The sequence below is a fragment of the Andrographis paniculata genome, unplaced genomic scaffold, assembly GCF_009805555.1.
Source record: "Andrographis paniculata isolate CXL003 unplaced genomic scaffold, ASM980555v1 Contig65END, whole genome shotgun sequence".
In the NCBI taxonomy this organism is placed as follows: domain Eukaryota; kingdom Viridiplantae; phylum Streptophyta; class Magnoliopsida; order Lamiales; family Acanthaceae; genus Andrographis; species Andrographis paniculata.
The window spans coordinates 37,567-91,734 of record NW_026137601.1 but is presented as its reverse complement, the minus strand read 5'-3'; the positions used below and the strand labels follow the sequence as shown (position 1 = coordinate 91,734).

The 54,168-nt window shown below is 33.1% G+C and overlaps 9 protein-coding genes and 1 pseudogene across 16 annotated transcripts; 4 read left to right on the top strand and 6 right to left on the bottom strand.

Annotated features, from left to right (window-relative positions):
- The first annotated feature begins 3,514 nt into the window (after positions 1-3,514).
- LOC127262080 (probable serine/threonine-protein kinase At1g54610) lies at positions 3,515-9,688 on the top strand. 2 transcript variants are annotated; one of them, XM_051290591.1, is made up of 8 exons: positions 3,515-4,568; positions 5,816-6,100; positions 6,585-6,902; positions 7,247-7,474; positions 7,720-7,820; positions 7,925-8,039; positions 8,471-8,935; positions 9,029-9,688. In XM_051290591.1, exons 1-8 carry the CDS (start codon positions 4,167-4,169, stop codon positions 9,233-9,235), a joined length of 2,121 nt encoding a protein of 706 aa, XP_051146548.1. In that variant the 5' UTR covers positions 3,515-4,166; the 3' UTR covers positions 9,236-9,688. The 2 variants fall into 2 exon arrangements, with proteins under 2 accessions (XP_051146548.1, XP_051146547.1); XM_051290590.1 differs by having other exon boundaries at positions 3,517-4,568; positions 9,026-9,688.
- A 423-nt stretch (positions 9,689-10,111) lies between these two features.
- LOC127262078 (uncharacterized) lies at positions 10,112-11,238 on the top strand. 2 transcript variants are annotated; one of them, XM_051290587.1, is made up of 2 exons: positions 10,112-10,212; positions 10,652-11,238. In XM_051290587.1, exon 2 carries the CDS (start codon positions 10,663-10,665, stop codon positions 10,888-10,890), a length of 228 nt encoding a protein of 75 aa, XP_051146544.1. In that variant the 5' UTR covers positions 10,112-10,212; positions 10,652-10,662; the 3' UTR covers positions 10,891-11,238. The 2 variants fall into 2 exon arrangements, with proteins under 2 accessions (XP_051146544.1, XP_051146545.1); XM_051290588.1 differs by having other exon boundaries at positions 10,135-10,217.
- A 1,735-nt stretch (positions 11,239-12,973) lies between these two features.
- On the bottom strand, positions 12,974-13,833 carry LOC127262079 (metallothionein-like protein type 3). The gene is made up of 3 exons (XM_051290589.1): positions 13,670-13,833; positions 13,542-13,583; positions 12,974-13,277 (listed from the first exon to the last, which is right to left on the bottom strand). Exons 1-3 carry the CDS (start codon positions 13,717-13,719, stop codon positions 13,166-13,168), a joined length of 204 nt encoding a protein of 67 aa, XP_051146546.1. The 5' UTR covers positions 13,720-13,833; the 3' UTR covers positions 12,974-13,165.
- A 983-nt stretch (positions 13,834-14,816) lies between these two features.
- LOC127262077 (uncharacterized) lies at positions 14,817-19,428 on the bottom strand. Its single transcript, XM_051290586.1, has 10 exons — positions 19,027-19,428; positions 18,512-18,621; positions 18,190-18,321; positions 18,034-18,107; positions 16,869-16,977; positions 16,300-16,368; positions 15,845-15,909; positions 15,559-15,757; positions 15,369-15,433; positions 14,817-15,049 (listed from the first exon to the last, which is right to left on the bottom strand). The coding sequence occupies exons 1-9, from the start codon at positions 19,169-19,171 to the stop codon at positions 15,371-15,373; spliced, it is 966 nt and encodes a 321-aa protein (XP_051146543.1). The 5' UTR covers positions 19,172-19,428; the 3' UTR covers positions 14,817-15,049; positions 15,369-15,370.
- A 132-nt stretch (positions 19,429-19,560) lies between these two features.
- On the bottom strand, positions 19,561-21,246 carry LOC127262325 (salviol synthase-like; annotated as a pseudogene).
- Positions 21,247-26,618: 5,372 nt separating this feature from the next.
- On the top strand, positions 26,619-29,980 carry LOC127262076 (beta-glucuronosyltransferase GlcAT14A-like). Of its 2 annotated transcripts, none has more exons than XM_051290585.1 (5): positions 26,619-26,853; positions 27,728-28,346; positions 28,471-28,546; positions 28,636-28,751; positions 29,149-29,980. In XM_051290585.1, exons 2-5 carry the CDS (start codon positions 27,782-27,784, stop codon positions 29,646-29,648), a joined length of 1,257 nt encoding a protein of 418 aa, XP_051146542.1. In that variant the 5' UTR covers positions 26,619-26,853; positions 27,728-27,781; the 3' UTR covers positions 29,649-29,980. The 2 variants fall into 2 exon arrangements, with proteins under 2 accessions (XP_051146542.1, XP_051146541.1); XM_051290584.1 differs by having other exon boundaries at positions 27,627-28,346.
- A 255-nt stretch (positions 29,981-30,235) lies between these two features.
- On the bottom strand, positions 30,236-34,768 carry LOC127262225 (protein SPA1-RELATED 4). The gene is made up of 7 exons (XM_051290813.1): positions 33,528-34,768; positions 33,258-33,415; positions 31,994-32,810; positions 31,782-31,928; positions 31,348-31,659; positions 30,800-30,859; positions 30,236-30,673 (listed from the first exon to the last, which is right to left on the bottom strand). The coding sequence occupies exons 1-7, from the start codon at positions 34,092-34,094 to the stop codon at positions 30,485-30,487; spliced, it is 2,250 nt and encodes a 749-aa protein (XP_051146770.1). The 5' UTR covers positions 34,095-34,768; the 3' UTR covers positions 30,236-30,484.
- Positions 34,769-34,879: 111 nt separating this feature from the next.
- LOC127262226 (NAC domain-containing protein 72-like) lies at positions 34,880-36,412 on the bottom strand. Of its 2 annotated transcripts, XM_051290816.1 has the most exons (3): positions 36,062-36,410; positions 35,691-35,959; positions 34,880-35,595 (listed from the first exon to the last, which is right to left on the bottom strand). In XM_051290816.1, the coding sequence occupies exons 1-3, from the start codon at positions 36,234-36,236 to the stop codon at positions 35,101-35,103; spliced, it is 939 nt and encodes a 312-aa protein (XP_051146773.1). In that variant the 5' UTR covers positions 36,237-36,410; the 3' UTR covers positions 34,880-35,100. The 2 variants fall into 2 exon arrangements, with proteins under 2 accessions (XP_051146773.1, XP_051146772.1); XM_051290815.1 differs by having other exon boundaries at positions 35,691-36,412.
- Positions 36,413-44,897: 8,485 nt separating this feature from the next.
- Positions 44,898-46,661, top strand: LOC127262390 (uncharacterized). Of its 2 annotated transcripts, XM_051291046.1 has the most exons (3): positions 44,898-45,165; positions 45,471-45,788; positions 46,361-46,661. In XM_051291046.1, the coding sequence occupies exons 1-2, from the start codon at positions 44,958-44,960 to the stop codon at positions 45,782-45,784; spliced, it is 522 nt and encodes a 173-aa protein (XP_051147003.1). In that variant the 5' UTR covers positions 44,898-44,957; the 3' UTR covers positions 45,785-45,788; positions 46,361-46,661. The 2 variants fall into 2 exon arrangements, with proteins under 2 accessions (XP_051147003.1, XP_051147002.1); XM_051291045.1 differs by lacking the exon at positions 46,361-46,661 and having other exon boundaries at positions 44,899-45,165; positions 45,471-45,944.
- Positions 46,128-50,877, bottom strand: LOC127262389 (ADP-ribosylation factor GTPase-activating protein AGD5-like). Of its 3 annotated transcripts, none has more exons than XM_051291041.1 (12): positions 50,704-50,877; positions 50,022-50,080; positions 49,739-49,829; positions 49,273-49,327; positions 49,097-49,187; positions 48,768-48,999; positions 48,197-48,386; positions 47,946-48,074; positions 47,662-47,846; positions 47,142-47,390; positions 47,023-47,066; positions 46,128-46,501 (listed from the first exon to the last, which is right to left on the bottom strand). In XM_051291041.1, exons 1-12 carry the CDS (start codon positions 50,752-50,754, stop codon positions 46,357-46,359), a joined length of 1,521 nt encoding a protein of 506 aa, XP_051146998.1. In that variant the 5' UTR covers positions 50,755-50,877; the 3' UTR covers positions 46,128-46,356. The 3 variants fall into 3 exon arrangements, with proteins under 3 accessions (XP_051146998.1, XP_051147000.1, XP_051147001.1); XM_051291043.1 differs by having other exon boundaries at positions 47,958-48,074; XM_051291044.1 differs by lacking the exon at positions 47,023-47,066.
- Between the last annotated feature and the right edge of the window lie 3,291 nt (positions 50,878-54,168).

Below are 54,168 nucleotides of genomic sequence, written 5' to 3'. Positions count from 1 at the left end.
CGAACACACCCTAAGTAAGCACACCCATATTTTTTTTTAATTAAAATATTTAATTTTTAAAAGATTAAAAAATTCAAAACTCGAAAAAAAAAATAATAAAAAAAAAAATGAAGCCATTGATTTCCAGTACCATGTAAAATGCAAATGAAATTCGATCGGGCTTGGGGACCCTCCCCCTCCCTTCACAAAGGTAGTTATGCCATAATAACTACCCTTGTGCCAATCCTATTTTTTATATATATATATAATATAAATAAAATTTTAAATAATAAAAATTTTAGATTATCATTTAAAAATTATTTTTAATTTTGTTATGTAACTCTATCTGTGATATTCAATTGAAAAGATTATCTATTTTGAAAATTATAAATGATAGTAACAATATTTTCAAAATATTGACAATTTTCTTTTAATTATACCCAATATTTTATTTTTTTACTTTATAAATATAGTTTATAAAATTATTTTAAACAAAAATAGATAAAACAATAATAAAGAAATACTAACAAGCATATACAAATAAAAAAGTGTACTTAAATTAAAACTAACAATTTTAATAAAAAAGTATATATGATATCGCTCTCAATATCAAAGCCTTAACATCTTGAACAAAATTCGCAAACGGCTATATAAGTCTTTCGTCGGCTTCCAACTCATTTTGGGCTCGGGTAATTCACACCACCTGACAAAGTATATTTTCACTTGTGTCGAACTACTCTGTTAACCAAATTTTCCTCTGCCACCTCATCGTACGTTGTCCGCATGGCAGGGGCACCTTTGTCGACTAATTTCAACTCGAATTCTAAATGTCACTACGGCTTCAATATTATAAACTGATATGAAATACAAGGTGAAACTGGACACAGCTTTAGACAATTCAATTTTGTAAATCACCTCGGCAATCTTATTCCGCACCGGAATGAGCCTTGATACTTTATGTACTCTAAGAATGATGTAAATATACATTTTATTTATTTGAAACTTTGAAATAATTCAAAATTTATATTTATATATTTAAGATTTACAATATATATATGTAATATAATAGATAAATATATTTTACAAAGTATTTATATATATATTATGTGAATACATGTTTATATTATATATATATACTGGTAGTATTAATTCAAAAATGCATAAAAAAAAATTATTGGATGAATATTTCCAAAATTTTAAATAAAAACATTCATATAATATTTTTAAAAGTAAAAAAAGTTAGGGTGTTTTTTGTTTGTATTTGAAACTAATTTCATCAATGTGTTCATATAGTTGTTAATAAAAAAGAATATTTATTTTTTTACAAATTATAACATTAATATACTATTTAAACAAATTTAAAATTCAAATCAAACAAACCTAATTATGCAAACTTAATAGGTTTGTTTAGGTTAACTTGTTTACTTGAATTTAGTTTTAAATTTTTTCCTATTCAATTCTAATACTTCACCCATTTGAGTAATATGCAATTATTTTGTTATTTTTATCTATCTAATTCAAATATATCCGTTTATTTTCTTAGGAAAAATATTTTTTACTTTAATAAAAATTACTCATATATTTTATATAATACTACAAACAATATTACCAAAAAAATTAATGAATTCAAGGGTAAAATTATGAGTTTGTTTGTTTTGTAAAATAGTTTGAAAATATATTTTTTCAAATGAGATACATCGAATTGTGTAGATAATATAAAAATAATAAGTTTATTTTTAAAAATGTGTTGAACTTTTTTCACAAAACAAACACATCTTTTTTATTTTTCTATTTTACTATTACATATAAAATACTAATATATTACTCCATCCCTCTAGATTCAAAGTATTTTTTTACTATTTTTGTCTGTCCACGTAAATGTATAATTTTTTTAAAATAAAAGTAATCATATAATAATATCAAAATATTCTTAACTTTTATTTAAATTATAAACATACTATTACTATTGCACGTACAATTACTTTATACAAAAACATCAAAGGACAAAAATATCAAAAATTTTATACACACTTTTATTAATTAATAAAATATTATTATTTTTTAATTTATTCCAAAATTACAAAGACCCCTCTCAAAATGATGAAGGGAGAATAATTTATGTGCAAACAACAAATTGATATATATGATTAGAATAGAGGAAGTATATAATTCGTCCCATGTACCATGTTCACGTTGCCGTTTCTGTTCATTCCACGTACCATGTCATTTTCTTTTTTGAAAAATGATTATACACTCTAATCTCATTTTAAATTTTTAAATTTTATTTTTTTAAAATTTTAATTAAACTAATTGATTATCTTAATATTAATTTATAATTATTTATATTATAGGATAATTATTTTCACTAATACATTATTAATTATCTATTAATTACACCCCTCCTAAAATACCGTGTCTACAGTGAAGCACACTGTATATGGGACGGAGATAGTACTATTTTCATCGTTCAAATATGTGTATTTAAATATTGAGCATGAATTTTAATAAAAGTACAAAATAATACTCCCTTCGTCCCACATACCATGTCCGTGTTGCCGTTTCTGTCCGTCCCACATACCATGTCACTTTTCTTTTTTGGAAAATGATTACACACTTTAATCTCATTTTAAACTTTTTAATTTATTTTTTTAATTTTAATTAAACTAATTAGTTTTTTTAATCTTAATTTATAATTATTTTCACTAATACATTCTTAATTATCTACTAATTATACAAATTCTAAAATATCGTGTTTACTGTGTAGCAGACACAGTACGTGGGACGAAGATAGTAATAATTTTTTTTAGTAAAAAACTTAAAAAATAATTTACTTTTTAATAAAAAAATAAAAAAAAAATTTAATGACAATCCAAAAAAAATAAATATAGATTAAATGACACATGGCATATTATTTTATTTAATAAGATATTACATTATGTTTAAAGCATTCAAAACTAATACGTATGTGCTTGAATCGGAGAAAATTTTCGTCATGAACTCATAAATAACAATAAATAAATAAATAATAATAATGAATATAGATGAGACTATGGTGCTGATAAAGATCCTACCTAACAACATTTATGAATCTCCCTCTTAACTCAAATCAACAAACCATGGTTAAATTCCCTCACCTTAACCCAAAACCCTAACCCGAACCCACCTCAGCTTTTCTAAATTCAATTCGAATAAATAACTAAAAATAAATAAACACATGACGTATCCACGTCAGCAGCAGCAGCATCACGTGGACTCCAGCTGGGTTTTTACTTTGAAAAAGTTTCTCAGGAGACTCGACGCTGAACTAAACTCTACTGTAATAATTTATGTTAAAATAATAAAACAAAATCAAATAAATAACTATAGTAATTATTACTAATTTCCTTTTTATTTTTTTTTGTATTAATTACAATAACACTGAATTAAAGGCGATCAAGTGCGTGTGGGACGCACGCGCGTTGGACGGCGCGTGTGGGCGGAGCATCCGTTGAGAAGAATGTCTCAACGGATTCTGAACGGAACACCGCCTTGGGAGTCACACTTTTAACTCTCTCCTACCTCTCGCTGCTGTAGAGAGAGAGAGAAGAGAGAGAAAGGGAAGAGAGAGGAAGAGATCATTGCAAAAAGCTGCTATCGCCGTTCAGAAATATATAAATACGCCCAAAACTAAAAACGCACGAAAAAAGATTAAACTCTTTTTCTCAATTTGTTTTTTTTGGCAACTTTCTGGTTCTCTCTCTCTGGGCACAGTTCTCGCCATCTGCCTGCCCTAGATCCGCCCATGGCGAGCCATAATTTGCTAGCACTGTGAGCTTTCTACTCACGGGCTAGTCAATTCTTGTTTTCCAGTACAAATTAGCCGACACTTTTCCGAGTTCTTGTCCAGATTCTTCGGGGGAGGTGCCTTTATTGGAGTGATTTTTTTGTTGCTCTTTAGTTGATAAAGTTCTATTATGGTGGGCTTTGAAATGCTTCGTTGAGGGATGCTGTAGCTAATTTATCGTGTGTGGGTTGGAATTTAGCTTTGTTGTCCTCGATTGCCTTGAATTTGGGGGTCAATTAGGCTTCCTGTGTGGGTTGTTAATTGCGGGAAATTAATGGCGGAAGAGGTCCTGATAGGTGAACTGGAAAAGGACTATCTTCTTTTGGATGTGGATTGTTGAGTGTCTTTGTTATTTCCGTGTATAATGGGTTGTGTTTGCGGTAAGCCATACGCCATTGATGACAGTAAGGGGAGTCCTGGGGAGAGATTGTCAAACAAAGAAGTGTCTGGTCTCCGGGCCCCGAGGAGAGAGGATAATCATGGCGTCAAGGATCGGTTAGATAATAGTAGCAATGTCAATGAGGGAAGAGTAATTGTAGATAATAAGCAAGTCAATGGATTAGCCAGAGTACAGGGGGACAATTTTGAGAGGAAGAGGGAGAAGGCGGAGTATGCGGTGCACCATCCTAGGGGAGCCATGGTTCCGAGATCGAGTGAAGGAGAACAGGTTGCTGCTGGTTGGCCGCCATGGCTGGCTGCTGTAGCTGGTGAAGCCATTAAAGGATGGGTGCCTCGGAAGGCAGATTCTTTCGAAAAGCTTGACAAGGTTCTTTTCTTCTTCCGTTGTCCTTATCATTAGCATTGTATCATCTGATGCTGTTATTGTTATTATGTGCTATTCTGTGAGTTTGCTGTGGCTGATTTATTCCCTTTTGAGTATCTATGACACGTTGGCATCGAGATGCTACTATACTTCGTGTATTGATTGAATTCAGCCAACCACATGGAAAGGTAATGGTGGATAATATGCCATTGTAGTTTGTAAGGTCAATATACTTAAATGTAATTGGCTTTATGGCTTCATTGAATAGGTCTGTCTTAGTATCAATTCCTTGTTTCACATTTTTAGATAGCTTGGATGTTTCATGCCCTATGTCGAATCAACTGATCCAGGTGAAAGTTGTAGGGATCTCATGGATGGATATGGTGGTCAAGCTTGTTTCTGGTTTAGGGTTTGCCCATCATGCCTCAAGCTTGTTTCTGGTTTAGGGTTTGTAAGGCATGCTAAATCTACTGTACTTCCCCCAAATCCCCCTTGAAGCGTGATTGGCTCTTGTCGTCACTGAATCTTCCATAACAGTGTTCTTCTACTGTCTCTAGTTATAAAACTGAACCTCTTTTCTTGGGAAAGCAAACGCCGTCTAAATATTGGAAAGGTTTCGTAAAAGTCAAAAATTTTTGATTCATGAGAGTCTCAAAATTTGAATTGTGGTGGTAGATAGGTCCAAATATAGCTCTGCCAGCAACATTCTGTTGTTCAGATAATTTTGTAGTGCACGTGAGAGTACTGCATCGTTGCAAGGGGATTGGCCTTCAGGTTGGAAAGTATTGGAACTTAAATGGAAGGTTTACGTGACCATTATGTCGCAATCTGAATCCGAGAATATGGGCGTTGATTGAGGGATAACATGGTCCCACTCGTGTTCCATTCCGAAATTGGACTGTTGCAGGATTTTTCTACCAAATTTCCAGCCTTAAATTCTAATTGCTATATTTAAAAGGTGGTCTAACGAATTCTAGACCGAAAGCATATTTCAATTGTCGATTAAGTCTAGTCATACAAAACGACAGTTATGTCATCGAACACGTGGATATTGGTCGGAATAGAATATTCCTACCAATTACGCCACTGAGTTCGGTGAGCACGAGGTGTATGCATGTCTTTGCTGTAGATTCTCTAACTGCTGTTATTCTTGTCGTGTTCTCTGAAATTAATGAGGAAAGGATCTAGTCATGTTTCTTGCAGGGTGTTCAATACTAATACTTTTTCTTTTGATGTTTCCTTTCCTGTAGATTGGTCAGGGTACTTACAGTAATGTTTATCGTGCCCGTGATCTTGACCAAGGCAAGATTGTAGCTCTAAAGAAAGTAAGGTTTGACAATCTGGAGCCGGAGAGTGTACGATTTATGGCAAGGGAAATACATATTTTGCGCCGGCTCAACCATCCAAATGTAATCAAGTTGGAAGGTCTGGTTACGTCAAGGATGTCTTGCAGCTTATACCTTGTATTTGAGTACATGGAGCATGATTTGGCAGGACTCGCATCCCACCCTGGGCTCAAGTTTACTGAACCTCAGGTAGCTACAATTGTTATTTAATCACCGTACACCTCAGTTAATTCTTGTCCAAAATGAATTTTTGCATTGTTTGCGACTCTAGAAAACGCAGTTCTCTATTTCTACTTCAAAAGCAGTTGGAGAGTGTTTTCAAATCTCATTTCTGCTTAAAAAAGCTTAAATAGAAGCTGGCTTGAGCTCAGCAACGGTGTCTTTAATTTTTTAATAAATACAACAATGTCTATTTACACATTACACGATTTGCTCGGTACTATAATATATTTCCTTTAACATTCATAACAAATATAATAATCAAAAGAACAAACTACAGAGATTCTGCGAAAAATTGAGTTCCCAATCACACAAATTTTCTTTATCTCAGTGACCAATTTGAGCTAAGAGTTTCGTCAAGAGAAGTTGCATAATGTGAATTATTTTGGAATGCCTTTTATTACTCAACCTTTTTTAGATTCTTGAGGATGTAATATTTTGTTCCTTCTTTCAGGTTAAGTGTTACATGAAACAACTTTTACGGGGACTTGATCATTGTCATGGTTGTGGTGTCCTGCATCGTGACATAAAGGGCTCCAATCTTCTTATCGACAACAATGGCATACTGAAGATTGCAGATTTTGGTCTTGCTAGCTTCTATGATCCCCATCAGAGTCAACCATTAACCAGCCGTGTTGTGACCTTGTGGTACCGGCCACCTGAGCTCTTACTTGGTGCAACTTATTATAGCACTGCTGTGGACTTGTGGAGCACTGGTTGCATACTGGCTGAACTATATGCTGGCAAGCCAATTATGCCTGGACGAACAGAGGTATCCTCTCATTGGTAGCATAACAGTTTTTTACTATCTAATTTTCAATTTCCTCATACAGATTTCTTCATTATTTGCTTTTTTTAAAAGATTTATTCACCCCAGTTCGTTTATTGAGTCGTTTACAAATTCTTTGTTGTCTCAAAGATGGTTTCCTTATTGGAAAATTTCAGATGGTGCAGGTTAAACTATGGACATGTGTCATAACCATGTGAATTCTCAGTTGTTAAATTGGCATTTCTTTCGAATTTCAAACATAACACAAAATCTGATATTAATTCTTATATAAGCTAACAAGGAGCATCTGACTGTTAAATATAACCTTGAATTTGATTTCATTACAGGTTGAGCAGTTGCATAAAATTTTTAAACTTTGTGGATCACCATCAGAAGAGTATTGGAGAAAATCAAAGCTGCCCCATGCTACAATCTTCAAGCCCCAACAGCCGTACAAGCGATGTGTTGCCGAAACTTTCAGTGATTTTCCTCCACCAGCTTTGGGTCTCATAGAGACATTACTTTCTATAGATCCTGCAGATCGTGGATCCGCAGCCTCTGCATTGAAGAGTGAGGTATGTGTTCAGATTGATTTAATTCTTTTTCTTTAAACGAGTCTACACTTTCTCACCCAAGTTTTTAGGCCCCTTTCATGCCACTCGGAGGCGATTCATTTTGGATTAAATTATGTTGATATATTATTACTTTGCTGATCTTTCTGGGAGTTATTAGTAGGCAATGTTTTGCGTATCACTGCTCGCATTGGTCACATAATCAAGCAAGATCTGTCAATTTCTTTCTGTACCTGGTATTCTCGCAGTTCTTTACAACAAAGCCTTATCCTTGCGACCCCTTGAGTTTGCCTAAGTATCCTCCAAGCAAAGAGTTTGATGCTAAAGTACGAGATGAAGAAGCAAGGAGGTGATTGTTAGAATATTAGCATGTTATCGTATCAATTCGGTGGTGGGGGACTATATATGATTACAAATCAGTTGTTGAATGTATTGGCTTTGTAAATCTTGCAGGCAAATGGCAGCAGGAAGCAAAGGGCAACGATATGATCCTGAAAAGAGAGGATCAAGAGAATCTCGTGCTGTGCCAGCACCGGATGCCAATGCTGAATTGATCTCATCGATGCAGGTAAGCGACGTAGGAGCATGTTAGATGCGGCACTCTCATCTTTCCTTGAAATTTCTAACTAGGAGAAAGTCGTGTTGGCTGCTAGCAAATATTGCCAATGTGAAGTATTCTCTTCTACCGTGTTATTCAAAATGGGAAACTAATTTTGATGTTTTCTGATGTTTTACTTATGAGTAAGGAAAGTAGCTTGATGAATCTTCTGAGTCGAACCTTTCCATAGATGTTTGGAGATGGTTTCTTGACATGCAATTGATGTTTTCAATTATATCTTTTTATGGTTTAAATCTCCTGGATTGGTTTGAAATAGAGAAAGAAAAATATCCCTTGAAAATACATTAGTCGAACATCTCTCAATTATCATCAAGACACTTTTTATGCTACTTTGTCTCAAATCATTCTTGCAGCCATAATGGGTTCCGTTTCTAATGCAGAAAAGACAAAGTCATTCTAACTCGAAGAGCAGGAGTGAGATGTTCAGCACTCATCCGGAAGAAGTGGCTTCTGGTTTCCCGATCGATCCACCTAGACCATCCCAATCAGTTGAGGAATCAAATAACGATCCCCAAGCAAATGTGGTGAAAAGGGCATCCCATTCTGGTCCATTAGTTAATCGAGCAGCCTGGGTCAGGGCCGGAAATGGAAAGAACACAGAAGATGGCCCGAAGAATCTGGGTATGGCTGTTGCCGACCTACCAACTGTGTCTGGCTTAGTAGCTGCTCGGAGGAGCATGTTGTCCGAAGAGCGTAGGGAGAAATCGTATTCTCATCAGGACGGTCCTAAGCTTATGGCCAGATTTCCGGGATCCTTTAAAGAGTCGTCGAATTTGATGATGAGGCAAGACCAGAAGAGCAGCGGACCTCACGAAGATGAAAAAGCAAACAACAATCCTGTTCTTGTGAGTAAATTATTTAATTGTTCTATGAGAATGATAAAATTCAATCACGGCTGCTTGAAACCTGTGTCTTGTTCTGTCGAGAATCTCCAGCAGGGTAGAGGTTCAAAGGGCAACAAAATTCACTACTCAGGGCCTCTGATGGTTCCATCGGGAAAAGTGGACCAGATGTTGAAGGATCATGATCGCCAAATCCAAGAGGCTGTTCGACGAGCGCGTTTGGACAAGGAGAGAGTGCGGAAACACCATCAGGTCGAGGGAAACAAGTTATCGACAAATTCATTGTTTGTTTCTGGGCGATGATGGCTGCGGATTCAAGCTAGAAAAACAACTGTGGATTCGTGAGGGCCGGCACCCCCCCCAAGTATGTAATCATCTTTCCTCCTTACAGAATTGCTATGTACATGAGCTGCTGCTGCTGCATAAGAAGACTAGCTAGCCATTTGAGGCTGGATGGTAAACGGCGACACTAATTGAATGCGATCGATCGAGTTGCTGCTGCAGTGCTGTGTATAGGGCAGTCTGTCTGTCTTATTGCATCCGATGGATCGATCGAACTATCCTCTTTCCTCCTCTGTATGATGCTGCTGCTATTACTCTGTTTCAGCTGATATTGCGATTCTGAAAAATGTGAGGTATCGCAATTGTAGTCGACGAGATGTTTGTTATAATTTAAATTTGAAGACAGTTGGTTGTAGTGTTGTTGAGTTATCTCAATCTGTTGAAATGAAGGAGGAGGATCCATCTTTACCCTTATTGCATTTCATTTAGTCCCAAGCTATTTCAAAGTGGATGATTAGGCTGATTTTGATCGAGTTAGTATATATATTATATATTACCATATTCATAGTTTATTTATAATATAACATATTTAATGTTATAATAAATATATGATATTTTATAATATTATATGCCCTTCCGTTTCTAAAAATTATATTTGTATAATTTTATTTATTTATTTTTACTATTTTTGACTTTTATATTAAAAAATATTTATGTTATATTTTAATAAAAATAATTATTATATATTAATATTAAATTAGGTATTATTGTATAAAATTTCGTACGACTTTGAACAATAAAATAATATAAGACGGAAAGAGTAATAAAAATAACTAATATCTGGGTCGGGTCGGTAAAAGATTCGCGTTGAACCGGGTATTAAGTATTTAAGCCGAAGAAAAGTCTAGAACCCTACAGACCATCTCCATCTGTATTTTCCTTCCCCTCAAGAACATTCTTCGGACTCTTGTGCCTTCTTGCTCAGAAAGAAAACTAAGGTGCGGTATGTCTCTCCGTAATTTCCGTAACTGAAAATTCGGTTCTTGTAATTTTACCTTTGTGTTGCTTCGTTTGTTCGATCTCAACTCCTAATGAATCTGTTCAACATACAAGTCTGTTTGATAAAACACAACGTTCCGCACTAATTTTCTGCTTTGATGATTATATGATGTTATATGCAATGTTGATCTGATCATCGATATTCTCTGTAGAGTATTGGTTTGCTTATATGATTATGTGATGTTATGTTGGATCTTCCATACGATATTCAATTGAAAAGCGAACTGCAGATATCCGTGAATTTTATGTCTTGTTTGAGTTGCTTATCTCCATTAAAAAGAAGTACTGTTTATTTTTTTGTCAGTTCTGAATCTATTTCACAATTGTTAATATCTTGAGATTGCCTTTGATATGATTTTAAAGTCTGTCTTATCTCAGGATTGCTAAAAATGGGCGGGCTTCCAATTGACAATCCTTCCTCTGTTATCTCTTTGCAATCACAGAAAGACAAGGCATCGCCTGATACTGCTTCAAAACCAAAGAAGAAGATATGTTGTGCTTGCCCGGAGACCAAGAAGCTGAGGGATGAATGCATTGTGCAAAATGGTGAAGAATCTTGTGGAAAATGGATTGAGGCTCATCGGAGATGCCTTCGCGCAGAGGGATTCAATGTCTGAACTATAGTTTGAGTGGACTATTAGCTAATGGACCATCACGGTACTATGCAATAACCTCCCTACTCTGCCTTTGAAGCTGAATTAATTCTTCTCATGCTCATATAATTCAAAACCAAAATTGAAGAATAAAGGTATATTTTTGCTTGCTGCTACCTATTATGAACAAATTAATTGTATTGTTTAGATGCTATGATTCAGAATCTTGTTGCAGTGTTAGGGATTTTTCTGATTTCGAGTAGCAGCTTTTAGTGAAATCATTCATTGTGAATTATTTGCTGTTTACATTTATATTTCCCTAGTTGCTTCTCCAGGGATAACAGAATATTGAAATTCTAGATTTCATTGTCACCCCTTCAATTGCTTTGGTTTTCTTTTTCCCTGTCATTGTTGTCGAGAGGAGGTTTTGGGAGCCATGGATTGATGGTATATATATCCTTGTGCTAATGTTAGAAACCATATAATTGTTTTGGATAAATATATAAGGACATCATGATGCAGCGAAAGATTTGAGAAGAAATGTCAAAGCCGATAACTCACTCTGTACCGTTGCTTAGTAATACCAGATGAGAGTAATAAAATTAGGTTATCTGCTTAATTTGAGTATGAAGTTGTTAATGAGCTTAGTTGATAGAGCATTTCATGTTGAGCTCGCCTTGTTTGTATTTCAATTTGTGTTCGTTCAAGAGGTGATGATGGATTGAGTAAGAGTGAGTTTCAATGGAGTGTAATTTGCAAACTAATATGGGGGCTTAGTTGGCGATTTTTTTTTTTTAATTTTATTTGAATAGTAATTTGAATGTGATGTTTTGTGAGAGATTATAATAATATATTTTTACATATAATTGTGAAAATTGAATAGTAAAAATAGAATTATTACCAAATGAAGCCACCATGTGTTTTTTGAAATTTTATTTGTCCACATTTCTTTATTTCTATGTGCTAGAACAGAAATAAACAGGGAATGGAATTATTTTTTTTTTACATTTGATTTCTCTAATTCTCTTAAACAATTAAAAGAAATTGAGATATTTTCATTTCTCTATTTTCCATTTTCTTGTACAAAATCCACCCTAAAATCCAATTTTATTTTATCAATTGCTTGAGCAACAATGCATAGTTCCCATCCATTAGAGGACTCTTTAGGTCAGATAAATTAAATTAGATATCAAATGATTTTATTTTACTTTTGATATTCTATTAGAATAAAGATTTTATCCATACTTTATTTCCAACTAGCATAGGAACTTTGATACCATTGATAAATAGTATTTTCCTTATTTTTTTGTCATAATTATTTTGATTTCTTTTGGCTGGAGAAATTATGTAATATTTGCTTATAATTTGAAACGAAAATTGGGTGATTGCCCTATTAGAATTGAATCTTTTTATTGCTTTAACTTTAAATTTTTTTATTGATCTAGTAATTTGCGTTGCATATGCTTATTCTCATGTGTTCTTTCTAGTAAATGCTTGAATTTAAAATTTGAGGCTTGTGTTTTATTTTACAATTAGTCAAGGCATTGATCAATTCATTGTTTGTTTGTTTGCGTTTTGTGTTTAAATAGCATTTAAATACGCCATTTTGTGAGATGAACAGTATATTTTTATAAAAATTAATGGAAAACGCATAGTAAAAAGTTTGACAAAAAAGAAAAAAAGAGCATATAGTCCGTTTGTTGCATAAGTTTTGTTTATGTATGTTATGTTGTGATTATATTACTCCCTCTGTCCCATTGGAAGGGTGGCATTTGCTTTTTGCACGTAGGTTTTTGAATATTAGTATTATATTAGATTGTAGTAAAAAAAGACAAAAATACCCTTCTTAGTATGGAGTAATATAAAAGTAATGACATTTGTGTAATAAATTGTAAGTTGAAAGGGTGTTTATTATGTTAGGTGGGTAGTACAATTACTAAATTAGGAAATGATAACTTTGTTTTGGGACTGACGAAAATAGAAAATAGTAACCTTTCAATGGGACGGTGGGAGTATATTAGTACAAATATTGTGATGTTCAATTATATTAATATACTCTATATCTTCTACCAAAATCAATATAGCTGCAAATAAAAAGGCTCACAAATAACATAAAAGAGACACTCAAAGTTCTTTCACACCATTAATTAAATACTTTAGGACATCACAATATAATAATAATAATAATAATAATAATATTTATATTAAGGATCCCATATTTATTCACTATTATTACAATACATCATCACATTAGTTATGATGGGAGTGTCCCCTTCTCTTCTTCATTACTAAAACCTTCTCAGTGTCCGCACGTGCAGGTGGTGCAACTGCAGTTTGCCCCGCACGTGCACTTGCCGTTGTGTTCCGGTGCCGCCGGAGCATCCATGGCCATCCCTTCATTCTCCATCGACCTGAAAAAACATTTAATTTATAACATCCAAATTGAATAAATTCGATTATCCAATTCAATTTTTCTATAATTTAACAGTACTGTCGAACAAAAAATTTTACTATATTCTTTTTAACAAATTAATACATAACACGTCAAGAAAAGAATTGACGTAAATAAAATAGTTATTGAGTGTGATAGGATGCCATCTACTCGAACTAACGGCAAATCGACATGTAAACTATATATTTTTTTAAAAATATATAAACTAAGTTAGGATAAGTACCTTTCGTCGGTCTTGATGAGTTCAGGGGCGTAGCCCTTCTTCCTGTATTCAATCACGCGATAGATAAATAGTTATATACTTAAGGGTTAAAATCGAAAATCTCATAGTTATTACAAGAAGAGACATACGGGCATTGGGTGGCGTCGGCGCAGTCGCAGTTGGTGCACTTGCTCGACATGTTTGTAGATGTTTGTGTGTACGAGGAGAGATATGTGTGTTTGTGTATGTGTGAATGGTATGCTCGAACGAGAAACCCCGGTATTTATAGGCGCGGGGAACTCGAATAATTTGTATTAATCGGATTGGATCAAAATGAAAATGGAGTGTATAGTGATAGGAAGGAATTGAATCTGATGCATGAAATGGCTGCCTTTCGTTTAAAAGATTGGATGCTCTTCTTGACTACCCTCGAATATTGTCGCGTCTTTCTTTCTTTTTTTACTTTATTCCCTGTTTGGAGAATTTTGGAATTTTCTTTTATTTTATTTTTTATATGTATGTCTTCCTGGATTCAATTATCCTACTCTTAATTAACCCATCTCTTCCTATTTTTTCAAGCCACAAGTTTGTTCGTCTTGTATTTATTGCATTTTTGTTAAAAATTACTGTTGTAAAATCTATAGTACAAATATGAGATATATGGTTGCGTTCATTTTTATTTTATTTTTTCTCCAAAAATATCAAATTTAAATTTCAAACTGTAACAGTAACATGCAAAATTAAAGCAACATGACTTACGTCATTCGGGAAATTTATTATGATAAATAATAAAGTTTATCTTTTATTTCAATTTAGCAAATTAAAATATTTAAAATTGATAAATTTAAACTATAAATTGGAAACACATTTTATTTTTATTAAAACATATACAAAAATTATGCTATCCTTATAAATTAAACCTATTAAATAATTTAAATGTAGTTATTGGATTTGTTCGTCCAACAATTTTTTAACATATAATTCCCTGCAAATATTATAAAAAAATATAATATATACTCACATTAACTCAATGTATATAATACACTAATAAAAATTTAATAATTTAATACAAAATATGGAATAATTTTTTTATATTATCAATACTATTTCTTATAAACTCGCAGCACTAATATTAATAAGTAAATACAAATAAAACCTACACAACAATTGAGATTTTAGTTCCAATACCTAAAATAAAAAACATTAATCGATTATTTTTCTTTTTCTTTTTCTAAATAAATAAAGCCCCCAAATACATAATAATCAGTTAGATCTAAATATTGTTACTACAGTGGGTAGAGAATAATACCGAATTGAATTTTTTCAGTACAATAACAGTATGTATTTTTACATTTTTTATATATACTACACTTATTTCAGTCATACAAGACACAATATATAGGACATATTCTATAAATGTCTTTAAAATATGATTGAATACAATAGCTTAAGTAATAATAATATTAATGAGTCTTTCATGACACATATCGTTGAGATAAACAATACTCCCTCCGCCCCGCATTGAAAGTCTGAGTCACGAGAATTTAAGATAAGTATAAGGAGCAGATAATTAAAAATGTATTAGTGAAAATAATTATCTATAATATAAATAATTATAAATTAAGATTAAGATAACTAATTATTTTAATTAAATTAAAAAAAAATCAAATTAAAAAGTTTAAAATCAGACTAAAGTGTATAATTATTTTTAAAAAAGAAAAGTGACATGAGATGTTCTGACGGAAGGAAACGGCAATGTAGACATGGTATGTGGGGCTCCTTCCGTCAATGTAGACATGGTATGTGGGGCGGAGGGAGTAATAATAATAATAATGAGTGACAGCTTACCCTCACAAAAACCGTATGAGCTCGACTGTGTACTTCCCTTTCCTAGTTGAGTTTATTTCTCCAACCTGAGCATTATGTACAAATCATCAAGATTACAGAAGAATTAATAATAATGATAATAATAATAATAATAATTGGATTGCAGGCAAGGCAACTAAACAGCATCAAGATTACATACTTACTAACTGACCTTTAATCTCCCTATGCCACTTACAGAGACCATGTCTCCTGTCTTAACAATTGTATTGCTTTTCACCACTGTAGCCCAGTTGAGCCGTACATCTCCATTGCTGATCAAATTAGCCATTTTCGATCTCGAAATCTTGAAACCGGCACTAGCTATGGCATCAAGCCTTAGTGATGCTTCTACAGTCTTCAAAGATTTGGTCCTATTAAGAATCATAGGATGTTATTAGCCTGTGAACTATGCCGGAATACATTGTGAAAATTAAACTAAATTATACTGTTGTAGTAACCTTGGTGACTGGTATTTGAGCTCATCCAAGGGTATCCTTCTGCAGGTGACCGAAACATTCCTAACCTGAGAATAAAGTTATGGAACTACATGGTTCATTATTGAATTCTTAAGCTTTATGAACTGATTTTGCAGGGCTAAGTTAACCATTCCAAACAAGAATATCATAATAATCCTTTTAAGGATTTGGTTATCACACCTAACGAAACCCTTTAGATGAAAATTATCTGCAGATGAAAATTCGAAAAAAGGGACAACATTTTTGGCTTTCTGAATATGGAATTTGGCAGAAATACTAATTCTTGATTTAAACAAATGGTTTAAACTATGAAGCAGTACAGGCTTTAAAAAATTTTTTAAAAAAAAAGAAAGAAAAAAAAAAGGCCAAATCAAGCTCTAAAATTTGTTGTTTGCTTGCCAACATTGTTCACCAATTATATAGAACAAGATATTTACCTTATCCAGTGATGACTCAAGGAAATCTACAAGTTCTGGGACAACAAGAAACTGAGCCCCCTTTTCTCCCTGCGCATCGTCAAATTACAGTTTCAAGCGAAAATATCAAGAGAATATATGCCAAGATATGTAGTAGCTTTGAGGCATGTCCCAAGAATGAGCAAATAAACTAATTAAGTTTTAAAATAAATAATTTCGACGAAGTAATTACTGTTATCCATCTCTGGTCTAAGCAACCCACAGAAGGGATTTCACTTTCACCAATCATCTTGGATAATTCTAGTGGTAGTACACTATCATTGGGTAATGTTAAAATCAAAGTATCAAACTACAGTATGTATTCTGTGACATTATTGAATTTGTTCAAAATATGAAATAGCAATGAGTTATATAAGGGCATATTTGTATATAACTATATATACAAATCCAAATTTATATGAAGAGCATCAGTAGCTGTCATACAATTTCCTGAAACCAAGTATTCTCAAGATAATAAAACACGGGCTCTGTTAAGATAATAAAACTAGAATCATATCATCTCATATTGGAACACAATTGGAAAATTATACCTGCAACATGATGATGTCTCCTAGCTTCTCTCTCACAATCCCAGTTCCAAGAATTGAGCCAAGGAAGTCGCCATGAGAATGAGATTCAAATCCAAAGTTCCCAGAGATACTAGCAAATGTAACAACTTAACAACTCAAACAGAAGGCAAAGTCAGGTGGCACCGTGGCAGTGATTCTAATGCTTTTTACACTGTTGAAGATGCTGATGAACATGTGGCCATAAATACATTCACTAGAAAGAACTTGAGAAAATACAGTGTAGTTCAAATTTGAAAGAGTGTGAAGAGAAAACCATAATTATTATTTAGGCAAGAAAATAGACAATTGAAGTGCATGAAATCCCATCTGTAGCTGGACACTAGGAATATATGCACCTACTTTTTTATGTTGTTCATAATCTTATCCACTTTATGCTCAGCATTCCCTTTAGGGTGTGTTTACTTCTTAGGATGAGGTACAATCATGCGATTAATTAATGTTATGTTTACATTGCTTGATTAAATATAGGATTATACAGGCTTTAGTACAAATATTACTGAGGATTAATTAATCTCACCCGTCTAAGTAGGATTATTTATCCTTAATTAGTGTATTATAATAGCCAGCTTTAATCAATCCCAGGTTTTAATCAACTAAAGTAAACAAGTGATTAGATTAGATAAAATAATATTATTCAACCTAATTACCCTTAGTAAACACACCCTTGATGTATAGAAAGATCATATAGATTTTCAGTATTTCAATAAAGAAAAATAGAGGAGTGTCGGCAATTTCTTGAACACAAAACCATTAGTGGCTTCAAAAATTAAATTTCCAGAAGAACAAGAAAGTACCGAACAGCTAAGAGTTTATTTGCAAGAAAATGGAAGCAAAAAGAAAAAAATAAATAAATAAAATGAAAAAGATGAAGAAGAAAGAATTTTATCCACCCAATTCCTTCTAAAGGACTAGTCACCAAAAAGACACATACTATTTAGGTCCCTATTATGTGGATTTGAAATACATGCTTTAAGAAGAGTGTGCCAATTGATAGATCAATCTCTCAGTAATTTGTTTAATGCATGGATTAATTTGTAGCAATTTTTCGACTGCATCTCATTTTTACTGGTCTCTAACATCCATAGGATCAATAGCCAGAACGAATCTGGAGACTTATATAACTCACCTCATTGCTGCAATAGTATCTGGATTGGATGTCATAATATCCGGATGCCCAACTGAAAGCCGAAAACGCTCAGCCTTGAAATTTACAATGTTAAGAGACTTTATTTAAGGGGAATTTACCACATAACAGAATGTCAAATAATTTATGACTCCTCACCTCTGGATATCCTCCTTGGGCAACCATCTTTATATCTGAGAACTTCTCTAATGCTAACATGGATTCTTTTAGCACAGGAGGAGTGAGAAAATCTGTATGTAAGATTTCTCGTCTTAAAACAGCCCGATTGGCCTAAGACAGGACAAAACAGAAGGAAAACTATGAACACCTAATGCTCAATAGTTAAGGGTTCTTCAAAGAAAATTTAAATGCTTCCTTCTAGTGGGCAACCAAAAAGAGAAAAAAAGAAAAACAAGTATGATCTGCACAAGGCACACAGACAAGTATAGAATGCCGATATAGCTGAACAACATGTATATACCATTTCAAGAATTCTCTTGACATCTTCACTTGCATTCTTGTTTCCCAATCCTTTGAGGGAAATATTTACATCACCCGTAGCTGCCTGTGCCGAGGTGCAAATAGCTAAAGCTGTGTTGCAAGAGCAGCAACAACTGTTCAAGTCATCAATCATAACTTCAACAAATTTCATTCCAAAGGAAGAAGAACAAAATCATCAGCAACCGCTTGTAATATGGACCAGTTACAAAATCGTTAGCAAAATAACTCCTACTTTCAAAATATAGATACAGATATCACTCCAAAAATAATTCCCCGTTTGAATGATTAGTGAAAATGCCTACCGAAAAATTTCAGGGTGAAACCATAAAAAGAGGAATATCGTATCGTTGCCCTAAATTGGAAATCAATCTCCCCCTAAAATCGTAATTGTTTAAAATAATAGACGATTTGAAAAACAAATACATAAACTACTACTTGGACAAGGCAAATGACAAGAATGCAGATACAATACATAGATAGATAGGGATAAGGGACCTGAGGGGTTGAAAGGAGCGGCAAGAGAGAAGACTCCGAAGCTGATTCTGAAAGGAATAGAATAAGTAGAGTTGTGCGAAAGAAACATGGCCCTCACCCTCAGCTTCGTAGTTAAAGCTCGTGAGGCGAAGACAGCGGCAGCCATGGCAGATGCCGAGCCCCAAAATACTCCCGGCTACACTGACCGACCGATTGGTGATTATCAATATCAAAGTTGCACCCTCCGCTGCACTCCAGGCTCCAGCTCCAGCTCCAGCTTATTTTGGATGTGTCTGTTTTTTTTTCGTTTTTTAAATACTACTTCACCTAATATATATATATTAAGATGAGAATAACTGCCGATTAAGTATGGATCAGTAGCTAGTGTATGATAGATGGAATTTATTAACCAGAGTTTCGAAAAAGTAAAACAGGGTTTAATCTATTATCAGCAGTAGCTAGTGCTTATACATCGATCAAGCCTTATTTTTCAATGATTACAAATGGCTCGATCGAACATGGAAATTGAGGAAGATATAATAGTGTCCCTCCATTTTACTTTGAAGCCAAAGGGTTTTTCAATTTGGGAATCACATTAAGAGGAGTTCTTCTTACTGCTGCAAGGCTAATGGATTCAGCCATGTCCACATCTTCAGGTTTGATTCCCTGTGGCAAAACCCAATCAAAGTGGTAGAGTAACATTGCCAATGTGAGTTCGACATCGGCGAGGCCGAATATCATTCCAGGGCAAATCCTTCTCCCAGCTCCAAAAGGGATGTAGTCGAAATTATTCCCGGTGTAATCAACTGAAATATCGTTATCGAGAAATCTTTCTGGTATAAAACTGTCTGCATCTTTCCAAATTTTTGGGATCTCTTCCAATGGCCCATGCATTCACCACAACTCTTGTTTTTGCAGGTATTGTGTATCCATTGATCTCACAGGTCTCTCTGTTTTCTCTGGGGAGCAATAAAGGCCCTGGGGAATGAATCCTTAAAGTCTCTTTGATCACTAAGTTTAGGTACTTTAGCTCATGGAAGTCGGACTCATCGACAAACCCCTTGTCGCCGAAAACTCGCCTCACCTCATCTTGTGCCTTCTTAAGGACACTCGGATGTCTCATCAATTCCGCCATAGCCCAATCTGTAGTAGCGGATGCTGTTTCGATTCCAGCAAGGAACATATCCTATAGAAGATTCATACTGATCAGTGAAGCTCTCCACAACATCGAAATTACTCAACATGGTAAAATTGTAATGACAAACCAGTAGCACAGCTTTTATGTTGTCGTCGCTTAAGCCGAGCTCATGCCCGGTATCCTTATGGAATTTGAGGAGAATATCAACCAAGTTTTCCTGCTGATCGCCTTGAGATTTGGCTACTTTTCGAGTGTCGATAATCTTCTGCAGAATCCTATCCGACAGCTTGTGCACCTTCTCCATGCGGCCTCTAAATCCACCGATTGATCGCAACAAAGTGATGGAGGGAAACAGATCGCGGGCATAAAATCCTCCAAGTAACTCTAAAACTTCCTTCGTTACATATATCATCGCTGTGTGTTCGTCAATATTCGTATCGCCAAGAGCTGCCCGCAAAACCATGTCACAAGTCGCCAAGGAAACTCTCTCAGTCAAGTTTATCGACGAGCCTTCTTTCAAAGCTATCAAATTGCACATATTCGAAAACACTTCTTCCCTTAAGGGACGGAAAGATTGGACGCGCTTTGCGCTCAGCAGCTCTACTGTGCATACTTTTCGCAACTGTCTCCAGTATTCGCCACACGGCGCGAATCCTATGTCAGAATAATCATATAAAATAATCTTTGCCGCGGCAATGAATGGCCTGTTAGCGAAGTTGATGTCGTGCGTCTTCATGACCTCTTTTGCTGCCTCCGGCGACGATATAATAACCATGCTGATTTCACCTAGCTGCAAGTGCATCACCGGCCCGTGTTTCGACGCCAAGTCGGCTAAAATATGATGGGTTGGTCCGGAACCAATGAGGAGATGCAAGTTCCCGATGACCGGCAGCTTTCTCGGCCCCGGCGGAAGATTGATCAATGAATTCCGGGCACGTTTGGAACGAGTGATTACATTCCATAAGAATGCAAGAAATATGAGAGATGAAAAAAGGATGATTGAAGAAGATGATAATTCAGTGTCCATAGATTTGAATTTTGAAGAGGTTCAATGCTATTAATATTTGCTGTGTGCAAGTTTAATTTGTGTTATAAATAGTTGATTAAGATTCATTTTTTTCTTAGATTTTTACCTTGAAGAGTGAATTCGATGCAATTAATATTTGCTGCATGCAGGTTCTGTGTTTTAAATTGTTGATGAAGACAAGTTCGTGACTAAGGCACGATAAAAAAAAAAAAAAAACAGGATGTTGTATTAATGCCATGTTTTGAATATAAATTTATTTTTAGTATAATATAAAAATAAAAAATAAGTATTATAATTTGATATTTTAAAAAAAAAAAATTAAAAACATTATTATATTTAAAATAAAAGAGCAAAAATATTAAAATATTTTATACTTATAAATACATTCCAGTGGCACATAAAGAGTATATATTGCTATTTATTAAAGGACGAAGATCATTGTTGTGCCATTTATAGTATTCCACATATATTCTGAAGTTCTTTAAATCTAAATAATATTTAATAGAAAAAAAAAATGAAATAGTGTGATTTTTCTGTATTTTTTTTATAAATAAAATAATTATTAAATACTTTTTTCGGGTAAAAAGTAAAATTTAAAAAGACTAAAATATCCTTATATTTTTAAGAATTTTAAAAAATATATTAACGTAATAATTATTGATGGTTTGAAAAAGTGAGAATAATTTTGTTATAAAATTAGATCATTATTACTAAATTGACAATTGTTTTGAGACAAAAAAAAATAAAAAAATAAGACAACTATTTTGAAACGGAAGGAATATAATAGTTTATTTAATCTTTTTTATATTTTTATTGAAATGTGAGATAATACATAGTAAAATATACGTGCTGCAATTAGTTTCGGGTCAGGCTAATATTTTCATATTGGGTTGGCCCAGCCTGTTTTTATTCCATGTTGCGATAGGCCCGACTCAGTTTTAATTGGGCTTAAGCCCAAGCATAGTCTGATCAAAAATAAATTATATTAATTTAAATAAATACAATTATGATAAACATATTGCTAATTAATTTTTTTTAACATTAATATATAATTAATTTTTTTATTTTATAATATATTGTAAAAGAATATTTAAATTAAAACTTTAATTAATAGATCATGTCGGGCCATAACAATATTCTTGTTTAAACAAAAAAAAGTGTTAGATACAAAAGGTTTTACATTTTTTAATATAATAATTTTACAAAATAAATCTTAATATAATTTTCTATTTTTTACATATAATATGAAAATGATATTGAAAATTAAATACAAACTCCTATCTCCTCCCATCTAATAATATAATAATAATATGTGGAATTAAATTATCCCTACTAGTTTTTAAATATTATTATATAGATTCCAAGACCATTGAATCCATCTGTAAACTTCCCCACATAATTAATTTAAGAGAGGTGGCATAAAGGACAAAAAAAAAATTAAAAAAAATACAATATTATTAATAAATTAATTAATCATAATAATTTAAGTAATAAAAATAAATAAAATTATAATAGGGGTAGGGAGTGTGACAATTAAATGCATGACCTAACCCTACTATACAATTAGGCGACAATTACGATTAAAATCATCAATATTCAATATTATATTTATCCTTTTAATTAAATATTATTTTCACAATAAACTTATATATGTATTTTACAATGCTTAAAAATAATACTTTGATGGTAAAAACAATGTCATTTCCGATTAAAATGAGGGACTTTCATCTCTATTTTTTTATTGTCATTTATGGATATATTTGGTTTTGTATTTTTACTTACTTAAATAGTAATTATATGTAATGTTATATAAGAAAAATAATAATCCCTCCGTCCCGAAAATAAGTATCCATTTGTTTTTTGCACGTAGTTTTAGAAATATTAGTATTATACTGGGATATAGTAGGAATAAAGTAGAAATGACTAAAATAACTTTATTAGTATGTGTGATATAAAGGTAATGATATTTGTGTAACATATTGTAAGTTGTAAGGGTATTTGTAATGTTAAGTAGAAAGTACAGTTAGTAAGAAAGAAAATTGATACTTTGTTATGAGACGGACTAAAATGGAAAAATAAATACTTTGTTACGGGACGGAGGGAGTATATATTTTATAGATAATTGTGATTATAATTTTATTTTATTTTTCATAAAAAAAAAAACTCAAATAGAACAAAGCATATAAGAAAGTGTGTATTCATTTGACATATATTTTATAGAAATGATTCTCCATAAATATTAATAAAAAAAATATATTGACATTAATATATATAAAAACGAGTGTATTCATTTGATATACTCCCTCAGTCTTGTAACAAAATATTAATTTTTTCATTTTAGTTCGTCCCATAACAAAGTATCAATATCCTTTTTTAGTAACGGTACTATTTACCTAACATTACAAATACCCTTACAGCTTACAATATATTACACAAATGTCATTATCTTTATATCAAACATACTAAGAAGATTATTTTAGTTATTTCTACTTTATTCTTACTATATCCCAATATAATACTAATATTCATAAAACTACGTGAAAAAAAAATAAATATTTACTTTTGGGACGAAAGGAGTATATATTTTTTTTTTTGTAATTATTTTTTGAATTATTAATCTGTTTTATTTTTTAATATCTAAGTTGCTATGCAATTTGCTCATTTTAAATATGATATATATATATATTTATATAAATTTATTCTTATATAAAATTATAATATTCAAGTATTAATGAAATACATAATAATAATAATAATAATAATAATAATAATACACACTACGCCTACGGTTTGACATCCATAAAATAGTAATTGAATAATTAATTTTATTTAAAAGTATTAAAAATAAAATAAAATATCAATTGAACACCGCTAAAATAATTGTACATATATATATTTAAATTATGAAAATGGATTTGATAATAACTAAGCCCCCTCTTTTTTCTATGCACAATTATTAATAAATATTTATTACCGCTAAAATAATTGTACATATATATATTTAAATTATGAAAATGGATTTGATAATAACTAAGCCCCCTCTTTTTTCTATGCACAATTATTAATAAATATTTATTATTTTTGTCATTTAAATTTAGTGGTCCATCTAATAGGAGGGCGATAATATAATAATATTATTTTATTAAATAAAAAAACTTATTACTTAAATAATGTAATTTTGAAAATTTGAAACTATTGGGAGGTAATTTATATTTTAAAGACAAATTAATATTATTTGGTACGTATATTTGTTAGCAAAAATATATTATTTTCTCTAATAAAATATCAAAATTAAAATATTTCACCCGGCTTAATTTAATATATTATATTTTTTTATCATTTTCGTATGTAATTTCAAAAGTATGACTTTATTATTATAGTAAAAACAATCAATATATAATTACTAAAATATCTTTTAGTTTTTAAAAAATATTTATTTCTCTTATATTTGTAAAGATAAAAATATCAAATTATCGTACTAATGCTTTCATTGACCAATAAATTATTATGTTTAATTAAACAAACCTTAAAAATATGTTTAATTCAATAAATAAAATATATCTAATTGCTTTGAATTGTACTTTCAACACGATATGAACAGAAAAAAATGTAAAAAAAAAATGTCTACATTATTTATTCGATTTATAAAGTCCTTTTAAATTAAAGTCAATTGATAATTACGAAGTATATTAAATAATAAAAATAAATATTACATGCCTATGAGCTTCAAAAAATTTCAACCGTTGATGTGAATCTGAATGATTGATGCCTATACATAAATTTTGTATTTGTATTTTTCAAACGTGTCGAGATGCGGTCTATTATCATATTTTTGTTACTTAAAGAGATACTCATTAGAGAGAATTTCGTTTACTTTTTATGGAGAATTTATTTAATATTTTATTTTAATGATGGTAGGTATGGATCGGGACACAATTTTATTCTGTGTAATACATAGATATTTGATATTCGAATCGAATAAAAGTTGTTCAATACTATAAATTGTATTTGAAGCAAATTTTGGTTAACTGAATTTTTGTTTAGCTTATAATTGGCAGTTAATTTTTTTTTTTTTTGACTTGTCATAATTAAGGTTATTATAATTGAACTTTTCGAGGAACTGTTATTTCACTCAATGCACTTTTATGAGATATTCAAATATACAAGAAAAATTTATGGGTGTGTCTGTTTTAAGTTTGGATTTTGAGTTAAGATTTGAATAGTAAAAATATTGAATTAAAATATTTGTATGATGTGATATAAATAGGAATTGACGTAATATTTTGAATGTAAAATTAATTTTTAATATAACATAAAAAATAAATAAATATTTGATTATATATTTCTTTAAAAAAAAATTGAATAAGTAGTAAAAATCCGAAAAACCTCCCAAAAGAACACACCCATGCTAATGCTACCATCAATACAAAATTGTGTACAAATTACTTGCATGGTTATTATATAATTTTACAAGTTGTCATAACAAGTGATAAAATTGAACTTTTTTGAATGAAATACTATTTTATTACATATATTTTGATTAGATATATATATATATATATAAAGAATATATGTACCAATGCCAAAATTATAAATAAATTATTTTACAAGTAACTAATTATTCGACTTATCATAATGATGTTAGAATCGATCTTCTCGGATGAATTTTTATTTTATTACACATATTTTGATAAAATATTTAAATACATGAGCAAATATATATGTATATATATCATATCTCAATACAATCGATACAAAATTATTTACAAATGACTTACCATTTGTAGTCTTTCGACTATAAAAAAAAGATACCACAATTTGGCTATAAGAAACACATATTTAAATATAAAGCAAATACACGACTCTTTTAACTTAAAAATCCATCTTTGCTTGTATTTTTTATATGATATTTTTAAAATATTACAATTTCACCTTATAGTTTTTTTTTACTTATGTATATTTATTATCTATTTTTGATTGTTCAAAATTTTAATTTACTTTAAAAAATATAACAATAATAATTAAACCACCTTAAAATTGTGTTACATGAATCTCAAAGAATATTACAATAAAAAATATACAATATATTATATTCTATAATATTTATACAATTTTTTTTTTATTTTTGTATTTAAAAATCATCTGAAATTATGAAATTATTATCAGCATAGTTCATCGTACTACACACAAAAATTAATTCATCTTAATTATATATATTTATTATTTTTATATTAATTACATTTTTATATTTCATATAAAAAATTTTCAAATTATTTTACAAAATTAAAACACTTTACAATTAATCAACCTACAGTGAAATAAATATTTGACGTACGAATTTCTCACAAAATATTAATTACCGTATATATATAAATCCTATTTACAGAACAAAAAAGTTTGATACAGCGATGGAGGGGCGCGTGTGAGTCAAACGAGGAAACCACTCATTAATTGCTTCAATGATCTTCAAGACGAAGGCGATCACCATTCTCTCTCTCTCTCTCTCTCTCTCTCTCTCTCTCTCTCTCTGTGTGTTCATATTCTGGCACCATTTTGCCACTCGCTCGCAATTCATTGTCGACAACGCATCCTCAAAATCTGAACCAAATCCGCCATTGTTCCGTGCATTCTAAGTTAGAATTATGGTCGCTCGCTGGACCGACGAGCTTCTTCTGCAAACGAGGTGCGCAGCTTTTTTCTATCTTAGCTTGTTTTTTGTATGTGTGTAGTTGCGGTTATCCAGGGGTATATTTGTGTGCGTGGAGGTATTGTGGTGTTTAGAAACAAGGTAGAATTAAGTAGCTCTGCTTCGATTAGCAAATTGGACTGGATTTGATTTACTTCGACTGTTGAGGTCCATGCAATTCTTTCCGTGTTCTTCGCCGTAGTTGTCGACGATTCTGGATTGTGACTTGTTAATTAATTGATCGGAGCCTCCGATGGTTCTATTGAATTCGATTTTTAGTTTCTCTGGAGATAAATTCTGAATTTATATTTCTCTTTGACTTTGTCTCCGGTTTTCGGTTGTTTAATTGTGCATAATCGTGGAGGTTAATTAATGTTTGGAACTTCGATTTGGATTCCGATTCTAACTTTGGATTACTCTTGGAACCCTAGATTGATTCATTAGGACAGAGAGTTTTTTCCTATTTTGTTGCCTAAAGTTTCAGTGTTCATATATATAATTGCTGTTTGGATTTTACTGTCTTTTTTTGGCTTTGTTCATTCTATTAAGCAGGATTCATGGTGTAATTAAATTCATAAGGGGAAATTCCATTACTGGCATAAAAATTCGGAAACGCATATGATAGATACTCCATTTTTGTCTTTGTTCTCAAACTTTGGTCTGATTGACTTTTGCTTATTTTTAGGAATTGCAGTTTTAAGATTTGGTAGGCTCAGACTAGTTAATGTAGTTGTTAATTTGGAAAGCTGTTAATGTTTTTAATTCAACAGGTAAATTTTAAGTACATTTCGTTGAAAGAACTGGGATTCTTTGCTGCCAGCCATTTGATTTTTTATTATCCTGTGATCCTGAAAATTTTTGGATCAAGCAGGAATTAGCCTCGACGAGAATTTCGTAGTAGAATAAATGATCATAGGTTTTTGTAATGGGGTTTGTCGGCGTAGAGAAGAAATGGGTGTTCCCTCTCATCCTAAGTTCCTTGATGTGCATCTTTCTTTTCGCGACGACCTTCAACATGGCGTCACTGCACACAATCAATTCATTTTTTGCATTATTTCCTACTCGCGATATGACGAGTGGTAGTGCCCCTTATTTGTCTGAGTCGAAGATTACTCAAGTTCCACCTCCTCCAGCTCTGCCCCCCCTCCCTAAATTTGCTTATCTGGTTTCCGGATCAAGGGGAGATTTAGAGAAGCTATGGAGAACTCTTCATGCTCTCTATCATCCGTTGAACTATTATGCCGTCCATCTGGATCGTGAAGCGCCATTGGAAGAGAGATTGCAGCTTACATCTCGGGTGGAAAACCACACCCTGTTTTCGAAAGTTGGGAATGTTCATGTGATCAAGAAATCGAATATGGTTACTTATAGAGGCCCGACAATGGTTGCTAATACTCTTCACGCTTGCGCTATTCTTTTGAAGAAGTATAAAGATTGGGATTGGTTTATCAATCTTAGCGCGTCGGACTATCCTTTGGTGACTCAAGACGGTTAGTTTTCACCTCGTTCTCTCATCGAAATTGTGTTGAATTTATAATGTTGATGTGTTTTTAGTTACTACTTTTGATCAGCCTTTCTTCTTTTTCTTTAACCATGATTTACTTTTTCTTGCAGATCTCCTTTACACGTTCTCCAATTTGTCGAGAGAACTCAATTTCATAGAACACACTAGTCGCTTAGGCTGGAAAGCGTAAGTTTGTCCCGCACTTACATGAGTTGTGCTATGGGTAAGATTAGGCCATGAGCGTTTGACAATTTACAATAATGGTTTTGCCGCAGGTCACATAGGGCAATGCCGTTGATTATAGATCCCGGGCTCTACCAATCAACCAAATCCGACATATTCTGGGTTTCACCCCGGAGAAATTTACCAACGTCATTCAAATTATTTACCGGTTAGTTATTGCTTCTCCCCAACTTATCTGTCGAGCCATATTTAATTTATACATCATGATGAGAATTTTAGGTATGTCCTTTTACAAACTTCTTCGGTATATTTCAATTTAGCCGACTTTAATGCTAACTGTTTGGTGGTTGGTTGGTACTTCGGGACACATTGCTTTCATATATTTATGAACCGAATTTTCTTGTTGAAGACTTTGATTGTATATGCACAGCCTGGCTTCATATCTGGTTGGTCTATCCGTTCATATTGCATCAATATCTTTACTGAACCGTTTGTAGTTAAGTTATTTAAGTAAGCTAATGAAGAACTTCTAATATACGCACGTATTAATTCAACGTGAATTTTATAACTTACCATTAACTTGTCATCGGCGTTTGGTCATGCAGGGTCGGCGTGGATGATGTTATCCCGCGCATTCGTCGAGTACTGCATATGGGGTTGGGACAATCTCCCGAGAACCCTGCTTATGTATTACGCGAACTTCGTTTCTTCACCTGAAGGGTATTTTCAGACTGTTATCTGCAATGCGCCGGAGTTCATACCGACTGTGATCAACCACGACATGCACTATATTTCTTGGGACAACCCCCCGAAACAGCACCCTCATACTCTAACTGTCAACGACACCGGAAAAATGATGGCGAGCTGCGCTCCATTTGCTCGGAAATTCAAACAGGACAATCCTGTCCTGGACAAGATCGACCGGGAATTCCTCCGGAGAAAGAATACGAGCTTCACTCCCGGCGGTTGGTGCAAGGGTAAGCCTCGTTGCGCCAAGGTGGGCAATCCGACTAAACTTCGACCTTCTCCGGGGGCTCGACGGCTTCGAAAGCTTATTGATAATCTACTCTCGTCCCCAAGATTCAGCGAGCAACAATGTAGGTAGGTGAGAGATCGATCTTGATTTTGGTTTCTACCATTTTAACCTCAATCTTAAGTCTTGGTTGAGGCCAGAGGAGGAAAGGGGAGGAAGGTAAAAACAAGAAAAGAAAAAGAACCAATAATAGTAACATATTAGTCGTAGAATGTAGCTTTACAGAATTTCTATACTAGTACACAAATATATATATATATATATAATAAAGTTGTTAGATTCATGTGCACTAATTCTTGCTTGTCCCTTGGTATATTTTAGAAATGTCAAAATAGATTGAGTTTTCTGATTTTAGTTAATTGGCTGGATTGATTAATTTGTAACCAGTTGCTTATTTTTGTTCATATTCCTCTCAAACAATGCATTATGTTTTAGGGATTTTGTAAAATATGTTGAGTTATTTATATATATATAGAAAAATATTATTTTAAATGTCTCTATAAAAAATTGAAAATGGGTTTGTCTGTTCCACGGGTTTGTCTAAGTAATTTAAAATTTTAACTGTCTCCAGTATAACTCGGTTCTGCCAAATTATGGATTATAATGAGCACCTCTACCCATTATCTTAACAGTTCTAATATTGATAAAATAAAAAAAAATAAATAAATATAGAAGTAAAATTATATACATAGGAAGAAATTTACAGAAAATATCTTTCCCTCTCCCACCTTCCAACTAAATACATATATATGTATGTATGTATATGTATACACTATTAACTACAGCAGAGTGTCCAAGTTAAAGATCACCTGTTCACTACAAACTAACCAAAATCATATATTATGTGTGTATACATATCTGATATATATAGCTCTTCCGACAGTCTGGGCAATCAAAATCCATGGAGATCAAACCATCTCCAGAAGCTTAACATTTCCCATTGAATTGGCAGCTACTAAGGTTGATGTCTGTCCGCGCCAACAAATCGACGAGATGAACTGCGCCGCCGTGTCGTCTACTTGGCCCGAGAATGGATCCGTGCTGCTGAACTTGAACGACAGCGCCGGCATCGGGAAAGCCTTGTGGTACACATAGACCTGCACTCACTCACGCATCATCTCAATGCTAATCGGAAAACAAACACGTTCTAATCGATAGTTGTCGACACAAAATCCTCCAAAAGGTTTGACAGATTTGCAATGGATGAAGATGAGAGAACATACCTCGTTTGTTTCCGAACCAGTTGCAATGTATCCTTCAGACACTGATAGTCCCACAAAATTCTGCCATTAGGAACAAATAAAATTATTAGATTAGATGATGTAAATGATCGTTTCACCTAAAAGCTTAATCTATTAGAGATATGCACCCGGTCACAGCCAAGGGGATAAACGCCACCAAATTAAACTTGCCCATAGATGACAACAAATGGGGACAGAGTGACTTGAACTAGAAATCTAAAACTCTGATACCATATTAAATGATGTAAATGAGCCTTTAGTGAGACAGTCATTTACATCATCTAACATAATTGTTTCACCTAAAGCTATTAGGGATACACGTATCATTTATTTATTTATTTATCTACGGACAGGAGTTTACAAATAAAAATAAATAATGTTGATAACTTTTACCTTTTTTTCAATTTTGTTTGAGAAACTAGATAAAATTTCTAATAAAACCTTCCAAAGGGTGGTGTATGTCCATCTTCTAATATCTAAAAATTTTTACGTAATAAATAAAACACAGAGACTTACAATACGACGCATACCTTCACATTAAGATGGCCAGTGAACGACTGCAGAGGAGAGTCGACAACTCTCGACGTGCACATCGACAAATCCCATAACTTTAGAGTGTTATCAGTCGACGCCGAGACGAGAGTCCTCGAGTCGACAAACTTCACGTAGCTCACCGTTTTATTATGCCCGACGAGCGTGCACAATGGCGCTTTCGAGTTGCGAAGATCGTAGTAATATATCTTACTATCGGCGGATCCAAACGCAATGGCGCGACCTGAGTCTGCCGGGAACTGCACACAGCACACGTTGGCCTTCGTCTTGATAGCACCAACGCTCGCTCCCTGCGGCGTCGCCAATTCATGTAAGAAAAACAACCCTTACGCCACTCGGCGAGCGCGCGTCGATAGTACATTTGTATAGTTTTCAAAGCTTGACATTCGCCAAGTGCAAAAATAGAATTTGCCTGATTGGTATTCCAGAGCTTCACCGATCCGTCGTCGCTGCCGCTGGCGAGCATCGTCGGATCAGCCACCGAGAAGTCGACAGACCACACTCGCCGCTCGTGCTCTCTCATTTCAACGACTGTCTGGTTTCTGGTGACATCCCATACCTATCGAAAAGATTCGATCTTTCGATCATTCGAAAAAAGAGCGCGAATTATTGAAGCGAGGATACCTGCACAATGCCGTCGATGTTGCTCGACGCGATCTGGCTTTTGATGTAGCTGTTCCAACATATGCTGCTTAGCTTCGATCGACTTGCCATTTCGACGACGGGGTAATGTATGTCGCAATCTTCGCTTAAAATCGAGTTATACTCGAAAACTTTGATCTTCTTGTTCACACCCGCCATTGCAAAAAACTCCCCATCACGGTCGAAACTAAGGGAGCACACGAGGTTCGACGAATTCAAGACATCGCATTGCTTCAAATCGGCCTTCACCGATAATTTACTAAATGAAAGATATTTGCGCAATCCGTCGAGGAATGTACTAATCCATCCGCTCTGCCTCTGCTCATCGCACGCCTCTTTTGACAACGGATTTCTGATCAAGCTTCTTTCGACTTGTTTCGCGGCTCGTTGCCTCGTCAAGAAATACACAGATTCCATTCTCCGAAAATTCTTCATCAGTCGGGAACTTTTCGACAGAATCCTTCCTGGATTTTCTTCGATTCCTTGCTTGATTCGCTTTCTCGAGCCGGAGCTAGAAGATTCATCATCTGCAATGCTCATTTTATCGAGACCTGGCGAGCTTGCACTCCCCTGTAGCCGTAGATTCGTCTGCATCTTTGTGACTTCTTCTATGTCGGATGATATGTACAATAATTTTTCCTCAAGTAAATCCGCGCAGTCCTGTTTTTGCTTTTGTAGAAGTAGTAGAAACTCCAGCAGCAGCTCGTGCTCCTCGATCTTCTCTCGAAGCTCTGTCGCGGCTTCTCGTTCTTCGATTTCGTTCCTCGGCTCATTCAGAAACTCGCTCTGCTGCAGTTCACTGGTAGATGCAGAGCAGAAGTGAGCATAACAACGAGCGAAAACTTTTGACGCTATTTATCAACAGTAATATCAAATATCAACTTTTTACCATTCTTATAATTCTCCAAAATTCCAAAACTTTTATCTGAACGAACTATAGGAAAACGATATGTTCGAAACAGAAATGCGCGGAAGAAGCAGAGCTAAAACTACTCGACACATTTTAGGCTGTGATTGCAATGAAAAATGCAGACTTTTTTTTTTTTTTTTCTTAAATATCGTATAAAATACGAGCTACTATTCTTATCCATTTTAAAATTTCAAAAACTTCTATAAGAAGGGAGGCTAAATTTTTCCCAAAAACTATAGGAAAATAATATGTTCGAAACAGAATCGCGCCGAAAAAGAAGCAAAATTGAAACTACTCAAGGCATTTTAGGCCGCAAATTCGATGAATAATCACGACCTCATTTTAGGCCGGCTACTCGGATCGGGATGCAGCAATGTTAAGCAAAAGGAGGCTACTTTAGGCCACTTGAGCAGCAACTGCGGCGGAAGGACTCGATGCTTTAAGCTCGCCATTGTCGCGGTTTTCTCTTCAGCGAAGCCGAATGTGCAGAACAGCTGCTTAAAACAGATTTTCAGACAAAACCAGATTGAACTAAAACAATAATTCAGTATGCAAGAACACAGTTTCATAATTCAACAATGTCCGAATATCATTATCGTTATCGACCTCGAAGAGCAAGACGCCAAGCTGATAAATGTCGGAAGCCCAAGTCGGAGTTCCAGAAGCTTCTTCGGGGCTTCGATACCAATTGGATTCCATCACCAGAATTTGCTTCATCGGAAACAAATGCTGCTGCAGATGATCTTCGCCGTCGTTGTCATCGTCGTCGATCGGAAAGTGAATTCCGGCGGCGTCGGAGGGATCGGGGGAATCGGAGCCGGTGGAATCGGAACAGGAAGCAGACTCGATGAAGGAGACTCGATTGAAGGAGGACATGATAAAACACGACGGCCGGACATTCTGAACGACGATTCCGAGGGAATGAGCGAGGCTAACGATGTCGACGATTTGGGAGAATATGTGGAGGCATTCGGAGAAGACGACGGCCCTGTCGGGATTGTCCAGCCACTGTCGCAAGCTGACGTCATCGCCGCCGCAAATTGGGGTTTTCGTCAATGACGAGGATGATGAATTCAGACCAGAATCGTAACAGCTGTAATAACAATAATCATTATCAGTATCATTATCATTATCATCGTCGTCTCTTCTCGAATTAGCCTCGTCGTCCGCCATGGCTGGCTGCTCTACCCACAATTGAGTATAATCCGGCGCTGCATCATGGCAGTGATGATGCAGCAGACATTATTCTGAGTTGTGATCGAAACCTTAAGAATAATCGAATGGATCATAGTCTGGGAGATTGGATAGAGATTAGGTAGGGATTAAATGATCGATGGAAGAGACATAGAAAAGAGATATAGATAGCGAAAGAGGGGAGAAGCAAGAACACACATTCATTGGTCATCTGTGCCTACGAATCGCAAAACAACAAGAACCACACAACTAATGATATTGATACCCTTTTCTTATTTTTCTCAAATCCCAAAACATCATTAATAAATGCAGAACTAAATAAATAATAAAGAACACACCAGCTTTTCTTCCCACAGCCATCTGGTAAAAAATATCAGATCGAAATTGAAATCCAATTTGATCGTATGTAGTAGGAGGGGGTGGGTGGGACTACGTGGACCCTCCACCTCCACATCCTCATATATCTTCAGCTTGAAAAACATCTACCAGATTAAAAAGACAAGAGATGCTGACATTAAATGGTTTTGTTCCACTGCTGCCCTTAATTTAAATACCAACATTGAGTGAGGCTCTATTGCGACCAACAAATAATGATTTAATACTTCATTCGTTCCAAGAAAAATTCGAAGCTAGACCCAACCCTCAAGCGAGAGATGATGAAAAAAAGTTTGACTAATATACTTAAGAACAATATATTAAGGGGCTCCAGTTCCCACTACTGATTTAAAATAAATTTGAATTGCATTGTAACTTCAAATAAAATATCTAGTAAGAGTTACACCCTACTTTATTATTTATATAATAAAAATTCGCAATTGCTACATAAATTTGTTCACAAGTCGCACCTCTCTGCGGTGCTAATGTTGTAATGACAATCAAACTAATTTACTACAAAATGGTGCAACATGCATGGCCAATCTGAATCTATCCACCCCAAAAATGTGTTTTTAGCCCCAAAGAATCACCATATTTACAAATCGCCCCCTCAAATTGAACAATCCTTCAACTCATTCTCATTAGCACCAAACCCCAACCCGCCCGTTTGATCCGGGTACCTCACCCCAAACGGGTCACCTGCCCCGAACCCGAATCCAAACAGTCCCGGGTTGTTCCCTCCCGGGTTCCCAATCCTGCTCTGAACCTCGTCGGTTCGGGGAGGTGCAGGGGTATAACCGTCATTTCGTGAGCTTAAATAGGGGTGGGCGGGCTCGGAGACGATCGGGCTAAGGCCCGCAAGAGTGGCCCAATCAAAATCCCCTGAGCCCAATTGCTGAAGATTCAGCTTCTTGGGAGGACTGCCGTTATTCATCCTGGGCAGATCCATTTCGGGCAGCGAGTCCAATACGTCGTCGTATTGGGACGACGGCGACGACGGCGGCGAACCGTGGCTGTACTCCCCGGTTTGAGACCCTGACGGCCCGACCGGCTTCTGCCCGGTCGAGTTTTTCTTGTAGATTCGGCACAGCACCCAATCATCCAACTGCGATCATCAAGTCAATCAATCAAGAATCAGCAACAATCAAAACATTATTAAATAAATCAAATTAAATAATCAAGAATGAAATGAACATATACCCTGGTGCCCCCATACTTTCTTGGGGGATCGAAGAGCCTGTACTCGTGCATAATCCAATTGGTTTTGGTCCCTTTGGGGGCTTTGCCAATGTAGAAGACGAGGGCTTTCTTGATGCCCACTTTTCTACCATCGCTTGTAATAATCTTATCTGTCCCCGTGGCTTTCCAATACCCTGACCCCGCCACTCTATTCGGCCTCGACCCGTTTGGATACTTTCTGTCTCGTGGGCTGAAAAAGTACCATTCCTTTTCCCCAAATAACGCCTTCCCTACATATACATACATACATAGGATGTAAGAAGAAGAAGAGAGAAACATGAAGAAGAAGAAGAAGTGGTTGCAAATGTCTGTCTGTATGTATATGTATGTACCTGGAAGTTCCCAAGGATCGTACTTGTAGAGATCAATATCGCCGATTATCTGAAGAGGGAAATGGTGTCCGGCGACTTTCCGGCAGAGGTACTGCACCATTAGCTCCTCGTCCGTCGGGTAGAACCGGAAGCCCGGCGGCAGCCTCAGCTGTGAGCACGGGTCTCGGACACCCATGTTTTCCTTTTCCTTGTTTTTTTTAGAGAGAGAGAAGGGGGGGTGGTAATTTTGAGGGGTGATTCCAATCCTGAATCTCTGAAAACCAGAAAGATGGATTGATTGATTACTATTATTATAGGATAGTTTTGGGATTGGGGGTGGGGGTTCGAAAGAATTCTCCAGAACTGGGGAGAGATACCGTGGGGGTTATATATATATATATATGTATGTATGTATACGTATAGAGTGGTGTAAGGGGATAAGTACAGTGGTCGCTGTCGGTTTGTCAAAGCAATGGTGAATGGTGAGTGAGGCCCACACACAGCACATCGGCGCCGTTCATATGGCGCCACGCAGGCGCGTGTTCGGCCGCATCCGATTGCCTGCCCACCTTATCCCATGTGGTAATGCGCCAATTTACTCTCTATGTACGTACCCATTTATTTTTGTTATGTATATTATTAAAAAACAATTCATTCAAAATTTGTTAAATGTACATGTAACGAGAAAATGAGAGAGAAAATAAATAAAGAATACAGATATTTTATGTAGTTTGGTAACAATGTGTCAATCTACATCCATCCGCAATCGGAGATATTTTATTATACTGATTCAAAGAAAGTTACAGTCATATCATACGACTAGAAACCATAGATATTTATTTATAACTACCCTAAAATACCCTACATCCTAAGCTTATTTGTTATTAATTAGAATAAGTCCAAAAGGAACCCTACCAATTGAAATAATTCTTTCGATTTAGTTTCAAATCGGATAGAGCACTAAATCCGAATCACGTTTCAACGGTACAAAATAAGTGAACCTTACCTCTCCTCAAATGCAATAACCTGCAAATTACATTTGTAAGGTTAAAAAAAAATTAGTATGACAAGTAAAACTAAGGTCCATTTAAATTAGCTTTTCAAATGAGTTTTTGGTCTTTACATTTTTAGAAAAGGTATTTTAATTTTTTTTGTATTGATTTTTTTTTCAAAACTAAAAATATTTTTTGAAATAAACAAGAACATTTTAAAGTTAAAGTTATGGTTTAATGTTATCTCAATAATAATAATAATATTTTAAGAATCTAGTGGCATAAGAAAATTATTAATATTTTAATAATACAAATATAAATATATATATATATATATATATACACATATTCATTGAAGTCATCAAAATACAATGAATAATTCTATAATAAACATAAAAGTATTTATCGTTTTTGTAACGACTAATATGCGCTAAATTGAGATATATTATACTTCATTCGTCCCAAATACCGTGTCTGCTACACTGTAAACACAGTATTTTAGGAGAAGTGTAATTAATAGATAATTAAGAATGTATTAGTGAAAATAATTATCCTATAATATAAATAATTATAAATTAAGATTAAGATAACTAATTAGTTTAATTAAAATTAAAAAAAAATTAAAAAAATTTAAAATGAGATTAAAGTGTATAATTATTTTCCAAAAAAGGAAAGTGACGTGGTACGTGGGATGGACAGAAACAGCAATACGGACATGGTATCTAAGACGGAGGAAGTACAATTTTATGAATATATTTTCCAATAGAAAAGTGTTATTATTATTTTTATTATTTATTATTAGTTGTTGTTGATTTAGTATAATGCTTATGTAATACTTCTTCGGATCCAACATAATTGAACTATTTTATTAGTGATACAATATTTAAAGTATTGATGTTTAATTAATTAATTATAATGAATTATGATATTATTTTATTATTTTTATATAATTAATAATATTGATAATTCTAAAAATAAATTTAATATATATAATTAAAAAATTAAAATATGTATTTAAATATTTTTAAAATTATATCGTAATAAAATATATATACAATATGAATATTATTTTATAGAGAATAAAATTTTTAATAATACAAATAAATAAAAGTTACCGTTGACAAAAAATTGTGTGATTTTTAATAAATACAATTTGTACAAATTATATTTAATTTAAATTTAAAGCAGGTCCTATTCTCTAAATGGTCTTTGATTCTCCTTTAGGGTCGATTTGTTTTTCAACTTGGTTTTTTATGGCTTCTTTGGTCCGAAGAGATTTGGTCTTCGATTTAATTTTGCCGAACTTTGGAGAGTTTTGGTCTTCATGCAGTGATTTGATCATCAGCTTTGAATTTGATGTCTTTTTTAGACGATTCGAGGCTTTGATATTTGATTTGGCTTTGACGCCTTTTGGAGGGCTTTGGTCTCCGTCGATTTGACCATCAGCTTTGGATTTGATGTCTTCTTTGGACGATCCGAGGCCTTGATCTTTGCTTTGACTTTGCCGCCTTTTGAAAAGCTTCGGTCTCCGTGTGGACGGTTTGATTATTGACTTTGGATTTGATGTCTTCTCTGGACGATCCGCAGCTTTGATTTTTCTTTGTCTTTGCCGCTTTTGAAGGACTTTGATCTCCGTGTTGGGGATTTGATCGTCGGCTCTGGATTTGATGTCTTCTTTAGACGATCCGCAGCTTTGATATTTGAGGGGGTGGATTTGGTGCTCCATAACGCTTTTGGCAGCGTGTCTCTTTGACTTTTGGATCAAAGAGGACCGAGTTGTTGCTTTGGTGAAGAATGCGATGAACACCTCGAAGCTTTGGGATGAACTTTGAATGCTCTTCCTTGGCTTTGATGGACTCTTCATAGCTTTTGGAGCTTTGATCCTTGAAGATGTGGATTTAGTGCTCCATAACGCTTTTGGCGGCATGTCCCTTTGACTTTTCGAAGATGGCCTAGTTGATACTTTGTTGAAGAACGCGATGAACATCTTGAAGCTTTGAGAGGAACTTTGGAGACCTTCCCTTGGTTTTGACGAATTCCTCAACGGCTTTGAGAGCTTTAATCCTTCCTCTGGCTTAGACATACGACGAAGAACGTTAACTTCATCAATTCGTCAACCAATATTGGATCATTTGTCCAAATCAGTGACTTTCGACGAAGAACGCTTCGAAGAACATGAAGAACAATACAGAGAGAGTCTAGAGACTTACCCTTTGCTTGAATCATCCATGCAACTTCAATGTCAAATGAACTGGCCATGGCTCCTATTTATAGGGGATGGGTGGCTTCGGCTTCCTTTTTTAATGGCACCACGTGGCACATTTTGATTGGCCAATAGGAAGATTTTATAATCTTTCATTTTTCATTAGATGCTCTTTTCCATTTTTGACGGATTTGATTGTGTACCTTCCTTTTTCGCCAAGATCTTTATATCATTGCACTTTTTCAGAAGATATTAATTTATATACTTCATTTATTGACAATATTAATTTATTTTGCTACCAAATTTATTATGACTCTATTTATGCATGTAATATTTGTACAATATCTTTCATTTTAAGCAGATTTTTGTATTAATGGTTGATCTTTATTGTATAAAAAATAACATATGTGTATAATTAAATACCATATATTTATTTTATTGAAATTTTATTTTCTTCCAAAATGCATGATAATTAATTGATTTTAGACATATTTTTAGTGTCTATAGTTACGATTTTCTATCTATAATTAATAAAAATTAATTTTATAAAATATATGAAAAAATAAATTTAAATAATTTTTTTTGTTTTTTAGGAAAGAAATATAAATAAATGAATTTTTAGTGGTCTATAAATGATTTATAATGTTATATATTATGTAATTAATTAAATTGATTAATATTTTTAATATATTTTGATTATTAAATTTTATTTAAAGTAAAAAAAATATCAATTGTAATATGAAAAATAAATAAAATATATATATCAATTAAAATGAGTAGAATAGAATATTAAAATAACATAGAATTATTATTGTGATTATTATTTTAAATTTTTTTCAAAATTCGCATATAAACAAAGCCAAATAATTACAAGGTAGAATTACTATATATAGCGTGTATGACGACGTCGTTTCGTAAAATCTTTTGCAACCATCGAATCAAGCCCTAACACACACATACAATACAATGGATAATATTCCCCGATGGGGAGAGTGGTCAGAAAAGCACGTGACCCAATTCAACACGCGCAGAGGAGTGTGGAAGTCACGCACGCACGTGGCGCCGAGTTAGGCGGAATGGCGGCGAGAGCAAAACGAACTCACTAATTGTCGACACGTGTCCGGTTTTACTGATATTTATTTATTTAATTTTTTTTTTAAATATATTCCGTTGGGCTTTTTATTTGGTTGTTTCTTCCACTCTACAACCTCTGCAAAAGCTTTGAACCTATCTGATGAGGTGTCATCAGAATGGCGACTTTATCGTTGTATGGTCAAAAGCGTGTTTTGTGCGCTGTCGAGCTGCGAAACCGAAAGGCGTTACGATGTTGTCGTCTAGTGGACGTGGCTGCATGAGACCTCGTAAAATAAATACTATGTAATAATTATTACGACATTCGACATATGTCAAGTGCCTAATTTGACTTTTTTAGATTTTTTTTTAATAATCATTTTAATTATATTTTAAAATTTTAGATTTTTTTTTTTTTAAACAATAGAAAATCGAATAGAAAATAAATATTTGATATAAATTATAATATAAATATATGTTAAATGTAATATTTTGAATATGTATAAGAAAAAATGTGTCAAATTACAACATGAGATGTACAGTTGGAAGTTTCATGATGAATATTAAAATAGTAATTTGTACATCGATTTTCAATAAAAATGTTTCTTTATTTTATAAAAATTTGTTAAAAAATGGGTTTGATCAAATCTCCTTCTAATACCAAAAAATGAATCGAATCCCCAAAGCATGGTTAATTCACAGTAATAGCAACTCTATGTCAACGAAATAAATACTGAACTCGAAAGTAATAAATAAGACATGTATTTGATAATACAATTCGATTATAAATCAATTTACATCTGGCATCCCAATTCGGGAGTAGTTCCAACTATAATCAATCTTGATTACAGAACAAAAACAACCGCAGACTCCTTCAAAGTTTGATCATCTTTTTTTATTGAACTTTTATTGAACCTCATATATTTTTGTCCTCCGCAACTTATCCAACGAGTTTTTATGTTAAAGATATATTCAAAACATGAAAATAGAGATGGACAAGGTCGGGAGCATGAGTGTGTATTTTCTCTTTCTAAATTTTGTCTATAAAATGTGCTCACGATGGATATTCTCCAAAAGACCTCATTCTAGTGGAGTTCTTATAAAGTATGTAATTTTCTTCACAACTTTCGATGTGGGACTTGGGTTTGCACCCTCCCCTCAAACCAAGGACCAACCAATGGTCTTCCTTCACGAGGGCAAGCCAACAATCACAACCAATGCCCACTGCCACCCAGTCCACTTTACCATCTAACCGGGCTTTGATACCACTGTTGGGACTGACTCAACTTAACACTAGTATGATATTGTCCGCTTTGGGCTGAACCCGCATGAATTTGTTTTTGGATTTCCTCCAAAAAGCCTCATTCTAGTGGAGTTCACTTCAGACTAATAAGGTGCGTAATTTTCTTGGCAACTTCCGATGTGAGACTTAGGTTTGCACCCCAACACTATTAATGAAAATTGAACACAACGGCTACATGTGGGAGGAATTTGTCCATATGCCAAAACAAGTAACAAAGGGTATTTTTCATTTACAAAATCAAATCAAAATATTATTTAAATTAAAATTTAGATTAATAATCCAAACTTAAACCCAAATCCAATAAGCGAGACTATACCAAGTGATCCCCCTTTAAAAATATAGATAATAAAAATTTATAAAATATTTATATTAATATAAATTAATCTTATAAATAATAAAAATTTTGAAATATATTAACTTTTATGTATGGAGATAGAAATAAAATTGTTGGAATGTTTGTGAATGATATAATAATTGAAAAAAAAATGTATAAGTTGGAATGATATTTTGATGAAAGTATTAGTTGGAATGAGATTTTTTTAGACAAGTAAGATAATTAATTGTCTAGAATTGAATTTTATATAACGAAATGTTGATTGGACGAAAAATAAATGAATGAATATTGATGAATATATACGTAAGCCTGTGAGGTGTAAGCGTTACTAAAAGTCTACAAAATAATACAAAAAGAAAAATATCACTATTAAACTGATTTTTTATTTTTTTATTTTTTTATTACATGAAAATTTACTTACTGTTGTTACCTTTTGAGAATGCATAGAATAAAATAAACTTTAAAAAATAAAACTTTAATCTATTAATATGTATCTACAAAAAGATATTAAAAGAATTTGCAATTGATAAAATATACTTCCCTGTCATAAAAAAAATGTGTTTATTTGATCGGATACGAGTTTTAAGAAAAATAGGTAAAAAAATTTTTTAAAGTGAAAAAAATAAAAAAAAATAATATTTTTTACTTAAAAAAGAAAAACAAGAATAAACTTAGATGACAACAAAAAAAAAAGAAAAATAAGATTAAATTTGAATAATAAGGAGAATATTAATTAAGTATTCTAATAATCGATTAAAACTTTTGTAACTATCAAATATCTTTTTAGTTTGAAAAAAAAAAAGAAGAAGAAGAAGAAGAAGAAGCATTTGGTCATAAATTACTAAATTTAAATATTATTAACACACTGATGTACCCGACAAACAACAAGACTAAATATAATATTTGCTGTAAATTTATTAATAAAATTTTAGTACAAAATCAATATAATAACATTACCAAGGTATTAAGAATATATTTTTTATTTTTCCAAAAACCTAATAATCTTAGTCTATTATATTTAAAAATATTTAGACATGAATTAATTGAATATAAAGATATTGGGTACCCTATACTTATGATGGTAATGTGACATCCTAGAGATCTTTTAAATAAATATTAACTGCTATATTTTCAAATAATACTGAAATAATAGTAATTTATAATGCTAATTGAGAATCTCACTGGTTAAAATAAATTATTCACCATATTGTAAATAATTATGATTTGAGATATATGAATGATAATTCTGCTACAAACTTGTATAGTTTCATTGAAAGAATGATATATTACAGAAAATAAGACAAAATATATTTAACTGAGAATTTTCTTTTTCTTTACTCATAATTTTCAAAATAATAGTGAAATAGATGTTTGATCAAAGTTTATCGACTGCAACCGACTACGAGGTTTTAAGTAAAACCTATATTATGATGAACAATTTTAAATTCATGAATGACATTCTTTTTTCTTCATTAGAACTTTTGTTCCTTTAAACTTTTTTCTAATAAAATTTTGATAATATATATTTATTGCAGTTAATGACATCTACGGAAGAACATTATAACGCATTAATTATGTAGGTGTCATTATAATTGCATGGATGTAAGTATTGTGTTTTTATGTTATGAAATCATCATTGTTGATGACTAATTATTTAGTAAATTGACTATAATGAGAGATAACAAAATTCACTTTCAAAATTTTATTCGCAATTTCGCATGAATTCACACTCTAGGTCTTCTCTGTAACACTCGCACCACTGTGTTAACACACAAAAGTGTGCAAATAATCCGTGCGCATTTTCGAGTAGTGACTGTGAGTTCCCACATCATAAAAATAAATAAAAAAAATTCAAAATGACAACGGCAATATTAACAATTAATGTGTCACCGTAATCCCTTAAGCTTCACAAAGTCAGAAGCAAAGAAAAATACTGATTCTTTAAGCTTCACAAAAATATAAGCTAAAAACACTGCAATCACAAGAAAAAATACCAAACAAAAGAGGGAGAAGATAGTAAATAGGGATAGAATGGTTGTAAAGAAAGGATCCGAGCATCCAACCTAAAACCAATTGGTGATAGGTGGAGTGGCCATTTACCTTATATACTAGGGGAGATCCCACACATTTTCCAATGTGGGATATACTCGACACTCCCTCATCGAAATGATAATCTCGAAAATCCATACAGGATCCAAACCCAATACAGGCATCATGGCTCTGGAACCATTGTAAAGAAAGGATCCGGACATCCAACCTAAAACCAATGGATCCGGTATAGGGTTTAAGTTGGATGCCCGGATCCTTTCTTTACAATGGTTCGATAAAGAGACAACGTCGAGAGTAAATTAATGTGATGGTGCAACACACATCTTTTTATATATAGGCTTCGATAGAGATCAACGACTCAGATTAAAACTCTCGATCCAATGGCTGTTTTTCGATCTCGATGGTAATGGGCCGAACCAAAACGAGTGGACAACAAAAGTTAGGTTGGAAAAGAAAAAATAAAAATAAAAATAAAGAAATCTTGAATTGTAGGCCTCATTGATCACTTGGCCTAAAATTCACAACAAACACATTCCATATTTATAAATTATATATACATTAAATTTAACCAAATATTTCATGTTGCATTTAAAATTAAGCGATTAAAAAAAACTCACTTAAAAATGCACTCTAAATCAAAGTAATTCAAATAAAAAGTAAATTTAAAGTATTATTAAAAAAAATACATCACTTTAAATAAATAAATAAATAAATAATGAATATACATATTTTTTAAAAAAATTAAAAAATACACACACACACAAAGAAGTATGCCCGGAGAATTTGATGAAGGTGAGGGAGGCCCACATGATCCATTCTATATGAAAACTAACCGTTACTCACCTCACCCACCACCCATTTCTCAAACCTCATCCCTAATTCCCATTTTTATTTTTATTTTTTATTTTATTTATTATTATCTTCACTGGCAACTGTTTCTCACTCATACTTACAGCTTAATTCCCATGGCTGCTCTGCTCGAAACCCTAATTGTCCCACGCCCCTCTGCTTCCTTGTCTCCCGTCGCCGGATCCAGAGCTCTCGGATTCTCCGAGTTCCGGGGACTCAAAATCCAGCCTCCTCGTTCGCTCTCCAAACTAAGGTCGTCATCGAAGCTCACCCGCCCCAGGGGAACCAGAATCTTCTGCGAAGCGCAGGAAACCGCAACCGAAGGTTTGGATTATTTCTGCAATCGATTCATATTTGTCGAATGAAATTCAATTTTCATATACATGTTTGTTGTATTGGTTTTGATTAAATTAGAGCTAGTTTGAATCCGACGAATATGTTGTATTAGAAATCAATCAAGTATCGTCTCCATTTGAAATTACACCATTTTTGGATCAATTGTTTTTTTAGTTAACTGTAGAATTGTGGTAGAACTTACTTGGATATGCCTTTGTATGAAATGTGATTCTCTATCGTAGACGACCTCCATTAGAGCACATATTGATTAGCTGATTGACATTAATCTGCAGTGCCTGCTGTAACTGATTCAACATGGCAATCTTATGTGGTCGAATCTACTTTACCTGTTCTCGTCGAATTTTGGGCGCCGTGGTGTGGACCTTGCCGAATGATCGATCCTGTAATCGATAAGCTGTCTAAGACATATGCTGGGAAGCTCAAATGCTACAAGGTTAACACGGATACTTGTCCTACGATCGCGACGCAGTATGGGATTCGGAGTATTCCTACGGTTCTGATCTTTAACAATGGGGAGAAGAAAGAGGCGGTAATTGGGGCTGTTCCGGAGTCGACGTTGATTACTAGCATCGAAAAATTCTTATAGAATGGTAAGTCTCTGAACATATATATGTTCTCAGGGAGACGAACACTGTTAACATTTTCGAATAAGTTAAACCTCGAAAGCCCTTTCTGTATAGCTTAATGACTTGATGCTGCTGTGTTATATATTATTCCTTCATAGTATTTTCAAGGGTTCATTTTCATATTTGTGTATTTGGCTTTCATGATTCTTGTTTATGTTTGGATTCAATGTTCGCATTCCTTTATATATATATATATATATGACGTGGAATATATAGTCATTACTTTTTCGAATGCGTTCCGAGTAAAATTTCCGGTAGAATAAAACATTCTATTTTAAATACAAACAATGACCGGACAATATATTTCACCAAAATCCATAATTGACCCCGTGTTTGAAAATACTTAGGACTACAAACTTTGCTTTATACGATTTGTGGGTCCAAAAATTCTTTTGGGCCAGGTTTTAAACTATGACCTTACTGTTATAACCGGATCGTATATTTAAATTCATATATATATATATATCTATAAACTCAGATCAACATCTTCTACGATCGTCTACTCTTCTCTTAATAAAAATGGATTTCATTTTCAGTGTTTGGAGAATAAACCTTGTGTAAGTGAGGAGAAATCAAACTCCTTTCCCGACTGCGAGGAGGATCCCGGAGATGTTGGGGATGCTGTCCGTGTACTGGCTGTGGAGGGCGCACCGACATTAGGCTCCATGGGACCGGCACTGCAACACAACGAGGAAGGGTGGGTTAGCTAACATGTGTGTATCCTTTAAACCACATAATATTTGTGAAGTAGTAGTTGACAATATGAGCAACGAATTTCGGTTAATTTAGCATAGCATTGTGAATGTCGAATTGGAGGCAATAAAAAATGTTGTAGAATTTGTGGTTCTAGTAACAACTCGAATGAAAGAGGGAACTAAAAGAGGATGAAAAGAGAAGAAAACAACAATGACAAGCAGGCCCACCTTTTGACAATAAATGAAAGAGTGAAAGAGCTTCGTCAACCGAATTATGATGCATATTAACTTAATTATCACTTTAGTAACCAATAATATGCCGAAACTTCAAAATTATGCGAGCATGTTGGAGACTAATGTTCCACGATGTTATCCAATAAAACGGCTAAACTTCAAAATTGACACAAAAGATCTTAAACACAGATTCAGACCCGCAATGAACACTTTCATTCTAGTTGAGCTCATATTCGAGTTTAGTTAAACTAAGCTTGAAACGTCCATACCTAGACATAGGAAAAGAGCTTTCAACCGGAAGAATCTTCCCCATCTGTTTAAAAAATTAGAGAAAGAAAACTGTCGGTAAAACTTCTCTAAAACCTACAGTTACATGCATGTCTTTTACCTGCAGATATTTTTCCGAGTCAACATTTTGTTTTTCTGGCACCATCATTCCAGGCAGCTGATAGCCGACATTCGACCAACCTAGGTTAGATAAGTTTGTATTACCAATCCCTAATTCTATATTACCGGGAACTTGCGGTATTCCACCAGAAGCATTAGATGCGGCAGCCATTAGAAGTGACTGTTTTTGAGCTAGCATCGCAAGTTGTTGTTGCTGTTGCTGAGCTGCATACGGCGAGACAACATTGGACTGCAACAATTTGCAAACAATAAGAAGATTGATGGGCACTTTCTTGTTTGGTACTTAAATAGAAATGAACTATAAAATCTACATTCGTAACTCAAGTTTGTATAGAATTTGTACACTCTTCGTTGTGGATGCAATAAGTTGTGCAGCTATTGCCACTTGATAGCACCATATTAAGTATATTTGTCCATTAAAAATAATTATCATTTAGCGCCAGTTTATAGAGTCGTTTGATGGAAAAGGGGGTCATGAAATGCATGAATAAGCAGGTTACCTTTTCAAAAAGCGACATAATATCATCTTTGACATCTTTTTTCGGTTTCTCTGTAGTTGAAATAGGTACACTTGATGCTGAATCCTTAAATAGATCTTTGACTCCTGAAGCAGAGTGAGCCTCATTCTCATAAAGTTTTGTTGGGATCGTAGTTAGATTCTTTTCTGTGGATGAGGAAGCATTGGCTGTTGCAAGATGTCGAATATTAGTTTCAGAAGAAGCATTCACATACTTCATAATATATAGGTACACATAGATACAAACACTCAAATCAAAGCACTTACACAACGCCGTACTTGATGTTGTATCCTTAAATAGGTCTTCGATTCCAGATGAAGAGTGGGACTTGTTATCATCAAATTTTTCTGGTATAGCAGGTTGATTTGTCTCCCTGGATGATGTTGTATCAGCAGCTGCAAGTTGTCAAATATTATTACCCGAAATATGCATGCATACCGACCACATAATATAAACCCAAATCACTTAAAAAACCTAACCCACAGAAGAATGATATTTGTCCAATTTAGAGACATACCCTTAAATACTGCCCATGAGTCGTCATCCCCAGATGCTCCTCCATTGGTATTTTCACCAGGACCATCCACTGAAAGCATGTCGAAAAGATCAGTAGCAAAAGTAACTTCAGGGGAAGGGCCAGTACCAGGAGTCTGCTTTGATGTTTCAACAGGCGCAGCTAGCTCTGATTTAAGTGGAGCTGGAGAAACCTGCATTTTTTACCAAAATGTATCCATAATTCAAACTTTACCAGATCAAAATATAACATGGATAAACAAAAACAAAACAGGTTTTATCGAAGAACTACTATGCAAATCACACAATGTGACACAGCACATGGAACTGAAAATAGCTATTGTTTTGAAAAATAATAAATTAGACAAGAAAAGCTTGTTATCAATCTGCACCTACAACCTTTATATGCATTAAAAGGCACATCTATTGCTTTAAATCTCCAAGCCCAATACTGCATTCTTAACGTTTTCTGTTAAAAAACTCGCAACAACATTGCAAAAAACTAAATGTTCGAATATTAGTCGTCAGTATCAATAATATCCTTTCATTGAAAGCACTTAAGCAACACAACATACATGTTCTGGTCCTTTAGGAGGCATGGGTAGAGTAATCTTGAAAGGTCCGCTATCTCTTTTACTAGTCGATGGAATTGTTTTCTTTCCATCGGAAGAGTTCCCAGAACTGCTAACAATCCTATGTGCAGTTCTATCATTTGGACTTTGCAACTGGAACGAAGCTTTTTCTTCTAATTTCCTGGGAGGTGACTCTGGTTTCCTATCCTTGGCAGCCCATCTCTTCTCTTCGTACCTTGGTTGTATATAGGGAAGAAAAGTCACAAGCTACAATTCAAAATCGGGCACATGAAATGGTACTGATAGAAGTCTTGTGGAGAAGAAACCCGTACTTTGCATGAATAAAATTCTCAATCCCCACTCTATCGTAATTTCGAGGAAGCTCTGCCTCCCAATAATCATTTGCCTTCTTGTTTCCCATGGCTTTTTTTTGACAAAATAGATAAACTTTAAAGAGGATTTTAGAAAATATATGAAATAAGTGCAAGCATATGTGAGATATTCTTACACTGAATGAATGCAACCTGCGCGGGAAGCCATGTGTCGAGTGCAGTAGAACGCACCTGCACAAACACAAATAGTAGATCATGTGCTAAACAACAGCTATCAGCCAATTATTGCAAATATAAAATTAAATCTATACACTCGGGGAATGAATGAATGCCAATCATTACTTAAATTGAGAGAAGATTCAGAAACAAACAACCAGCCAAGCAATATATGATATCCCAACCATATCTGTTATGTCTGCCATTGTAAGAAAAGAAAGCATGGTATGGAGAACAAACTGAAGTCATTTATCAATATTACGGACACATATGACCAAAACACAGCGTTTAGGAAGCTGGAGATCAAAAGTAAACCATTACATGCATTTGTAAGACTGTTTCTCTGCTACAGATCAAATCCTTGTCCCAAGTTAGGAACATACTGCAGAAGAGAGTTTTTACCCAGAACCAATTTAAACAGGTTACCTTCGATATGTGCACTCCAAGACTTCTGTGGATCGCAGAGCATTGCATGCATATAAATATCCCTAAATTCACACTCGCCCATCGAGGACCTCTGATTGTAGAGAAAATACACACAAACAAGGTTAAAACAAAACAACAAGAGAATGCTACATTCGAATTAATTTAATGAAAAGATGAGAAATATGTTTCTCACAAAATGAAGAAGATGCACAATAACAGTCATCTGGTTTTGCATTAATTTGATTGTTAATGCAACCAAAGGAAAAATAATCATAACACTTGCCTGCTCTTGCAATCAGCACATTCTCTATTTTCTGGCAATTTAAGAAGTCCTTCCAAGATCTGAAAAATTAATTATTATTATGATTGTAATCATCATCATCATCATCATACCCACAGTCCACATAGATCAAATTCTGTTTCTTCAAATTCAGCATTGAAACCTTAAAATGCACTCAACCACAATATAACACAAAATTGCTCCGCAACCGCAAGACACCTTATTGAAACCATAAACTAAGAATATCCAAGTAAACACATTTCAACACTAATCTATAACCTGAATTTAATACTCAAGTTGAGCAAACAAAAATTTTAGATTCCGATTAAAATTGGGTCGAGAAGACGTGAATCTCTCCTCGGGTTAGATTAGAATGATCGATCATATTAATTTCCCCAGGCTGAAGAAAACTTCATTCGCCTAATCGAATCTGAATAATTAGCAAACAAACACAATCCAAAACCTAGGTACACTACATGTAAGTAACATGCCCCACCTCGATCGCATAGTACCATCAATCACTAGCTACAAACAACGATCAATCCAATTATCATCAGATTATGTATTACAAAACAATAATTTTATTTTTTTAAAAAAACAAAATGAAAAGATCACGAGAAAGCAAACGATCAGTGATGGAGAGCAAGGTGCCAGACGAGAAGATGGAAATAAACAATAATCTTACCTTACGGTGCTTGGCGTTAAGCTCTTTGGAAATGTTGGCCTTCTCATTCATGTCGATCGTTAAAGGAAATTGCGGAGTTCGATCTTTCTTTCACTTGCAGCAGTTCGTCGGATCAGACGACAAACACTGATGAAGAAATTTGAGAGGAAGAGGAATGGCCGTCGCGGTTCGGCGGTTCCTGTCTTTTTTTGGTGCGTTTGCCAAGTTTCCTTTATATATATTTTGAAAAAATAAAAAAATAAAAATTTATTCCTTAAATACTACAAGTAACAAAATAAACAATAGACTGAGGTCCAGGCCCAGGCCCAGGCCCAATATTTTTGCACATACCTCCCAATGAACACTTTGGAAATTATAGCCCACTAACAGCAACTTTAATTTGGCATAACACCTACTAACTTCAATTCAATCCCATAAAAAACATCCAAGTGAAGTCCGTAAAAGATAATATGGTCATTGTCAATTTATAAATTTAAAATTATTTATTTGTTCGAAAAATAGCAGCCGTAAATTTTTATATCATAAAAAAATCAAAAATCTCAATTATTTTTTTCGATTTGATATTTGAATATTAATTATTATATTAAAATATACTATAAATTAAAAAAAATTATAAAAATATTTTAATTAGTATCTTATAATAATAATAATAGAAGAATATTTTGTAAACAAAATAAAAAATTATTTTTATCTTTATAGTGTTAAATATAATAATGTAAAAAGTAAATGTAAACCATAGAAATGGACGTTTCTATTAAAAAATATTAATATAAGATATTTCTAACTATATAAAATAATATATATTTTTTAATTAATTCCGTAGAGATTTAAATACATAAGCTTTAGATGACATATATTCTATATTTTAATTTAAAATAAATGACCTGTTTGGAGGCTTTTGATTAATTATAGATAGCAGCACATGTTGGACGCTATGATTTAGTCAAAGTCTTATTTGGGTTCTTTTTTCTAGGCTATGGTTCAAGTTGTTTATTTAAGGGTGTGTTTGTCTGGGAAATTGGATTGAATTTATACTATTTATTCAATTTTTTTTTTTTAAAATATCAAATCAAACATATATTTTTTATTTTTTATATTATACTAAAAATTAATTTTACATTAAAATATCAAATTAAAATCTATTTATATCACATCATATAACTATTAAATTCAAAATTTTTACTATTCAAATACCAATTCAAAATTCAAACTCCAAACAAATCGTACATTTATACTAACAAATAAAATACTACTCAGTTACTATTTCCCTCAATCTCAGTTAAAAATATTCATTTTCTTCACAGTAAATATAATCACACGCTAGGTTTCGTAAGGAATGAATATATATATATATATATAATTTTAAATAAATTAGAAAAGTGACGTGGCAACCTACATGGGCCTTACAAAAATTACTCAATCAGGCCAATAAAATATTCTTATTTATTACTCGTTCTGTCCCAAATACTGTGTCTGCTACACTGTAGATACGATATTTTAGAAGAAGTGTAATTAGTAGATAATTAAGAATATATTAGTGAAAATAATTATTCTATAATATAAATAATTATAAATTAAGATTAAGATAACTAATTAATTTAATTAAAATTAAAAAAAAAATAAAATTAAAAAATTTAGAATGAGATTAAAGTGTGTAATCATTTTTCAAAAAAGGAAAGTGACATGGTATGTGGGACGGACAGAAACGGCAACGTGGACATAATATCTGGGACGAAGGGAGTATTTTTATCCGTTTCAAAATAATAGTCTTATTTTCATAAATAACTATATCACCATAAAATTATCCCTATTTTTTTCATTTTAATACACAATTGTCATTACTTTTTACTCTAATACACTCACAAGAGCAAAAATAAATTGTTATCCATAAATTTTACTAAACTAATATAATAATAGATATTTATTAAATTTCGTGTCCAATCCAATTAAAATTATATTTACGAAACAGAGATAGTACTGTTCAGTCATAGTCAGTAGACTAACACTAACGTGACCCGTCTATCCTGACTACACAAGCAGCAGCCCTGTTTTCTTGCTTTAAAATACTCAATATTGGCTGCAATTTTTGGCAGTGTTCATTTTTTAGGGCGAGCATTTGTATTTTTAGGTTGAATTTTGTCAAATTTGAATCCATTCAAATTTAGAAAAAAATCAAATCGAATCGAATCAAAATTTAAATTATTATTATTATTATTATTATTATTATTATTTTAATTTTCTTTATATTTTTATAATTGTTTTATAGTAATATTAGATATAGCATATATTTCATTCGTCTACTATGGTATTTCTTTTATTGTAGACACAAGAATTTAAAAGGAGTATGATTAGTAAATAATTAGGAATGTATTAGTAAAAATAATTATTGTATAATAAAAAAAAAGTGAAGTGGAACAAAAAAAAAAAAAAGGACAAGGTAAATAGGGCAGGGAGAATAATAAATAAAAATAAGTATATTAAAATATAATTAATGATTTTAAGTTTTTAATTTATTAAAAAATTAAATATATATTATGATAAAAGATACTTCATCCGTCTCAATACAATAGTTATGTTTACCATTATTTTTCGTCTCAAAATAATAGTCTTATTTTCATAAATAATTATATCACTATAAAATTAAAATTATCATTATTTTTTCATATTACACAATTGTCACTACTTTTTACACTAATACATTCATAACATTCATAAGGACAAAAAAGTCTTTTATCCGTATTTTTTTAGTCACTGCTAATATAATATTAATATTTATTAAATCTCATGCCAAATAATTTTGGAATGAAGAGAGTATTAAAATATTATATTTTGAAATTTTGATTAATTTGAATTTTTATTAATATATTGGTTCGAAAATTTAAAATTTATAAAATATTTTAATCTAAATAATTTGAAAATCCAAAAAATTCGAACTAATTTTAGATTTCAAATTTAATTGGAATTGAATTTAAAATATTTTGCTCGCTCTGTACATTATTGTACTATCATGACTTCAACTGTGCTCATTCTACTGCTTACTAAAAAGCAGTCTATTTTGACCAGACTTGGAAGGTGGTTGTTTGTTTTGATTTTCGATTTGAGTTATTAATACTAAAAAATTTAAATTTAATAATGATATACTCCCTACATCCCATAACAAATAATTTATTTTTTTATTTTAGTCCGTCCTGTAACAAAGTATCTATTTTTTTTAGCAACTGTACTATCTACATAACATTACAAATACCATTACAACTTACAATATATTACACAAATGTCATTACCTTTATATCACACATACTAACAAGATTATTTTAGTCATTTCTACTTTATTTTTACTATATCATAATATAATACTAATATACCTAAAACTACGTATAAAAAGTAATTGGATACTTATTAATGAGACGGATGGAGTATATAAATACATATTGATGTATTAATTTAATATAAAATTAATTTTTA

Bases quoted from the DNA above. Each gene is read 5' to 3' on its own strand.
- LOC127262080 (XM_051290590.1), top strand. From the start codon at position 4,167: ATGGGTTGTGTTTGCGGTAAGCCATACGCCATTGATGACAGTAAGGGG. The intron at 7,821-7,924 runs GTGATTGTTAGA...TAAATCTTGCAG, and splicing joins CGAGATGAAGAAGCAAGGAG to GCAAATGGCAGCAGGAAGCA. The intron at 8,936-9,025 runs GTGAGTAAATTA...GAGAATCTCCAG, and splicing joins CAAACAACAATCCTGTTCTT to CAGGGTAGAGGTTCAAAGGG.
- LOC127262078 (XM_051290587.1), top strand. From the start codon at position 10,663: ATGGGCGGGCTTCCAATTGACAATCCTTCCTCTGTTATCTCTTTGCAA.
- LOC127262079 (XM_051290589.1), bottom strand. From the start codon at position 13,719: ATGTCGAGCAAGTGCACCAACTGCGACTGCGCCGACGCCACCCAATGC. The intron at 13,584-13,669 runs GTATGTCTCTTC...GATTGAATACAG, and splicing joins GCCGACGCCACCCAATGCCC to GAAGAAGGGCTACGCCCCTG. The intron at 13,278-13,541 runs GTACTTATCCTA...ATGTTTTTTCAG, and splicing joins CTCATCAAGACCGACGAAAG to GTCGATGGAGAATGAAGGGA.
- LOC127262077 (XM_051290586.1), bottom strand. From the start codon at position 19,171: ATGGCTGCCGCTGTCTTCGCCTCACGAGCTTTAACTACGAAGCTGAGG. The intron at 18,622-19,026 runs GTCCCTTATCCC...CTTGCAACACAG, and splicing joins CGCTCCTTTCAACCCCTCAG to CTTTAGCTATTTGCACCTCG. The intron at 16,369-16,868 runs GTATAATTTTCC...GACGATGCGCAG, and splicing joins GAGACATCATCATGTTGCAG to GGAGAAAAGGGGGCTCAGTT.
- LOC127262076 (XM_051290585.1), top strand. From the start codon at position 27,782: ATGGGGTTTGTCGGCGTAGAGAAGAAATGGGTGTTCCCTCTCATCCTA. The intron at 28,547-28,635 runs GTAAGTTTGTCC...GTTTTGCCGCAG, and splicing joins AGTCGCTTAGGCTGGAAAGC to GTCACATAGGGCAATGCCGT. The intron at 28,752-29,148 runs GTTAGTTATTGC...TTGGTCATGCAG, and splicing joins GTCATTCAAATTATTTACCG to GGTCGGCGTGGATGATGTTA.
- LOC127262225 (XM_051290813.1), bottom strand. From the start codon at position 34,094: ATGGCGGACGACGAGGCTAATTCGAGAAGAGACGACGATGATAATGAT. The intron at 31,660-31,781 runs GCAAATTCTATT...GCGACGCCGCAG, and splicing joins AGCTCTGGAATACCAATCAG to GGAGCGAGCGTTGGTGCTAT. The intron at 30,860-31,347 runs GTATGCGTCGTA...TCCTAATGGCAG, and splicing joins CTGGCCATCTTAATGTGAAG to AATTTTGTGGGACTATCAGT.
- LOC127262226 (XM_051290815.1), bottom strand. From the start codon at position 36,236: ATGGGTGTCCGAGACCCGTGCTCACAGCTGAGGCTGCCGCCGGGCTTC. The intron at 35,596-35,690 runs GTATATGTTCAT...TGATGATCGCAG, and splicing joins GAAAGTATGGGGGCACCAGG to TTGGATGATTGGGTGCTGTG.
- LOC127262390 (XM_051291046.1), top strand. From the start codon at position 44,958: ATGGCTGCTCTGCTCGAAACCCTAATTGTCCCACGCCCCTCTGCTTCC. The intron at 45,166-45,470 runs GTTTGGATTATT...ATTAATCTGCAG, and splicing joins GCAGGAAACCGCAACCGAAG to TGCCTGCTGTAACTGATTCA.
- LOC127262389 (XM_051291041.1), bottom strand. From the start codon at position 50,754: ATGAATGAGAAGGCCAACATTTCCAAAGAGCTTAACGCCAAGCACCGT. The intron at 49,188-49,272 runs GTAAGAATATCT...GTCAAAAAAAAG, and splicing joins GCAGGTTGCATTCATTCAGT to CCATGGGAAACAAGAAGGCA. The intron at 46,502-47,022 runs GTATGGACGTTT...GTTGTGTTGCAG, and splicing joins AGCTCTTTTCCTATGTCTAG to TGCCGGTCCCATGGAGCCTA.